At 42.3% G+C, this 72,089-nt stretch overlaps 2 protein-coding genes and 1 long non-coding RNA gene across 3 annotated transcripts in view; all 3 read left to right on the top strand.

The window, feature by feature from the left end:
* The first annotated feature begins 19,025 nt into the window (after positions 1–19,025).
* On the top strand, positions 19,026–20,018 carry LOC133113942 (uncharacterized). Its single transcript, XR_009705519.1, has 2 exons — positions 19,026–19,267; positions 19,759–20,018. It is a non-coding gene; the product is annotated as an uncharacterized LOC133113942 (long non-coding RNA).
* Positions 20,019–35,970: 15,952 nt separating this feature from the next.
* LOC133114066 (adhesion G protein-coupled receptor E2-like) lies at positions 35,971–60,352 on the top strand. The gene is made up of 11 exons (XM_061223262.1): positions 35,971–36,049; positions 36,209–36,369; positions 36,693–36,857; positions 36,943–37,143; positions 40,542–40,777; positions 40,942–41,008; positions 44,197–44,288; positions 47,079–47,238; positions 47,362–47,457; positions 58,067–58,238; positions 60,129–60,352. The coding sequence occupies exons 1-11, from the start codon at positions 35,971–35,973 to the stop codon at positions 60,350–60,352; spliced, it is 1,653 nt and encodes a 550-aa protein (XP_061079246.1).
* An 11,430-nt stretch (positions 60,353–71,782) lies between these two features.
* Positions 71,783–72,089, top strand: part of LOC133114065 (fucolectin-like) — a 7,161-nt gene continuing 6,854 nt past the window's right edge. Inside the window, exon 1 of the mRNA XM_061223260.1 lies at positions 71,783–71,859. Within this exon, the coding sequence (XP_061079244.1) occupies positions 71,814–71,859 (46 nt within the window). The 5' untranslated portion in view covers positions 71,783–71,813. The remainder of the gene's footprint in view (positions 71,860–72,089) is intronic.

Raw genomic sequence — 72,089 nt, 5'->3', positions numbered from 1 at the left:
CTGTTTTCCTGTCATGTCTTTCTTGCCGTATGGTCCAGTTCGCTTTCCGTAATATGTTCATTCATTCATTCATTTCACCTGCGTCTCGTTACCTGTTTTCCTGCACTCACATCTGTTCGTAATTTCTGTAATTTGTCTGTGTATTTGCCATTGTTCACTGCCGGAATGTAATGTATGCATACAATTCACTTCAGTAATTTCCTGCCTGTCTGCTTCGTGTCCTGACCTGTTTCTTGCACCCCAACCTCCATTTTTGGATTACCCTTCTGTCGTTTGCTTGATTATGTGTTACCGGACGCTGATTTAACATTTGATTTACGATTCTCCTTTTATCTTTTCTACCTTTACCGGTTCAGATTTCCTAACTGACTTTTGCTTGTGCCCCCTACCACGATTGCAATTATCCCTGCTGTTCCTGTTTGCCAGCATTTGACCACTGCCTGCATTACGCTCACAGCCAAAAACCCAAAAGCAAACCACAGTATTCCAAAAACATTCCAAAACTTTATTCAGTCCAAGGGTGAAAGCGAGATAATTCAATAGACACAGTGCCAAATCGAGGAGCAAAAGGGAAGTCACAAAAACAGTCCACAGGTCAAAAGCTCCGGATCAGGGAGTAGACAATTGCACAGCCTTAAGGAATGCAGTGACAGTAGAGAACAGGTGTGAACACTGCAGAATTAAGGCAACAGAGCAGTGCAGGAATAGGGAGAATGTTAATATGTTAGTTATGTGATTAAACTATGAATACCGAAAACTAGTGAAACAGGTAGGGAACACAAGGGCAGCACTCAGGAACAGAGAGAGACAAACTAGCCTGAGAAACTGAAAGGGACAGGTATAAATACACAGGGGAATGAGACAACCTAGGCTGGGCATGGGAGTGAGGGCAGTCTAACAAATAGGGCGGCCTGTAGCGTAGTGGTTAAGGTAAATGACTGGAACACGCAAGGTCGGTGGTTCTAATCCCGGTGTAGCCACAATACAATCTGCACAGCCGTTGGGCCCTTGAGCAAGGCCCTTAACCCTGCATTGCTCCAGGGGAGGATTGTCTCCTGCTTAGTCTAATCACCTGTACGTCGCTCTGGATAAGAGCGTCTGCCAAATGCCAATAATGTAATGTAATGTAAAATAGACATCAGGTGAAATACATTGAAGGGGAATAATACAATAATAAGGGATGCATGAAGATGCGGACTGGATTCACATAGGCGCACATGTAATACAAACGGCTCCGGATTTGGGAGTAGACAATTGCACAGAGTCCAGGACCGTAGTGATAATGGAGAGCAGCTGCGAGCCCTCCGCTGAATAAAGGCAATTTAGAAATAGAACAGTGAGCGGACCTACAGAGCAATGTAGAATATAGAGGTAAAGTTAATCTGGTAGTATACATGATTAAACTGTAATTACCCAAAACTAGTGACTGTTCGTTAGACAGACAAATTGGTATGTTAATATAATTAGTACTGTACACAAACTATGTTAGTTGGTATTAGTACATTAGTGCTATCTACAAACGGAGAGAAAGCAGGAAGTAAGAAAAGTGAGATTAAGAAGGAATCGTGGGAAACACCCCTGTGATTCACACAGGGAAGTGATTCGGGCTCAGAACTACATAAAGACGCAGGGCCTGTAGTGGTTAAGGTACATGACAGACCCGCAAGGTCAGTGGTTTGATCCCCGGTGTAGCCACAGTAAGATCTGCGCAGCCATTGGGCCCTTGAGCAAGGCCCTTAACCCTGCATTGCTCCAGGGGAGGATTGTCTCCTGCTTAATCTAATCAACTGTACGTCGCTCTGGATAAGAGCGTCTGCCAAATGCCATTAATGCAATGTAATGTAATAGACAGAATCCAGGATCATATCACTTAGACTTATTGCCCTACCTACTACTACTCAGACCTCTTCACAGCAGTGGCCACTGGCCAAGTTCTTACACCTAGGTCACTTCTAGGTATGGGGGGCGACATGGCTCAGGAAGTAAGAGCAGTCATCTGGCAGTCGGAGGGTTGCCGGTTCGATCCCCGCCCGGTCTGTGTTGAAGTGTCCCTGAGCAAGACACCGAACCCCCCAATGCTCCTGACGAGCTGGTCGGTGCCTTGCATGGCTGCCAATCGCCGTCGGTGTGTGAGTGTGTGTATGAATGGGTGAATGAGAAGCATCAATTGTACAGCGCTTTGGATAAAGGTGCTATATAAATGCCAACCATTTACCATTTAGGTGAGAATCTGTGACACTCATAAAACATTGAAGACAAATGTCTCACATACTTTAACAAGCCAAGTATGTCAATACCTTGTTTTGTAGCTCTGATTTTCAAGTAATACATTTTTTTTATCTGCGCATTGATACCCTCTTTACCGCATTGTGTCACATATGGAGGTTCAGAGCTCGTCATTGTTTATCTTTCAGGTTGATTATCTTCAAAATTGTTGCCCAGTTTCTCATTTTGGGGTGCACCTGGATCCTGGGATTTTTCCAGAGAACCTCTGTGTTAAAATACCTCTTCGTCATTCTCAACTCACAGCAGGGCACCTTCATCTTCATCGTTCACTGTCTGCTCAACAAAGAGGTGATCAGACCCTCGCCTGCATTGAGACTTAATGTCATGTTTGGTGAAGGGCTTGTTACATAGAGTAAGTGTTATCATATTGACTGATGCTGGACAGTGCTGATTGGTCCCTGTGTTGTGCAGGTGCGGGAGGAGTACAGGAGGTGGCTCTCTTGTCTGTGTAGAACCGAAGGGCCTTCAGGAGGCAGACACAAAGAAAATAATATTAAACGCACTGGGGTAAGAATCTCAGCAGAACAAAATTTCTGTCATTTTATAAAATGTAAACATGGACAGAACACAGGGCTCATGGAGCAACTTGGTTGAGTTTGGGGTTTGGGCAAGGTTTGACTATTCACCAGCCAAACCAGCTGCTTCACATGTTCCCTTCGCGGACAAACCTTTGTCAGGTCTGTCCTGACTAAACAATGTAGTAATTGACATGTACTATAAATGTAATACTTTTGGGCATTTACCAGACATTTCTATCTAGTGTGAATTGTTCAGAATAAATTTTAATATACAGCTGAATAGTTAGGGAAGAGATGCAGGTCAAGTACCTTGTTCAAGGGTGCAACTGCAGCGGCTCAGCTAGGAACCAAACCTTCAATCTCTGTGTTATAGAAAGCTCAGTTCCCTATTATGCTACACTGTTGACCTGAATGCCTCCCAAATACACAAAGAATGCAAAATCATATAATCTTACAACTTTCTTCTTTGTTAATAAAGTTGTTTTCTTCTTATGTTTTCAAGAATACCGCATCCCAACCCACGGAAGACCTGAACAAGGCAGATCACAGATGAGAAACTGAACAATTACAATTTTGTTTTGTGAAGGGGTTGGTACACAGTTAGAGAGTATACAAGGTCTCCATTTAGTTATTCAGTAATACAGGCTGATATAGTTGCATATGCTTGAATTGGTAGTTAGTCTCATGTAAATACAGTATATATTGCTTTACATGGTTAATAATGCGGTTGAAGTATGTGGCAAGCAGTGCACAGGAGGCCAATTATTGTCAGAGAAAACAAGACTTATGTATTAAATAAATGCTTAATTGCAAAACCACCTCTGTGGAGGCATGGGTAGCTAAAACACCTTGTTGTGTTTGTTGTGTGGTTCATTTTCTACTTATGTGTCTCGTGTTGTGTGAGTTTCATACTGTATATTAGACATGCTGGGAAATTTTGTGTCACCCTGGATGACGTGTGGGTTTTCTCGATGGCTTGGTTGAGGATTGTGTCTTCATGGGTTAAGTATCATAGATGTTAGTTAAGAGCTCATTCTTTAATGTATACCATCTACATTTATCCCCCATTGTATGTCTAAATTCATCTTGTCTCATTATGTTGTATTACAATAAACAATGAATGAGAATTATATGAAATATTTAAAGGTGATTTGTGCATCACTACTTTTTTTAGTAAAGCTAAACTTGGTGTCTTGTTAGTCTACTCTGTTTAATAGCATTTAAACAGAATCACTACCCTTCATTAATGGCATGTTGCTGTTGAGCTTATTTGGATTAAATTCTTAAATTATGTGTGTTGGCATTTTTAAAATCACCGTCAGTGTAGCAGTTTCCTAAATATGGGGCCAGCTTGTAAGGGCAATTGCGTCCAATGACATCACTGGACGTTTGGCTTGAACCAGCAGGTAACGGGCGCTCAAAATCCACCGTTGAATGCTGAGACTGGTTTATGGGTGGCCACCCATCCAGGCGATCACATGACACAATACTTTAACATTAGCCTACAGATATCACGCAACCTACCTTGGCTAGCCTGAGCGATATGACGGACAGCTCTGACTTCGCCGAGTTACAGGGTGAGCTTTTAGATTTTGACGAAGAAATACAACCTTACAGTTGCTATGTACTGCAGGATGTAGCAAGGGTTCGATCAAAGTTATTATTGGCACTTTATTCGGTATTTATTGGACTTATTTGCTAGGCTATGGCAGCAGAAAACCAATAAGTCTATCCACTTAAGAGGTTTGACACGTTGTGTGTTCAGAGATGCTCTTCTACATACCGCTGTTGTAATGTGTAGTTATTTGCTTTATTGTCACCTTCCTGTCAGCTTTGAGCAGTCTGGCTCTTCTCCACTGACCTCTCTCATTTGAGATTTATTTCACCAGGAATAGACTACCTCATTCTCTTTTGCAAGAGGACCTGAAAACATTTTATTTATTTATTTCAAACTTCAAGCACTTGTTGGCCTACTGTTGCTACAGTTGCGCATTGTTGCTGCACCCGAGACAATAAATTAACATTAAAAGAAACTGTTTTCCCTGTTTTTCAACAGCTTGACTGCTCCATCACTTCAGCAAATATTTTCTGTGACAAGCACCCAGCATTGCATCAGTAATCAGAGTATTGCCCCCTTAATAGTCACCTTAAGTATACCTTCTTATAAAAAAATGTTTTAGAGTGGGGCATGCCCCCTGACCCACCTCAATAAGCAATGGTTCAAAACAAGACAGACGGGCAAAGCAAGAGGCTGAAGTCCAAGACAAAACACTAAGTTGTAACCTAAATCAATGAGGAAATAACGCTGGAGAGTATGGTTGGGGCGGCACGGATGGTGCAGTGGGTAGCACTGCCGCCTCACAGCAAGGAGGTCCTGGGTTCGAATCCCCGTCGGCCGGGGCCTCTCTGTGCGGAGTTTGCATGTTCTCCCCGTGTCTGCGTGGGTTTCCTCCGGGTACTCCGGTTTCCTCCCACAGTCCAAAGACATGCAGGTTAGGCTGATTGGAGAGTCTAAATTGCCCGTAGGTATGAGTGTGTGAGTGAATGGTGTGTGTGCCCTGCGATGGACTGGCGACCTGTCCAGGGTGTATTCCTGCCTTTCGCCCAATGTATGCTGGGATAGGCTCCAGCCCCCTGCGACCCTGTTCAGGATAAGCGGGTTCAGATAATGGATGGATGGATGGAGTATGGTTGGGACACTTAAAAATCTGGCAACGAACTAAACTAACAAAGTTGTTTGTATACATAGGTAACAACAAGGGAAATTACATTTAGGTGTAGGAAACAATCAAGAAGTGGGAGACGAATGACAGGGAATGTATGAACTGATAGACAGACTATGGTGTGCACAGAGGGTAACAATAAACAGAAACGCTAAATACTTGGACAAAACAGAAAACAAAAAACACAGAACCTGACCGAATGGTTGTTATGATTTTGGGGTAGATTTTACCCCAAAATCTGTGGCCCCAATGCTAACTGCATCAACACTTTTGACCAGGGGTACAGTGCAGTCATCTCAGGCTGCATGGCCAGTGCTTGGGATGCCTGTCAAAGTCAGAGCATCTAAAAGACTGTCAGGTTTGAGAACTGACGTGGGCTGGAGGATAGTGTGTGATAAGTTGTGTAAGTCACTCTGGATAAGAGCATTTACTAAATGGAATGAATATGCATTACATTAACAGCTGACACAATCCCAGGGTGTTAAATGACAATTATGTTGAATTGATCTGCTTTTTTACTGAACATAGTAGAGTGGGGATGGTTTGTAACCAGAAATGTTTAAAATATTGACCAATGATTTGGAAAATAGTCATCTCATATCACATGAAAAGCATCATAACCCTGTCATCCTTCTTCCACAGATATTGATGTGTGTGTGGATGACCCCAACATCTGTGGTCCCTGTGATGTATGTAGTTCCAAGTGCTAGGTGTTATGACTCTCCTAGGTGGCAGTAGTGATACGATGCTTCTGTTCACACTTTAGATTGTGAGAAAAAAGCAAGCAAGTGATTCATGTGGTTGCTACCTGCATACCAAGTATCTATGTTTCTCTATTTTAGTGTTAAAGTACAGTAAATGGTAGTGAAGCTACTTAGCTGATGTGGCAGTCCCAATGCTGAGTGAACCAACACTCCAGGGAGCCGCACCTGCATGTATGACCAAGCATACAGTGTAAATTGGGCTCCATGCCCAATTAAATCTCAGGCTCCATGCCCAGCACAAACCCCTGTGAACGTCAGACCATCCCAAACACATCAGCTAACCCACATCAGGATTGAGAATGGAGGGGATGAGTGATGTCTTGTGTATTGCAGATTTGGATGAGTGTCTCCAAATCTCATGTGGTGCCAACTCTTGCCTCTCTGAACCCTCCAGAGGTAAGTTGGTAACTGAAGAAAAACTGACTGTGGGAAGGGCAATACATGATAGATACAGATACAGAAGGTCACTATTTCCTCCTTCTCAGGGCCAATCACTTGAGATGCTCTTGCTCAGCAACACCAACAAGGATTTGGAGGACAACCCTGATATAGTTCTACCTGAAAAGGTTTGTCCTGGAAGCTAAGATCCTGACTTGAGTACTGTGTATTCGCATTTGAGTGAATGGACATGGTTAGGTTGGGCATGTGGTTTTGCATGACTAATCTGTTCATTTAGCGACAAAGATTGGAAGCAAAACATCTAAAGGCCCATGACTAGTCAGAGTACAATGATGGACTTCAGGGGATGTGACATTTTAAGCTCTTGGCAATACCTGCTAGGATTAAAATAACCAGGTATGGTTCCACTTGTATTGCTCCAAGTGTGTGCAAGCAGGTGTTATAGTGTAGCTTCATAAACCAAGGCTGGGGATTCCAAATGGTTTTGGGAGAAATTATGGAGTAAAATCAGTACAAAAAGATTTCAACATTTTGACATACACAGTCTCAGTTTTTCAGCTGTGTGCATTATGAATGTTTAGATTCTTTATGGATCTAGGCACATACTGTATACTGCAGTAAGTGCTGGGGCAAAAGTTGAATGACACAGACTGTTTTACTCTAACTTTTCTTTGACTCCCACAGACAGTGACTAGTTTCCTGAGCATTACCATGTCTGTTGCAGACATGCCCCCTGCGGAGGGAAAGAATAGTACTGCAGATGTAACCAGCATCCTCCTGAAAATCACAGAGGGGCTGGCGTCTGCAACAACGAACAAATCTGTGAATACAACAACCATGGGTAACACAATGGACAGGAGTCAGTGGCTAGTTAGGGCGGCCTGTAGCATCGTGGTTAAGACACATGACTGGAACCCGCAAGGTCGGTGGTTCGATCTCCGGTGTAGCCCCAGTGCGCAGCCGTTGGGCCCTTAAGCAAGGCCCTGCATTGCTCCAGGGGAGGATTGTCTCCTGCTTAGACAGTACATCGCTCTGGATAAGAGTGTCTGCCAAATGCCATTCATGCAATATAATGTCATGTAATGTAGGTAAATGAATTATTATTATTATTATTTTTTTTATTTTTTTATTTCTGGATGTTCAATAGAAATTTAGAGACACAAACCTAAAGGTTATGGTCAGCAAAACGAGATATAACCCTGGGAGTTGCAAGATTAATTATACAGCACTACTACACTAGCTGAAATTCATGCAATGATTGCAACTCACGCAGCTGAGACCAGTGCTAAGCTCGAGGCTCTTGCTTTAAAGCTAGACGGCATACTATTGTCTATCGCAGACCATGAAGAGCGAGTTGGTTTGCTAGAAACTAATGCCAATAGCATTGAACTGCTCCTGCAGCAGCTCGAGTCACTTAGAGCTAAGGTGACCGATCGTCAGGGACGAAGTCGACGCCAAAACATCCGCATTGTTGGTCTACCTGAATCATCCGAGGGCCCCCGACCGATCAAATTCTTCCCCCCGTTTACTGGTGGACGTCTTGGGGTCTGAGGTATTCCCGTCTCCCCCCGAATTTGACCGTGCACACCGGGGCCTAGCTCCTAAGCCCGCCCAGTGGAGCCGGCCGAAACCCGTCATTCTCTGTTTTCACCGTTTCCAAGCAAAGGAACTGGTAATACGTGAAGCTCGCAAACACAGGGGAGTTTGTTTACAATGGTCATAAGATCCGTTTTTACGAAGATTACAGTCCTGCGGTACAGAAGCTGCGTTCAGAGTTTCATGAAGCTATGGCAGTTTTGTATCGGCTAGGCTACGTGTCCCTCTGCCTGATGAGCTAAGAAGTGGCTCCCGACTGCGACAGCGGTTGATGAGTTTGTCTGTGAACCTGTGAAACGCAATCAGATTCTGCAACATCTGAATAGCCTAAACACCAAGATTGCCTTTTTACAAGAAGCCCGCCTTAAGTCATCAGACCACCTTAAACATTGCTGGGGGTGGGTAGGCCAGATTCACCACTCTTCATTCTCAAGTAATGCCAGAGGGGTTGCAATCCATGTCCATAAATCAGTACCACTCTCCGTGACTGATATAATTTCAGACCCAAATGGGTGCTTTTGTTATTGTTACAGGGAACATATGTGGCAGCAACCTAACTTTGGCGAATGTGTACGGTCCAAACTATGATAACGAGAATTTTTAAAAGAATTTCCTTTTCTCCCTCCCCAACCTAAACTCCTTCCAGTTGGTTCTGGGGGGGGTTTTTACTGCTGGACCCCCTACTCGACCGCTCATCAAATAGACCCTCCCCCCTTTCTAAATCATCTAAAGTCATCAGATTGTTTATGGAGCAATATGCAATCTCTGACATCTGGCGTTTTTTTAACCCAAGCTCCAAACAGTTTTCTTTTTTTTCTCATGTCCATAGAACCTTCTCCCGAATAGACCTATTCCTTGTTGATAATAAACTGCTGTCCTCTGTCAGTTCATGTTCGTATAGCCTCATAGTAATCTCTGACCATGCAACGGTTATGGTCGATATTTCCCTTCCCGGTAGGTCACTGTCACGAACCTCCTGGCGCTTTAATCCGACACTACTAACCAACCCTGATTTATTAAAACAACTGGGAATTGCATTGACTGTGTCTGCGGCAATAACCTGGGAGGCATGCAAAGCCTACCTACTTGGAGAAATTATATCTTTTTCAGCCTACAGAGAAAGGTTGCCAATGAGGGGCATATCCGTCTCTCCAGGGAACTGTCGGAGCTACAGTTGCGGTGTGCAGACTCACCTGATGTAGACCTCTCTAAAGAACTTGTCACATTTCAGGTCTGTCTTGCCATGTTTTATGTTTATTCATTTTGTCTTAGTCACGTATTGTCTTATCATGTATTATGTTAGTCTAGGTTCGTCATGTTGTTTAGTTTGTTTCTTGTTCTTGTTGTTGATTTATTTTCTTGTCTTGTCTAGTTATGTTTAGTTACGATTATTTTACCTTGTTATGTTGAGTGGTTATCGTCTTAGTTTGTTTAGTGTTATGTTTTGATTTATGTTTATTGTTACGCAGACTGGTCATTGTTTAAACATACACTTTTACATGTCTTTCCGCAAACCATGCGTTCCGGCTTTCTCTCTCTCTCTTTCTGTTATTCACACCCTAATTGTTTCTATTTGTCTATTTACTAAAACTACTAACGCTAGATCAGGATTGGGTAAAACTAACAAACTAATCATGTGTTCATGTTACACATGATTAGGTTTATTACTAACGATTACTAATTACCTTGTTAAACTTGTCATCCATCACACCTGTTTTCCATTCCCTTGCTGCTCTCTAACTAATTGTCTACACCGGTCTACACCTGCATTTATAGCCCAGTCGCACTTCTGTTCTTCGCGAAATTGTCTGCCTCTTGTACGTCAAATCAACTCTTGAGCTCTACTCTACTGTCATTGATTACATGTTAAGATCCAAGCCTGTTTACCGACCATTGATTATTGATTTCTGTTTCGTTGACCATCATTTGTTTTTGACCACGTCCTCGCCTACCGTTTTTGTACCTTTGCCTCACTGATTGTTTTATGGTTCCGACTTCTGCATCGCCCTCGACTACGACCCTGCCTGCCGTCCGCCTGTACTTCTGCCCCACTGACAGCTCTCCTACTACCGGACCTCCCTGCACGTCTACCGACTACGAGTTCGCCTCTTCCCTCGGCACCGTGCTTTTTGATTGTTTATTGTTTGTTTGGCTGGATCTACGTGTATGGACTTTGCTTGTTTTGACTACGCCCCTGGGATTTGTCCCGAATAAAGCCCTGACGGGATTTTATCTAACTATTGTTTCTGAGTCGTGCATTTTGGGTCCAACCCCCACGCAACCGTCTCAGAACTACTAATAAAAAATGCTGAATTAGACATACTGACTGCTAATGAGGCTACAGAGGCACTGTTAAGAATGCGTCATAATTATTATGAATTTCGAGACAAGCCAAGCAAATTACTCGCCCATCGAATTTGACAAGCCTCCTCATCAAGACACATAACTCAAATAAACACCGGCGACAGCCGAGGGATGTTTTTTGGACCCTCAAACCATTAATAAACAGTTCAAGGACTTTTATGCCTTGTTATACACTTCTGAATGTTCACCAGATGAAACGCACCTTGACAACTTCTTTGGGTCCCTGAATAGTCCCTGAAATTTTTATCTTGGTTAGATTGCCCTTTTACAGTGGGAGAGGTGAAAAGTGCTTTAATGTCCATGCAGAAAGGGAAGAGCCCAGGCCCAGACGGCTTTCCCTCCCAATTTGGCAGATGCTCTTATCCAGAGCAACATACAGTTGATTAGACTAAGCAGGAGACAATCCTCCCCTGGAGCAATGCAGGGTTAAGGGCCTTGCTCAACGGCCCAACGGCAGATTATGCCCTTTGATACTAAGCATGTTCAATTAATCTCTACAGTCTGGTATACTCCCTCTTACACTACGCCAGGCGATCATTTCTCTTATTCTGAAAAAGGATAAAGATCCCCTCTCCTGTAGCAGTTTTCTTTCGTTTCGTTTCGTTACTTTGTGCGGATGTTAAGCTTCTGGCCAAGATGCTGGCGAAACAGTTTGAGTCTATCCTGCCAAATATTATCTCCACAGACCAAACCATTTTCGTTAAGGATAGGCACTTTTTCCACAACATTAGGCGGCTACTCAATATACTATACCCCGCCCGTCCTCCGTCACCCCGGAACTGGTTATCTCAATGGATGCCGAGAAGGCATTTGACCGGGTGGAATGGCTCTATTTGCTTTATCCGCGAAAAAGATTTGGGTTTGGCAATAATATTATTTAATGGATCCAACTTTTATATACATCCCCACTCACACAGTCCGCACAAACAATAATTACTCCGATTACTTCCCCCTTGAACGGAGGACTCGGCAGGGCTGTCCCCTATCGCCATTGCTGTTCGCCATTGCTATTGAGCCTCTAGCGATCGCCCTTTGGGCTAGCCAGATGATGGGCATCTCGGTGATGGACAGCAGACTGTCCCTTTCCGATAACATTGCGGCGGTGACCCGGTCTTGCAGGTTCTTCCTATACAACATACGGAGAATCCGCCCCTTTCTCACCCCCTACTCGACCCAGCTCCTGGTCCAAGCGATGGTTCTATCCCGCCTGGACTACTGCAATTCCCTCTTGGCTGGCCCAGCGTCCGCCATCAGACCCCTCCAACTTATCCAGAATGCAGCAGCTCGTCTGGTCTTCAACCTTCCCAAATACTCACACGTCACCCCCCTGCTTACTTCCCTCCACTGGCTGCCTGTCATGGCTCGCATCAAATTCAAAAAATTGGTGCCAGCCTTCCAAGCAGTTAAGGGGTCTTCCCCAGCTTATCTACAAAAAATCATCAGACCCTACACCCCTGCCAGACCTCTTCGTTCAGCCTCCACAGGCCGCTTGGCACCTCCCCCTCTCCGAACCTCCACGCTCACGACTACTGTCTGTTCTGGCTCTACGGTGGTGGAACGAACTCCCCGTTGAGGTCAGAACTGTAGAATCTTTCCCCACCTTGAAACGCAAGCTGAAGACACACCTCTTCAAGCAGCACCTCTCCCCATCCCTCCCTACCTCCCTGTGAACCTTAATTGTTGTCTCTGTGACTTGCTTTGTGTATCGGTATTTTTAGTTGGCTAGGTGAGCAGTGTTTGGATAGTTAACTTTGGTCACTTTTGCTCTGTTGTTTGTTTCTTTGTTGAAAAAAATAAATAAAAAATTAGCCCTCGTCCTTAACTTTGTTGTACAGGGAGCAGTTGAAATTGTACTTCCCTCTAGGGTCTTTCAGCGAACTTATCCCTGGTTATGGGTATGCACTTTGTTGTACGTCGCTCTGGATAAGAGCGTCTGCCAAATGCCAATAATGTAATGTAATGTAATGTAATGCATCTCAAGGGGAAGTCTCGAGAACAAGCTGTCCCTGTACGCTGACGACCTCCTGCTGTATATATCCAACCCAGACAGATCTATTCCTCCAGTGTTGGCCTTGTTAGGGGAATTTGGTCAGATTTCAGGCTATAAGTTGAACTCTAACAAAAGTGAACTCATGCCCATTAATGCTACAGCTGTAGCCTACCCCCTTTCGAAATTGCCCTTTAAGACATCCCAGGAACATTATTACCTCGGTTGACATTCGCCCTTCACCTCTGATTGGCTTATTTGGTGTCTTGCCCACGGGCCACTCTCTCTTCCCACTTTGTTGGTTTTGTGGCCTTCCTTACACTGCTAGCTAGGCGAGCCATCCTGATGCGTTTGAAGGGCCCCTATCCGCCATCCCATTCACTTCTTATTTTTTTTTTATATTGTTTATTTATTTCCTATTGATTGATGTGGGCTTGGGAGGGGAGGGAGGGATTTGGGTGGGGTGAGGGATTTCCTGTTGTATTGTTTTGAATGTGTTCAAGAAAATGTAATAAATAAATAAAAAGATTTTTCTTTATAGTTAGTTTCCTGATACAATTCATTGACTAAATATGTTGTTACTGTAACTGTATTGTTAATGTAGTACCTGTGAACATTAAATGGAACACTTTTTATAAAAAAAAACAGTTACACTAAAAAATAAAAATACACCACTTTCTCTGACCTAATCAGCCCCAAATGCTTCTTCTACAGAAATATCTAATTGACTCTAGTGCTTGAAAGCGATGCATGTATATTTCCCCCTATAGAGATTAGTGCAGTGGCCATTGGACCAGAGGGGAATATGACTGAGATGCCTGCGATAGTTGCCATGGGAAACATGATGGCAGTCAATCTTGCAGCTGTTGCTAAAAACAACAATGGTAAGAGCTGAAGGCCAGTAAGGATTATATGCCAGGATCCGCTTCTGCAATGGGATAGAGAAGCTCCTGAGTCCCAGTTTCTTCGAGAGTGAAAATGTCACGATATATTCTGACATCATCACCGCCACACTGCCTAAGATGAAACACAAGGAGCTTCACTGTGTTTCACAAGAAGGTATGGAACTGGGCCTGTCACTATATAGGAGCTTTTGATCTTTTAAAGCATTTAATGATATGACTCAAACTTTTATGCTGTTTTACACACTCCTCTGACATGCTGTTTTGCTCTGTCCCTCTCTTGTCTTGATCAGTAGGCTGGCCTGGTTACCTGTGTGTTCTGGCAGGAACAGGGGGAGGAGACTCGCTGGTCAGTGGATGGGTGCACAGCCGCCTTCCCCAATGAGAACCACACAGTATGCAACTGTACCCACCTCTCCACCTTTGCCCTGCTTCTGCAGACAGAGGAACATGTAGGGTGTACCTCTGTACCATCTGTCCATTAACACTATTCTCTCAAACCTCCTAAATCCAACATTTTTCTAGCATGTCAGCCCGCAGTCAACCAATCATGTTACTAACTAGAACAGGCAAAGTCTCTTAACCCTCTGAGTGCATATCACATCAAGCTATGTGCGATAGGACGTGATGAAGTCTTTCAAGAGTGTTGGACGGAGCCGGTCACGGACAGGCCAACACTCAGGGATGGGAAACTGGACTTCTGGCATTCCTGGAAGAGAACGAGCTGGCGGGGTGACGGCTACATCCATCTGTTGCCATTCAAGCCTGATAGGAGGTGCTGGAATACCGGCCTCAAAGTCTCTCCTCAATCTACGGTTGGGCCGTGCTGTTTGGTCGCCTGCAGGGGGCTTAACCAAAAGCAAGTAATCTTGTCATGGCGATGTGGCCTGTGGGTCCTCACTCAGAGACCAGAATGGGCTTTAGCTCTGTGTGCCTTTTCCTACTGCTCCTTCATTTTCTGCTGTTGTCTCCTAACTGCTGCCCCAGCGTTCACCTCCCTGGGTGACAGCTGTGCTGGCCGCAATCTGCCCAGGGGAATCTGTCCCGGCCCACCATCAGTGACGCTGGAGATACCCCAGTGGTGGAGTGTGGCATTGCCCTGTAGTGCAACAAGAACAGGGTTTGCAGCAACGCAGACTGGATAGTACAACCTTTAAGATCTGGTTGAAACGTTCCACGCCACCAATGGCCTGTGGATGGTAGAATGCTGTCTTGATGTGCCCGACCCCACAGGTCTCCAAGAAAGGGACTCAACTCCATGGGGGTGAACTGTGGCCCATTGTCAGTTGTGATGGCTTTGAGGAGCCCCCCAATGACTGAAAATCTTTTTGGGGAAGTCTCTACAAGCTTTGCACACCTTGTAGAGTTATCCTCTCTGACAGATCCTCTCTGTCAGATTGGATGGGAAGTGTCTGTGAACTTCAGGTCTCTCCACAGATGTTCTATGGCAGTGGTTCGGCCATAAAGGCCTGATTGAGTGCTGCTGAGATGCTCGTCCTTCCGGCAGGTTTTGCCATCTCTGCAGAGGACCTCTGAAGCTCTACAGTGACTGTGGGGTTCTTGGTCACCTCCGTGACCAAGGCCCTTCTTGCCCGGTTACTAAGTTTGGCCGCACGGCCAACTCTAGGAAGAGTTCCTGTGGTTCTAATCTTCTTCCATTTGACAATTATTGAGGCCACTGTGCTCATGGAAACACTCAAAGCTTTAGAAATGGTTTTATATCCTTGCCCTGATCTATGCCTTGCCACAATTTTATCATAGAGAGGTTTACAGAGAGTTCCTTGGTCTTCGTGGCTTTGTTTTTGTAAAGCAAACAGGACTACAATTTGTGCCACAGCAAAAGGTCTGAATACTTATGTAAATGAGAGATTTCAGGTTTTGATCTTTAATAAATTAGCAAAGATTTATTGGTAAAAATGGCAATCAATTTAATCTACAATACAATAAAGTGTGCCAAAAAGTGAAGGGGTCTGAATACTTTCTGTAGCCACTGTATGGCACTGTATGGTAGCGTGCTGATCTGCTATCTGTTGTGAACATATGGCTCCCCCAGGTGGCGTGTGCAGTCATCCTGTCTTCCTGTCCAGCTTTGTGTGGATGCTGCTGGAAACTCTGCAGCTCTTCCTGCTGGTCAGGAGCCTGTCCAAAGTGCAGGCCATCCAGAAGGAGGGGCTGAGGGCACTGTACCTCCTGCTGATTGGCTACGGAGCTCCCCTGGTGGTGGTGGGAGTGTCTGCAGCAGTGTATTCAGAGGGCTATGGCAGCAAAGACATGTGAGTTTCTTTCACTTGTATTTTCTCTCTGCACAACACCATGGATCTTCATGAATAAAATTAAAATGGAGTGAGAATGCACGAGAAATTTTCCATTTCAGGTGCTGGTTGAGCAAAGATCGATGGATGGAGTGGAGTTTCATTGGTCCAGTGTGTACTATTCTCACAGTATGTCATCTTATGCACTGAAAAATATGCTTTGTCTTGAGTTTACATGAACATACAGTGGGATCCAGTGGTCTGACACTACTTGTGAAAATCTTTCTATTTTGCATTATTTTCTAATTTAATACAAACTTTTTAATTACTAATTATATTATCAGTGTAATAATTTGAGTGAAAAGTGGAATCTTTGAAAAAATAAAATTCATTTCAGAATTTCTTAATATTTGGTATGTCCACCTTTTGCTTTAATGGCAATGTGCACTCAACATGGACTCCACAAATGTGTACAAAACCTGATGATTCATGTTATCCCAGCATTATTTGACAATGTTCTAAAGAGCATCTTGTGATGTTACTGAATGCTTGGCTTTTGTCAGTCTTCAAGTGCCCCCATAAATTTTCAATGGGGTTGTCAGGTGATTGTGGATTGTCCAGCACTCCTTGCTCTTCTTTGGACTTCGAGTAGTTCTTCCACAGCTTTGAAGTAACTTTCATTTGTTTAAATTTTTTCAAAATCCAAAAAAGAATAATTTTTTCCAGGATGACATGGACCCCACTGTACATGTTATGTGCTGAGAATTGTCCATTGTCCTTGTGTGTAATTTTAACAGCTCAACTGCATCTCGTTTTGTGTGATCCTCTGGAGCCTGTGGCCTACTCTAGTCAACATTTAAGAGTGACATCTCCCAGTCTAAAGACACCAGGCGAGTGTACCTGTTTCTGCTTGTAGGTACATCTGCATGTCGGTGTGAGTGCACAGGGCCTTAAACTTTTTGTTGAACCAGCCACTGTGTCTGCTGGATGAAAATTGGGCATTGTACCAGACACTTTTTTATTGTATTTTTTCTTAATCGCAGACACATATGAGACAGCTTTTAAAAACTTTTTTTTAAAGTGTTTAAGACAAAGTATCACAATGCGATTGTAAGCCCCGTGCTAACCCAACAACGGAATTTAGCGAGGGCAAAGGCATCTACCTGCTTGTGCTTCTGGTGTTGCTGAATGAAAGTTTGTAGGTTTAAATTTTACTGACCATTATGTGGAGAGATTAGATCCACCAATACGTAAACCAAGTTACAAAGACAATAGTACCACTCTGCCTTCCGCTTTTTACTGGTCCAGGCCGACCAAGAATCTCCACAACAGTGCCAATAAATCAATCTTCGTATGATCTGCCAATAAATCAAACTTCGTATGATCTGATTTGAGTATTAATAATTGATCATTTAGACTAGATCGCTGAAGGAATCCTATACCGTAACAGACTCCCAGAACAGTCCTCTGCTAGTCCCACCGCATGTCACATCGCGCGTTATGTGCATGTCTCACAAGCTGGCTAGATGTCTACGGTCATTTCAGAGGTTGCGCAAGATGCTACTTTTGGGTGTGTCCGATGGCGGCTCAGGGACCCAAGAAGACCAACATTAGCTATCCCCGTTCTCAACATGAATGATAAGGTAAGGCGGAGGAGATTGATTTACTGTCAGAGGTCTACGGGTGCAATACACAGCGATACAGTAAGCGTAAATGTGCATCCTCCATAGAACAACTCGAGGGGGGCATCCAAGCATTCCCTGTGTAACAGCACAATAACTCCACGTCTTTTGGGCCGCAGTGTCTGCAGGTATTTGCTCCAACCGGGTGCTACACCACCTGATTTCACTACTTACCTTATTATCTAAACCAAGCAGGTAAAATAATCAGTGAAATCAGGTGGTGTAGCGCACGGCAAGAGCAAATACCTGCAGGCACTGTAGGTCCGCAGGACGTGGAGTTGAGTAGCGTTGCTCTAGGGCAGGGGTGTCAAACTGAATCCCCGGGGGCCGCAGTGTCTGTGGGTTTTTGTTGTTTCCTTTCAATCAGCCGCCAATTAAGGCCAATTAAGGCCTTGAGAACAATGCGTGTGGATACATTACTCAATCAATGACTTGAATGAACCCAGAACACCCCAAAAACCAGCAGACACTACAGCCCTCCAGACTGGAGTTTGACACCTGTGCTCTAGGGTCTTTCAGTGCACTTGTCCCTGGTTATGGGTATGCACTTTGCACTTTGTTGTATGTCGCTCATAAGAGAGTCTGCCAAATGCCAATTAATGTAATGTAAATGTGTGGGTTTCCCAGTGGTTTGATGGTTGTGTCTGCAAGGGTCAAGGGTTGTAGATGTTAGTTAAAAGCAAATTATTTCATACATATCATCTTAATTTATCCCACAGTGAATAAATTTATCTTGCCCCAATATTTTGTATTACAATAAACAATGAATGAGAATTCTATGAAACATTTAAAGGTGATCTGTACATAACTACTTTTTTAATTTACATTTAGTATGATGCTGTCTTGTTCATCTACTCTTGTTTATCAGCATAAACAGAATCTGCCGGTGTGTCAGGTTGGTGTGTCACTACCCTTTGTTAGTAATGGCGTGTTGCAGTTGCCTCATTAATTAATGGAATGGAATATAATTGTTTGGAACAAGCAAAACCTGACATTTTAAGCAATTTAGAAATCCCACATGGTTGTTTTTGGTTCGAAAAATGAGAAAAAGGGAACAGCCTAAATTACATTCCGAAAATTACATAAATTGCATTTAGAGATTCCAACATTGCATTATGATTATAAAAAATTGGAAATCAAGAATTCAGGTAAGAATTTCCACACAGAAATGACATGGAACTAAAACACTAATCGCTAAAACACATTTTACATTACACAACCAGAAATCAGAGAATTTGGGGGGTTGTGAGGGAACAACTATTATGCTTGACTGTCTGTGCCTCAAAGTTTTTTCATGGCTCTTTTGTCTCCCCATGATCTTATTACTGTTATGGGTGGCTATTAATTAAAGGAAAAGCAAACTTTTTAGTTGAGGCTGCTGGGTGGAGCCACCAGCTCCTGTCGGCTGAACCCGTTTCACTGGTCTGTTTCATTTGGGCCACCTGTGGCAAATCAGCCGAAGGGTACAAAAGGCTGCCTTTTCTCAGTTTTTTATTTTTTTATTTATTTAGCAAATGCAGAGTGGTAAAGGTGGTAATATGGTATTTTTAAACTGTTAATCACCAAAAGAATCCTTTGGCAAAAGCTTTTGTGTTTGTGCTTGATTGAGTTGGAAGATGAGATACCCCAAAGTGGGAGATTTTTTGTTTCTATTAAGAAATACTTATTTATTTAGGGAGCCAAACCAAGCTGTTGGGCGGACGGTCAGTGCAAATTTCCCAAGAATTTCTAACACTCCCCAGTGTCCCACAGCAGGAGGATTTGGTATTGTTCTTGGATACCTAAATTATTTTGGTAAATTTGCATAATTCCAATCAGCCTCTCATCAGTCTTCAAATGCCTATGTGTTGAAATAACATATGAGCAAATGGAAATGTGTACATTTGTTTTTCTCTCCAGACCTCTCAGCTAAACCTTTGCCTGGAGCCCTTTGCATCCGTTTGCCCACATTTGCAAACAAAATTAAAAATCATGGCAGCGTGAATGTTAGAATGCTCATTTATATTATTTTTAAAATAATATACACTCAGTGAACACTTAGGTATTTATTCAATGTATTTTTTAGACTTGTCCTGCTGTAGCCAATCCACTGAGTTATGATGTGTTGTGTGATCAGAGATGCTATTCTGCATACCACTGTTGTAATGTGTGGTTATTTGTGTGACTGTCACCTTCCTGTCAGCTTTGATCAGTATGGACATTCTCCTCTCCCATTAACAAGGAATTTTTGTCTGCAGAACTGCTACTCACTGGATTTTCTTGTTTTTTTGCACCATTCTTTGCAGAGACTAGAGAAGTGTGCGTGAACCGCAGGAGATCAGCAGTTTCTGAGATACTCAAACCACCCTGTCTGCCACCAACAATCATTCCACAGTCAAAGTCACTTGGATCACATTTTTTTCCATTCTGATGGTTGATGTGGACATTAACAGAAGCTCCTGACCTGTATCTCCTGACCTGTGCGTTGCACTGCTGCCACACAATTGGCTGATTAGATGATCACATGAATAAGTAGGCGTAATAAAGTAAACATTTTCCTAATAAAGTGCTCGGTGAGTGTATGTGCTAGTTAATCAATTGGGGACGTTCTACGTAGTGGTTTCATATTTATCATAACTCAAATTACTGATATCAACAATGTTTATCATTGTTTGACCCATTTTTTCAACAAATTTGCTGAGGCACCATGTTGCAATCATTTTATGATTGAATATATTCATTCATGACACAATTCCTTGTTTGACTCCCATCTCTATGAAATCATAAAATCAATATTTTATCATTAAAACTGGTTTAATGGGAAAAAAAGGTACACAAGTAGTGGTTACTGTGGTGTTTGAAGCTAAATTGCTTATAACAATGCAGGTGTGCTTTACTCAAGGTTCATTGCTCTACTGTATATTGAACATTTTGTTATGAATCCACACATTATTTTACACTGACACAATCAGACTTAAGTTTTGCACATGATGAGTGTATGAAGCTTATTTTGTGAGGTGTTCAGTTTTCGAGAGTGATGAGGGTAGCGCCCATTTAGAGGCTCTCTGCCAGGCCTGTTCTCAAAGCTTCCTGTCCCCATATTTGCATACGATGTTTGGTTTTCAAAATGAGCCTTTTAAAGCATGTTCCATCACAATTCAGCCTGCACATTGTCGATCAGTTTACCTGTCCCAGCAAGGAACACAAGATGAACCATGGCCATTTGCTAATGTTACTGGGTGAGTTAGTCATGCTTCTTAACCAGGTTAGATGTCTTACCTATATTAAAATAATGCAGTTAATTATTTTTTAATATTTCAGGCTAACTCATTTTTTTATTAACCTTTATTTTCTGGTCTTAACTTTAAGATTAAAGATCCAAATCTTACATCCAACTGTAAGAGCCTCTGCTCTATTCCTAAAAATGTACTGTAAACATTTTTCTTACCATGTCACATTTCTTTGTTTCCAGGCTTTTTGCTTTCCTTGACAGCCTGTTACATTTGTATTCAAGCCGGTAAGTAATTCCTTGTTAAATCTGTGTGAAACTGATGCAAACCTCTTTGGTTCTACTGAAATTGGCAATCAAGCAACTTCCTGAAAAAGATTTTTTAAATGTTGTGCTGAATTATGTTTTATCCAGAATAAGCACATTCTGTTTTTCTGTTGTCCATAAGCACAGGTGCCATGAAACATATTTTGTATTCCAAACACAAGAATATTGTCCTTATGGATGTGTATTTGTTAATATACTCATACTGTATGTATACTATATGTTATTTCCAAAACCTTTTTTATTTGCCATATTTTTATATGCACTCTTTTTGTAGATTATATATTATATATATCATGGACAAAATTGGGTACGTCTCCATTTCTACAAACCTTGAATGAAACCTGATGTATTTTGAATGGTATTCTGCTGCAGAATCTTGTACTCCATCTGGTTTTGTTTGATCCTCAGGGGGATTTCTCAGTGTAAGAACAATATTCCTGTGCAAATGCGTCTTCAGATGTGCAGCTGCAATTATCAGTTGAGAGTTATGTTAGGGTTCGGGTTAGACACTGAATCAGTGGTGGGGAACAATGGGGCTCATTCATCAGTATTTTCGTAAATCCATGTATCATTAGAACTGAACTAACAAATTCCCCCGGAATTCCCCCAGAATTTTTCCAGGTCCTACTTATAAGGTATACTTGTATCCTATCTTCAATGGTGGGTTGTAACAAGTTAAAGAGGCAAAACCATTACATAAAACCACTCAAACAAGATCAGCTTGAGGCTAAAATGCCAGCGCTAGAGGATAGGAACAGGCGATCAGGTGATGCAAGTTTCACTTTACGCTACGTGAGAGTGGATCCGAACCGGTTGGCTTTTCTGACTGATGCCCTCAAAAAATGGTTTCCCTCTCTGGCCCACTATATCTACAGCGGCTGATCCAACAAACAGCAAAAAACTGTAATTTTTCTAACTGATTTTCTATTATTCAAACTGAATAATTATACTTACGTACATTGTAAGTGGAATCAAAGTCGGGACAATGCATGAACTTACCCAAGTCAACAGACCTAGAGGAAAGTAAAAGTTTATTGAATGCAGCACTGGACCAGTGGGAAGATCACAGGGGAAAAAAACAAGTTTGTAGTACAGCAAGCTTCAACACACTGGTTGTATGACCTGGCTTAACATGTTGACATGATTGCATCACGCAATTTCTGCAGATTTGTCAGCTGCACATTAATGCTGTGAATCCCTCATTCTTTGACATCCTGACAGTCTTCTGTTGGATTCAGATCCAGTGGGAAGGGCACTGGAGAACATTGAACTCTGTCATGTTCATGAAACCATTTTGAGATTACTTTTGCTTTGTGATGTAGTGCATTATCATGCTGGACTCTACAGACTGACGTATGTGAAAATCCCAGGAGATCAGCTGTTACAGAAATACTCAAACCAGCCCATCTGGCACCAACAACCATGCCAAAACCATGTCAAAATCACTGAGATAACATTTTTTCCCAATTCTGATGGTTGATGTGAACATTAGCTCCTGACCTTCATCTGCATCATTTTATGCACTGCACTGTTGCCACACGATTGGCTGATGAGATAATCGCATGAAAAAGTAGGTGTTCAGGTATTCCTAATGAAGTGCTAAGTGAGTTTTGTTCATCCACATTATGCACATGCTTAACTATGCATACAGAACAAACCTGAACCCATCAGTCCATTTGAGCAACTCTGTTTAAAGGGTAGAATGGAGTTTGCTTCGGTAGTAACATCAAGCCATCTGTCCCCAGGTTGTGGTTCAGGGCAAGAAACCACACCGAGCATTAAGTGTCGACTGAATTCCAGGCACTACTTAGAAACAGAGCCAAATTCTTTCATCAGATGAACTAATATTTCCATGGTGCTAGACCTAGCCACCTTCTGGGTCTGTGGAAATTAATGCTTCACCAGTGTCACTTCGATTAGATCACAGGACGACCTACAAATGGATCCTCATGAATTACTTGAGACGGGTACGTGGGGGTTGGACCCAAAATGCACGACAATAGTAAAATAAAGTCCCGTCAGGGCTTTATTCGGGACGAATCCCAGGAGTGTAGTCAAAACAAGCAAAGTCCATACACATCGATCCAGCTAATAAAACAATAAATAATCAGCACGGTGCCGAGGGAAGAGGCCCGGTAGCAGGAGAGCTGTCAGCGGGGCACAAGTACAGGCGGGCGGCAGGCAGAGTCGTAGTCGAGGGCGATGCGGAGGTCGAAACCATAAAACAAACAGCGAGGCAAAGGTACAAGGCGAGGACATGGTCAAAAACAAGCGATGGTCAATGAAACAGAAATCAATAAACAGTGGTCGATAAACAGGCTTGGATCTTAACGTGTAATCAATGGTTATAATGCTCAAGAGTTGCTTTGACGGACAAGAGGCAGACAATTTCGCAACGAACAGAAGTGCGACTAGGCTATGAATGCAGGTGTAGACAGGTGTAGACAATTAGTTAGAGAGCAGCAGGTGCAATGGATGACAAGTTTAACAAGGTAATTAGTAATCGTTAGTAATAAACCTATCCAGTTCAGACACCAGAACTTTGTCAATGAGGTTGGCGTCCGCTCCAGAATCCACCAACGCGTTAACCCGGGTTGTTCTGTCGGGAAGAATTAACAGAGTGGTGAGCGTGGGGCGATGGTTGTCTCTGTTGGAACCCTCATGTCTGTCGACTGCTCTCACCTCCACTGGTCGCCTGGTCTTGAAGGAGCACCGAGCCTGGGTGTGACCCGGCCTCCCACAGTAGAAGCACGAACCGGTGGTTCTGCAGCGTGCTCGTTCTTCGGTAGAGATCCTCGTACCAGCCCGGGACAGGTCCATGGGTTCGGATCCCTCAGACTGCTGCTCCTGTAGTCGAGGACTTGGCCCCTGCCTGGGGTACGGGTTGCCGGGGAGGATCGGTCTCTCCGACCGACGTTGTCTGGCACGGTTGTCCAGGCGGATCGTGGTGTGCACGAGTTGGTCGAACTGGGTGATGGGGTCCAGTCGCGCCAACTCGTCCTGGAGCGTCTCACTCAGGCTGGCTAGGAAGAGATTCGCCAACGCCGCATCGTTCCAACTAGTGGCCGCCGCGAGGGTGCGGAAGTCGATGGAGTGGTCTGCCGCGGTCTTCCGTCCCTGGCGCAGAGCAATCAGTCTCTGGGATGGCTCCTGGTCGCTGGATGCGTGTTGGAAAACCTTCCGAATCTCATCGGCGAAAACTGGGTAACGAGGGGGGAATGAATCCCCGGACCACACCGCCGTAGCCCAGTCCAACGCCCTCCCCTTGAGTAGTCCCATCACATAGCCAATCCGACGGTCGTCGCTGTTGTAGGTCTGGGGCTGTTGCTTGAACACGAAGTCGCATTGGAGTAGGAACGCCTTGCACCTCTCAGGTTCTCCACCGAACCTCTCCGGAGGGGGTTGTTGGGGCTCCCAGAATTGCCAGGTTCCCGTGGGGTTGAACGCCGGGGTTGCGGGTGGGTGGGTAGGCTCCTCCCGTGGTTGTGGCAGGACCGCGACGGCAAGCCTCCTCATCTCCGCACACAGTTCACGAATCTCCTGGTGAAGCTCGGAGATTCCTTGTGAATGCTGCCGGACGATGGCTCCTTGTTCCTGGAGGGCGTGGAACATGGTAGTAGAGTCAGCAGGGTCCATTGTGGCGAAATTGTTCTGAGACGGGTGCGTGGGGGTTGGACCCAAAATGCACGACTCAGAAACAATAGTAAAATAAAGTCCCGTCAGGGCTTTATTCGGGACGAATCCCAGGAGCGTAGTCAAAACAAGCAAAGTCCATACACGTAGGTCCAGCCAATAAAACAATAAATAATCAGAAAGCATGGTGCCGAGGGAAGAGGCAAACTCGTAGTCAGTAGACGTGCAGGGAGGTCCGGTAGCAGGAGAGCTGTCAGCGGGGCAGAAGTACAGGCGGTGTTACAGGCGAGTCGTAGTCGAGGGCGATGCGGAAGTAGAAACCATAAAACAAACAGCGAGGCAAAGGTACAAAAACAGTAGGCGAGGACATGGTCAAAAACAAGCGATGGTCAATGAAACAGAAATCAATAAACAGGCTTGGATCTTAACGTGTAATCAATGGTTATAATGCTCAAGAGTTGCTTTGACGGACAAGAGGCAGACAATTTCGCAACGAACAGAAGTGCGACTGGGCTATAAATGCAGGTGTAGACAGGTGTAGACAATTAGTTAGAGAGCAGCAAGGGAATAGAAAACAGGTGCGATGGATGACAAGTTTAACAAGGTAATTAGTAATCGTTAGTAATAAACCTATCCTGCCCTAGCATTAGTAAATTAGTAAATGACATGCACGAGAAACGTAAGGTAACATGAACACATGATTAGTCTGTTAGCATTACCCAATCCTGATCTAGCATTAGTAGTTTTAGTAAATATACAAAATAGAAACAATTAGGGTGTGAGTGACAGAAAGAGAGAGAGAGAGAAAGCCGGAGCGCAAGGTTTGCGGAAAGACATGTAAAAGTGTATGTTTAAACAACGTCCAGTCTGCGTAACAATAAACATAAATCAAAACATAACACTAAACGAACTAAGACGATAACCACTCAACATAACAAGGTGAAATAATCGTAACGAAAACATAACTAGACATGACAAGACAATTTATCGTAATAAGAAATAAATTAAACAACATGACGAACCTAGACTAACATAATACATGATAAGACAATACGTGACTAAGACAAAATGAATAAACATAAAACAAGGCAAGACAGACCTGAAACGTGACATTACTGAAGTAGGGCCCTCCTTTGCAGCCTGAATCATCCTGGGGATGAAAAAGAACAAGGCACCTGAATGGAATGGCATACCTCCTGTGCTTGTAAAAAGTTAAAAAATATCATGCACACAGACATTTGCAAGGAATTTTCCCAACAATGCCTATTGTGAAAACCCAGTCATTAGGTTTTCTCTCCCCCTTCCTTTGCAGAGGAAAATGTGGCCCTCAATAAACCCTCCTTTCAGTCATCCACGCACTCTATTTATGATGCGTCCAGAGGGAATGACGGGAATCACGATCCAGTCTTTGGGCATGGCTCCTGCTTCCACACAGGGTGGGAAATGAAGCCCTGGTGGAGGGTAGACCTGCATGCTCCTCACTATATCTCCTCTGTGGCTGTGACCAACAGAATAACCTCTTGGGAAAGAATCAGTGGCGGGGAGATTCGCATTGGAAACTCCTTAGAAAACAATGGCAACAGTAATCCATTGTAAGGCACTCTCTTGTTCAGCACACACCCACAAATACATATACATACATGCAGGCAAGCACACACACACACTCAATCGTGTGTGCACAACCACACACACACACACACACACATACACACACACCCACTGGTATGCACGCACTCATGCACATCCACACAAACGCAGGCCACACAAATGTAGTTGTGAGAGGAAATGTAACACTTTCCTACAATGGAAAATTCCTGCATTTAATTGCTCCTAAATTATGATCTGATATTCATCCAAGTAACAATAATAGATGAGCACAATCCGATTAAAGAATGAACGTATTGTGGAAGAGAAGTTGAAATGTGGTTCATTTCCGAATCCAGCCATTTTAACAACTACACCCTCGTTTAACATTCAGCATTCTGAATACCCAACATAAGCCTCAACTGTTAAAACCCCTCAGTAAAGCAACATGTAATCTAACTATTCAATTAAATTATCAGCAAAATTTCTTGTTAAATCACAACAAAATATTCAACGACTTTGTCTAAAGACTCCCTGAAACAAAGAATGCTACAGACATGGTACAGACATTTTGCTGCCAGTGGTCCAGGGGCACTATTTAAGATCAATGGCACAATGAATTCAACAAAGTACCAGTGGAACAACGACTGCAAACATACAGTTAAAAAAAGATCCATACAGAAATGGTTAAGTGAAAACAACATCCATGTTCTGCAATGGCCATTCCAGTCTTCAGACTTAAATCCCATCTAAAACCTGAGGTCTGAACTGAAGAGTTGGGTCCATAAGGCCAAAACCAAGAATATCAACAATTTTGTTTGGCATGGAGGAATGTTCAAAAATCCCTCCAAATGTGTTCTCTAACTTCATCACAAAACAAGGGGTGTTTGTACCAGGGATGTCAATAATGTGAAATAAAAATGGGGAAATAAATTAAGACTTTAACAATTGTAAGACTTAAATCGTAAATCTACGCTACTTTACACATGTTGGAAAATAAAACTCATGTCAATAACTTTTTCTTTTACAGTACCTTTTGCTCATATTTGAATTTTCTATAATTCTGCTTCTGACTGTAAATGTAGGGAAGGGCTCCTCAAACCTATACCTGATTGTCACCTTGTTGATTAGAAGATTGATCAGACACCAATTACAGTACCCACATTCAAAGAGTCCATTATCCAACAGGTTTACATACTTCTTCCAACCTTGCCTGCGATTGTTTTAACCATGTGTTCCCTGAAGAAAAAGGACAATTGTTTGTGTGTTGTTCATCCAATCAGATTGTGTTTATTATTATGATTATGATCAGAAGCATACAGGAATCCAGGTAATTCCAAATGGTTCACAAATGTATGTATGAACCCACATACGTAAGTACATAATACTTCCATCTTCCTCTTCCTCTTGATATGTACAATAAATCAATACTCATCTATACTCTATATAGTCATTATCATAATTATTATATCTTTCATTTTGCAGGTGTGCTCAGATTTCCAGCATCCCTGGAGGGAACACTGTAACCTACCAATGCCATGGGATGGAAGGAAGATATGTGACCATTTCATTAAATAAAAAAGAAGTTATCAATCTTTGTGAAGTAGAGGTCTATGCCCCAGTTCAGGAAGGTACTGACAAAAAAACAAAAAGAACAGCCAAAAATGTTTGGCCTTATGATAGCTTGGTGTTAGTGGCATCATAGATTCCATAATTTAGCTATTTTCTGCCAGATTCTTGACTATTTTTGGCTTGCTCTGAATTTCCCCCCATTTTTAATGCTCTTTGTGATTGGTTGGCAGATTTGAATGGTAACTGTCAACCTCCACATGGCCGACAATGTAATGTGTATATGCCTATGCCTAAGCATTTAATCATACTGCCAAACGCTTGGGGAAACAATGGGTTAGGTTTTGGGTTAGATACTCAATCTTTAGTGGGGAACAAAATGTTTACCATTTGCTTGTGTTTCATGTGTTTTTCTGCCTTTAATTCACTGTCTGGATACAAGTTACAAAATTAACAGGTTGAACAACAAAAAAAAGTTTGCCCAGACAGAAATGTCCATGTTTCACTTTCTCCAAACATCTTATCACACTGATGAGCATCTCATAATTAGTCCTCCATTATATAATGGGAATAATTCTGGGTCAGATTGCCGAAGGTTGCTAAATTTGTACTGGCAACAGTGACACTTGGTGGTTAACTGCAGAAAGGTAGGTTGACTGTACAGATGGGCACTTATTACTGTTCTTCTTATTACATTACATTACACTAATGGCATTTGGTAGACGCTCCTATCCAGAGCAACGTACAGTTGATTAGACTAAGCAGGAGATGATCCTTGCTCAAGGGCCTTGCTCAAGGGCCGAACGGCTGTGTGGATCATATTGTGGCTGCATCGGCGATGGAACTGCCAACCTTGCGGATCCCAGTCATGCACCTTAACCACTATGCTACAGGCCGCCATACATAATAATTATTATTATTATTATTATTATTATTATTATTATTGTAATTATTATTATTATTATTGTAATTATTATTATTATTATTGTAATTATTATTATTATTATTATTATTATTATTATTATTACTATGATTATTATTGTTATTGTTATTATTACAGTTATTACGCTTTTATCCAAAGTGACCTCCACTTGCTTGACAATTTTTCCAGGTCCTTTCTATTAGCTATACTTGTGTCCTATCCTTGGTGTTGGGATGTAGCCGATTATGTGCAATCTCTATTACACACTACAGACATGAAGTAACTGTAATCCGCCCAGGATACTTTTTCATATATTCTAAATGTGATTAAAGTTACTTTTCTAAGGATTAAATGTTTACATTTTGGATTAAAAGTAATCGGCCCAACACTGACTGTCTTAAACTGACTGCCCCTTTTTCACCCCTTTCCTTTGCAGAAGAAAATGTGGCCCTTGGCAAACGCTCCACTCAGTCATCCACGGACCATGGTGGTGTTGCCTCCAGAGGGAATGACGGGAATCCCGATCCGGTCTATGGGAATGGCTCCTGCTTCCACACAGCGTGGGAAATGAAGCCCTGGTGGAGGGTAGACCTGTATGCTCGTCACAATATCTCCTCTGTGGTTGTGACTAACAGACAAGCTGGTTGGCAAAGCATCAATGGCGCAGAGATTCGCATTGGAAACTACTTGAAAGACAATGGCAACAGTAATCCATTGTGAGGCACTCTCTTGTTTAGCACACACCCAGGAACATGTAGTTGCAGGCAAAAACACATACACTCACAAACTCGTAAAAACACATGCACCGGTACTCAGGCACACTCACTTAATCACACACACACACACACACACACACAGGCACGCATATGCACATCCACACATACACAGGCACGTACACCTGCACACAGGTGCTTAAAGGTACGCTCAATTTTGTAACAATTTAAAATTACATGAATTCCTGCATTAACCCTTTCCATTTTGCCTTCTCACTTCTTACTTCTCTAAGGCGCTTCAAGCTTACTCGCATATCGATTGTTTTTTTTATTGACAGGGCTCTTTTACCCTCTGAAATCTACAGAATACTCCGCGATTGTTATTTCTGATCACACCCCACACATTTTAGACTTAACACTCTAACCTAATACTAAGGGACAATGGAGGTTCAATACAGGGCTACTAGCTAATGAGGAATTCTGCGAGGTTATCTCCAAAAAAATCAGCATCTCTCTTGAGATTAACAGGACTGAGTCAACCTCCCCCTCACTGTTATGGGAAACTTTAAAAGCTGTCATACGGGGAGAGATTTTTTCATATAGCACACATATGACTTGAAAAAATAAGCAAAAACAGCAAGAACTGGTTGATGCCATTCTTAACATAGATAGGGAGTACTCTGAATCTGTCAACCCAGACCTATATATCGAACGTGTTAAACTACAATCTGAATTGGATTTGCTTTCTACAGATAAGGAAGACCTTCTTAGGGGCGACATGGCTCAGGCAGTAAGTCGTCTGGCAGTCGGAGGGTTGCCGGTTTGATCCCCCGCCCGGGCAGTGTCGGAGTGTCCCTGAGCAAAACACCTAACCCCCAAATGCTCCTGACGAGCTGGTCGGGGCCTTGCATGGCAGCCAATCGCCGTCGGTGTGTGAGTGTGTGTATGAATGGGTGAATGGAGAAGCAGCAATTGTACAGCGCTTTGGATAAAGGCGCAATATAAATGCCTTCCATTTACCATTTTTATGTCAAACTAAAGGACCATATTACAAATATGGCGACAAAGCCATCCGTCTTTTGGCTCTTCAACTAAAGCGTCAATCAGCCTCTCGTTGCATAGCCCAACTATGACTCCAACCATTCTCTAATTACTGATCCAATTAATGTATACGTTTTCAGATGGCTTAGATATCCCCACCATAGATGTTGATAACAAAACAAATTTGGAACATCCTATACAGCTAAAGGAGATAACCACTTGTCTTAAATCAATGCAAAATAACAAAGCACCAGGTCCGGATGGTTGTCCAGTAGATTGTTATGAGAAGTTTTTCCACCTACTTGCCCCTATATTATTCAACATGTTTACTGACTCATTGAAACAAGAATCCCTCCCCCCAACATTAATTCTATTAAAATGAATGTTCTGCGCAGAATCTTATTCCTGTTTCAATGTCACCCTGTATTTTTACCAAACTTTAGACAAATTAATTTCAAAGTTTATCTGGGCTGGCAAAGAAATAGAATATGTAGACAGGTACTGCAGAAGAGCAGGAGGGATGGAGGGCTCGCACTGCCTAACTTTTTACTTTATCATTGGGCGGCTAATCTTCAAAAAATGCATGCCTGGTGTAACTCTCCCAACCTTGATTGGTGTATGATGGAGGATCATTCTTCCCGTTCATCATCTTTGGTGGCCTTAGTCTGTGCCCCCCTATGCTCTTGTTGACCCAAATGGGGGAAAAAAATTATAAATCAATCTTGGAACATGCATTTGTACTTTGTATTGGACCTGCGCATTCATACTCGATTTTTTGTATGATAACAATCTCCAATAAAAACATTATTGAAAAAAAAAGTATCAATATTAAAAAAACTTAGAAAGTGGCAGAAGGCTTAAATTTAAGAAGAGGCTTTTACTATTCAGAAATTTGAGATGGAACAAATTTATGTCAGCATACACATACAGCGTTCACAAAAGATACATTAAAATACATAATCATTTTTAAAATGTTTTTATAGTTTAACACTGAACATCTAAAAATTCTAATTCAAGGATGAACCTAGAACACACATGCATAAATACGTAATACTGTGCACAAACAAAAACACATGCACAAGAAGCATAATCTTCCTCTTGATAGATGCAATACTCATCTAATTGCTACACTCGTAATTATTATATCTTTCATTTTGCAGGTGTGCTCAGATTCCCGGTATCCCTGCAGGGAAAACTGTTACCTATCACTGCCACGGGATGGAAGGACGATACGTGACCATTTCAATCAACAAAAATATAAATATCCATCTGTGTGAAGTAGAGATCTACGCCCCTGTTGCTCATGAAGGTACTGACTCTTACAAAACATTTTTCATTCGATATTTTCGGCCTCATTCGGCCTTGGTGTAAGTTGCAGGTATCATGGATTCCATAATTTTTTTTGCCAAACTTTCCCTGTTTTGTTTTTTATTTGCTTGTTCTGTAATTTTCCCCATTCTTTGTGTTTTTTTGTGTGATTGTTTGGCAGTTTTTAATGGTAACTGTCAACCTAAACATGGGCTACAATGTAATATGTATATGCCTAAGCATTAACTGCTGGGTGAAACAATGTATGGGTGCTGTAGTGTGCAAGTCTGCATGCTGTTTTGTGTTCCTACCAATTCCATTCATTTTAGCTTTCTGACAATGGGGTGCCAAATGCAACATAAAATGCTTTTATTTAAAATAATATGCAAATATAGAATACATGATTGGCTGAGAGGGAATGCAAACATAAACCTCTTAATGTGGATTTAAATATATTGAAAGAGAATGAGATGGCAGACATAATCTACCGATACATTGTATTAAACATGTACCCAATGTTTGTTGGAACTATTTAGGTAGGCAAGTTAGATATTTTGCTGGGATGGTAAACAAATATTTTTAAAGTATATTATTAGATGGCACCATGCATGACAGTTTATCAGATTCCATTTATATTGTGCATTCAACATTTGCGACTTGCTAAAATCCAGCTAAAACCAGCTTGTAATACCAGCTACCAGCTGTTTCAAAACATAGCTTGAGCTGGTCCATGTTGAGTATGAAGCTATGAAGCTTAACTAGCTTGAGCTGTTTTATTTCAGCAGGGTTTACGGTTATGTGAACTACTAAATATAACAAAATATGAAATGCATTACAACTGATTTCATGAAGATTTCCTTCCAGTGTGCTTGAAGTCTGACTGACCAAAGCTGCTTTGAAAGATGTTTTGACGTAAAAAAAAGTGTGAGGTTTGTCGATTTTTGTATTAACGTTTAAAGCCCAAATAATCAGCTACAATTCTACGGTGCTGTTGAAGCCAAACAAATTCAAGTTACATTGTTTGATATATTGTTTGACCGCCACCAGCCGATTTATCAGAGTCCACAAAAATGGTCAAATACATTCTTGGGAAGGACTCATCAGTTCTGGCTGGTATCCCAGGCGGTTTAGAGAGTGGACTGAGTAGTGGACCACCTGAGCCTATGGAGTAACAGAGTGAGAGTCATTTAAGAAATAACTATGACATATGAAATAAATGAGTATGCCAAGCATAAGGCTTACAGTTGTTTGCGATCTCATGAATAGATTTACGTGCAAATCTATATTCAAGAATGAACTTAGTCTAGTAGTCTAGAGCATTTTCTCAATGATGAAAAATTCATGGAGGGACATTTTCTTCCTCCAATGGCTTAAAAAACTCAGCTATTCCTTCATTTACCGAGACTTAAGTTCATCTGTAGCTGACCTTAAATTTTATTAAGGGAAAATTGTTGTTTTGTTTTATGCAACACTTCATGGATTTTAACGGATTACTTCAGGGAAAATGCAGTATTTAAGGGTGTTTTTTAGGGTTTCTGACATTTCACTTCAGGAAAGCCTTAAGAGATACTTAAGGGTTTGTTGTGCAGCTCTCTTAAATTTAAGAGAAACCTGAAGGGGAAATTACACTTAAAGTGTTTTATGCAACCAGGCACAGAACCTCCACGGTAGTCTTCTTCAGAATTCTACCTGTACCACGTGCAAGCAGAGGGAAGCAGAACTTTATCTGGAGGTTTAACAGTTACCTGTTGTGTTGAGGTTCATGGGAGCTGAAGGACAGTCTGTCACACATTCACCTGCACCTTTTATTTTGTACACAAGTGTTAGGCACCACATCTGGGGTGAGCAAGGGACCGGTTATGGACCACAGCAGCCCGGTGGAAACTAACGTTGTCCCAGATGATAACATTCATGGGCTGCTCTGGCCCATCCATCTGTGCAGGTGGAATCATGATGTTGTGGAGGGTGTCCAAAAGGTGATTAGATGGGCATACTTGTAGGGTCCAAGGTGGGCATGGTGTTTCTACTACTTCTCATCCTCCTCCTCCACCTCTTATTCTTACTCTTACTCTACCTCTTCCTCTCGCTGCAGCACTGGCATCTATATTTCACCAATACAGGAGAGCAAACCTGTGGCCCTTTTATTCATGTGTAATTTGTGAATGCTAATTGAAATAGGTTGTAACTAGTATTTAAAATAGTGAGTGAAGTAATGTGGCCAATTGGTAATTTGTGTGTTCGAATTGAGGTTGAGGTTGAAAATATCAATATCAATATCAATTCTTCGTAATCCTTTCCTCAACAATTATACTATATGTATTTAATTTCACACTAGCCCGTTTGCATGTATGGAATATCACAATGATGCTTGCTACCATGACAGTTTTTAAAAGTTTGACAAGTTTTTGGAAATAATAATCAAAATATTTTATTACAATACAATTTATTTCTGTACATATCCTTAATTTAAATATGTAAACCAAAATTTTATTTCTGTACATAATTATTTTCATATTTATGTGTCTGTACATTGTAGTAGGGCAATGGGTATTGGTGAGTCAAGATGGACCTTAAATTACTGTACCAATGTAATTTTTATTCCTACAAAACACCCTATGTAACAAAATATGGTGTAATAAAAACCTTGGAAAAACAGAGTTTAACAGAAAGACTCTGCTATATGCTATCCATTACATGCTATGTAAAAAAGTAAGAAATCAGTCTCGACAAGTTTCTGCTAAACGCACTTAATCTAATTAACCTACATTGACAAAGAATACAGCTGGCATGACACCTGGATGTTAAAAAACAACACCTGTCACCCATTTTTCACTTCAATTAATGAGTGTACAGATGACCCCAACCTCTGTGGTCCCAACACTGTATGTACACTCCTGGGAATCACACCTGTACCTGTCACCATGGGTATCTTGTAACCATCTCAGGCTCCGTGCCCAGCACCTCAAACCCTTGTGAAGGTCAGACCATCCCAAACACAATCAGGATTGAGAACAGACGTGTGTTAGCTGACAGTGTGTGATATTGAGTAGATGTGCTGTGTCTTTCAGATGTGGATGAGTGTGCCGAAAACACATGTGGTACCTACTCTGAGTGCTACAACACTCCAGGAAGTTATTACTGTATCTGCCTGGATGGGTACATTGCCTCTTCAGGACTTACCTGGGAGGATGGAGTTACTGTGTGCACGAGTAAGTAGTGGATGGAATGATTTTTGAGCTGAGTTCATGAGCCTTCTGTGGTGCCAATTTTTGCTCCCTCCCAAGAATCAAAGATCTCTCTCTTTAGGTTCCGAGGAAATTCTTGCCTCTCTAAACCCTCCAGAGGTAAGTTGATAACTGAAGAAAACCTGACTGTGGGAAGGACAGCAAAAGGATAGTGCCAGATACAGAATGCCACTATTTTGCCTTTTTTCTTCACAGGGCCAGTCACGTGAAATGTTCTTCCTCTGTGAACTCAACAAGGATTTGGTGAACAACCCCGATATTGTACTGCCTGAGAAGGTTTGTACGTGGGCTGCTTGAGCAAGATATTTACAGTGAATGTCCATCTGTATAAGTGCCAAAGTGTGCTGGGAGTAGACTGCAGGTGATGATTTCTATCCTACTGCTGACCCCCTTAGGCGGTGACTAATACCCTGAGCACGATCATCTCCATCACAGAAAACATATCTCCTGACAAGGCAAAGGAAGACCAAGTCAAGACTGCCAACATGGTCCTGAGAATCTCAGAGGGGCTGGTGTCTGCCCTGGTTGAGCCCAAGTCTCAGGAAAATAATACAGAGTCTCGGAAAACTGTGAAGACACCAACCATGGGTAGGATACAGTGGGTGGCTACATTGCATGTTTAGTGATCTAATTCCTGGTTTGGTGAGCTCCTTGGTCATTGTGCTGAAGAAGCTTTACTTGCAGACATACCACCGGTGTCCATTTCATGAGACAGACATTCTTACCACCAGAAATTGTCTTCCATGAGCAATGCTATGGCCCACTGCTTTCTGCCAACAACAGTTAACACTGCATGGCAGGATGAATCACACAGTAAAGTACGAGTGGCACAGCACAAAATTGGTTTAAGTTTAAAAATGTAAGTTTAAAAAAATTTATCTTGTGCTTCATGATGATATTTTTATTGTCCTCTCATAGAAATTAATGTAGTGAGCCTTAAAGGGAATATGACTGGGATGTCTGCACTAGTTGCCAAGGGAAACATGATGACAATCAATCTTGCAGCTGTTGCTAAAAACAACAATGGTAAGAGCTGGAGGCCAGTAAGGATGATGTGAAGTGATGATGATGTCAAATTTATTTTGCTGGTGATATTGATGATGATTAAATTACCTGTGATGATGATGATGATGACGATGATGGAGCATAACCAGTGTCTCTCTGGCCCAGGATCCGCTTTTGCAGTTCTGATGTCAGTCAGTGGGGTGGAGAAGCTCCTGAGTCCCAGTTTCTTTGAGAGTGAAAATGTCACAGAGATATATTCTGACATCATCACTGCCACACTGCCTAAGACGACACACAGGGAGCTCCCTGAGCCTGTCAACTTCACTGTGTTCCACAAGAAGGTACAGAACCGGGCAGTTCACAGTAGGAGAGAATTAACCTCAAGCCTTTCATGGTATTATGTTCAGTAGCATCCAAGCCACCTTTGAGAAAATGAGAAATATCCTTGTGTTCCTTTCATGAATCACGAAAGTACAAATGCAAATCAACTCTGCAAAGCAAGAACCAAAATGCCCCTGAATATGTGTATGTGTTACATTACTAAAACACTAATGCTAATTAGCTACACATACCAAAATCACTCAGTCTCTTCCTCCTTCCTTCTCCCACACACTGTGCTCTGATATATAGTTGTGCCCTGTCGCTCTCTTGTACTGGTCAGTAGAAGTTCCAGGCTGGCCTGGTTACCTGTGTGTACTGGAAGGAACAGGGGGAGGAGACTCACTGGTCAGTGGATGGGTGCACAGACTCCTTCTCCAATGAGAGCCTGACAGTATGCAGCTGTACTCACCTCTCCACCTTCGCCCTCCTCCTGCAGACGGAGGAACAGGTAGGGTGTCCCTCAGTGCTGCTGAGAAGGATATGAGGACAGGACTAGATACTTGGACAGAGATGAGCTCTGTGTATCTCTACAGGAAGAGGACAGTTCTCTGCTGGAGGCGGTGAACCTGTTCTGTATGAGTGTGGGTCTGGCCTTCCTCGCCCTCGCCATCCTCACATTCCTGCTGTGCACATGGAACCCTAAAATCAACAACACCGCCCGCCTCCACCTCAGTATCTGCCTCTTCTTGGGTCACCTGCTCTTCCTTGTGGGCGTGTCTCGCACTGAGAATGCGGTAAGGGTCAAATGTTTTTTCCCTCAATATTTAAAAAAAAATCTGAAGAATCTGAAGAACACTGCTCAGTAATGGGCACTCTATGAATTCATTTTGTAAGAATGTTTACAGTGTATTATGGTCTCCATCTCATATAGCATACTACCCTGCTATAAGGTGGAAATAATTGACATCTGGTATCGCTGGGCTGCTTACTGACTTCCTCTGATACGGTGGCAATATGTGGCTGTAAAGTAATTTAACATACATTGTTAGCCCCCACCTTCTCAGCACCCGTGCCTGTGGGGGAAAACTTGTGTGTTGTTCCCAGAGAGCTGTGTTCCTGCGCCCCCTGTGGAGCCCCCCCTTCTCTCACATTCCTTTCAGGGTTGGGCAGTCCCGATCTAGCTGTTAAATTAGATGTACTATGTTAGGGTTGGAGCACAGAACTAGTGTGTATGGCATCAAGATGTTTCAGTGCGATTGGGGCAATGGTCTCATTTCTGCAACAGGATACCTAGGACATCCTAACCGTCCAGGAAACACGGGAATACTGTGTGGAAATCTGTCTCTGTGTGAAAGCTTTTCCTCAACCCCCTGGTCTGGGGGAGGCCTAGCTCTAAATTCCAAATGGTCACAAACGCCAGATGGTTCATTGCGGACCCATTTTTATGGTTAAGAACAAAAGTCTGATTTTTGGTTAACAGGAGAATAAACAAAGCAATCTGGGGTTTTGTCTCCTTCCCTTTAATTCACCCAAATCACGTTTATCCAAAATAAGGTATATTACCATGAGAGGTCCAAAAACATACTTAATACATATTGCGGTTGTCATAAAAACTCCCAACTACATCCCTGTCCAGGTATCCCAGTTAGCCCTACAATTTGGACTTCCTTTGGGGGATTCAGACCATTTGCTCCCAAGAATGTCCACATCTGGTAACACTGCGATAAAGGGATATTGGCATGGTTGTGGATGTGTGTTCTTGGGACCGTTAGGTCAGAGAGGTCATTAAGCCCCTGGCCAAACCATGGGAAAGGAATGTCTCCGTCACCCAACACCTGGTCACCTCCGATAGGAAAGGCTCAGGACATTCCCACAGTGCCCCCATTTGGACAGTTCTGTCATTACACCTTTCACTTCTCTCCTGAATTAAGGAGGGACTTTTCAAGACCAACTGATCATCCATCCATCCATCCATCCATCCATCCATTATCTTACCCTGCTTATCCTGAACAGGGTCGCAGTGGGGCTGGAGCCTATCCCAGCATACATTGGGCGAAAGGCAGGAATACACCCTGGACGGGTCGCCAGTCCATCACAGGGCACACAGACCATTCACTCACACACTCATACCCACGGGCAATTTAGACTCTCCAATCAGCCTAACCTGCATGTCTTTGGACTGTGGGAGGAAACCGGAGTACCCGGAGGAAACCCACGCAGACACGGGGAGAACATGCAAACTCCGCACAGAGAGGCCCCGGCTGACGGGGATTCGAACCCAGGACCTCCTTACTGCACCATCCGTGCCGCCTCCCAACTGATCAGTGGCTTGGTAAATTAATGGATTTCCCCAGTTGGGAAAGGCAGCCAAGTTCTGCCCATAAAACGGGATTGCTTGTGCATGGTTCTAGTAATTTGATGTGGAGAGAACCAATGGACGTTTCTCCATCAGTTCTTGTCAAATTAGCTTTAAGGAGCCCTCTGAATGCACGCTGACCTGGGCTCACAACTATCTATGTAAATATAATATATAATATATTATTATGCATGTATTGTTTTGGCTAGACCCCCACCCTCAGTGTTCTCCAACAAACTGAGATTCAGCAATAGTACTCATCCCGGGAGCATATATTAAGTAATGGTGGCATATAAGGGAGAGTTGAGTGTAAGCACTCCGAGCATCACGCATGCTTAAAACCAAATTCTACATTCTAGTTTCAAATGGAGTCAGATATAACGGAGGTAAATTTATTGGCCCGATTGTGGAGATTCTTGGTCAGCCCGGACCAGTAGAGAGCCGAAGGCTGAGTGGTACCACTGTCTTCATAACATGGTTTATTTATTGGCTGATCTAGTCTCTCCGCATAGCAGTCATTAATATTTAACCCTATTAACATTCTTTCAGCAACACCAGAAGGACAAAAACCTAAACTTTTTTCATAATGTTTACTCATGTTCTAAAGATTTCAAACCATTTAGTGTGACAAATATGGAGGAAATGAGGAAGTGGGGAAAATATATTGGCACTGTATATGTCCATATATTATATAACATAAAACCACGATTTCAGAGTAGTTTTTCCAACACTAGATGTAGTGTAGGGACCTGCTGACGTATGTTAAAGGTACAAAAGGTAATTTCGGACTCCTAACGGTCAAGAGATGAATTGCAACAACATACAACCTCAAACCACAACACTGCTTATGCTTCCCATAGTATATGAATATAACGCATAATAGAAATCATTATTATACAGTTCAGTGTTCTCGTGCTTTGGAAAGCTGACAGTGACAAACACAACAGAGCCTGCTGTCATTTTGTAGCGTTCTCGTAAAAAAATGTTCGCCGAACAGGTGACTTTGAGATCTTGACTTTGGTGTGCTACACAACACAATTTCTAGTTTTCACTTTAGCTAACCAACTATATTGTGAGCAAGCTAGCCGGCTATATAACTAGGATATGATAGTCTACCACAAACGATGCAACTGCAACTGAGAGAAATTAAGGTATACGGATGATTGAACACGTAAAGAGACCAAAGGAACGTGAAGCTGCCCAAATTTCACTCCAGACAAGCGATCACTGAAACTCTGTATACTATTGCTTATCTAGTTAGAAAACATTTCCAGTTTGCTATAACAAGCAAATTAGTGATTACTCGTTAGCTTACCGAATTCACAAATATCCACCTGAAGCACAACGCTTGTGCAATCGCGACTATGTTCGTATTGCCTATATTATATGGTAAGTGGATATTTGTCAATTTCTCAAGATAACTATAGCTAATTTGCTTGTTGTTACCGATAACAAATTGGTATTGTTTTATAACTAGATATGTAGTCTTCGCTTGGATAGTAAGCAATAGTACAGAGTTTCGATGACTTCTTGTCTGGAGTGCAATTTGGGCAGCGACATGAACAATCAGAATAAGCCCCCAGAATGGCATTGGCTGTGGCAGTTGGAACCATTTTTCAACCAATGAGCTAATTTAATTGCTGTACAGCTGTACACTGTTTTGATGCATTTGACAGCCCTACATATATACACTTTCACACCTGAATTTAAGGACTATAAACACAGGCATATAAACACATCAGTGAGCCTATTTCAATGATAGGAAGGGATTTACAATGGTCTTGTAACAATGTTTTAACACAAAAATCTCTGATTATTCTCCTCTGGCTCCCTCAGGTGGCGTGTGCAGTTATAGCAGGCATGCTGCACTTCCTCTTCCTGTCCAGCTTTGTGTGGATGCTGCTGGAAACTCTGCAGCTCTTAATGTTGGTCAGGAGCCTGTCCAAAGTGCAGGTCATCCAGAAGGAGGGGCTGAGGGCACTGTACCTCCTGCTGATTGGCTATGGAGCTCCCCTGGTGGTGGTGGGAGTGTCGGCGGCGGTGTATTCAGACGGCTATGGCAGCAAAGACGCGTGAGTTTCTATTTTCTGATTGTGCAGAAAAACTAATTTTGGTCCTTTTTTTTTTTTGAGTGAAGAGCATATCTAGTGTCTTATGCTAGTGATACCTGCAAATTGGCTTTAGAGCTATCCATGGGAAATGTTGTGGGGATCTGTATTTTGTCCTTTGCTTTCAGTTGCTGGTTACAAAATGAAAAAAACTTCCGTTGGAGTTTTATTGGTCCAGTGGCTGCTATTCTCGCCGTAAGTTCTTAGTGTGCTAGGTGTACTCTTCAATACTCACTATATTCACATTTTATTATCTTACAGTATTTAATTTAGACTGGCAATGCACAAAAAAAACTTTAAAATAGAGATGCTCCGAGATGCTTCCTTCCCGATACCAATTCCGATACTTGAACTTGCGTACCAGCGATACCGAGTAATGATACGATGCCTGTGCGTAAAAAAATGTAAAAGTCCCGCTTTTCAAACTTTATTTTGGGCCATCTTAAGAGTTAAATGCCAACATTGTAAGTCAGATAATAGCCTAATTGCCAAATTAAAGACTTACATTTACGTTGAATTGTTGGAGAGTCTAAATTGCCCATAGGTATGAGTGTGTGAGTGAATGGTGTGTGTGCCCTGCGATGGACTGGCAACCTGTCCAGGGTGTATTCCTGCCTTTCGTCTAAAGTATGCTGGGATAGGATCCAGCCCCCCTGCGACCCTGCTCAGGATAAGCGGGTTCAGATAATGGATGGATGGATGGATTTACGTTGAATTGTGCAATGTAACCTCACTTGATTGGCATCGGCTACGATAGCATTCAATTCCCTGCGGTATTTGCATTCTTAGCACTGAAATGGCCGCAGATTGCTTGATAGTAGGCAACCTCTGTAGCTTCTCGATTGCTAGTTCAGAATGGAAGGGTATTACTTGCGTGCAGCATTTGTCAAATGATCTATTGCTTTGTTTATTTTCATGTAGAGCATAGTGGAAAGCTGCGTTCAGTTTGCCGGTAGTTTGAATTTGTGTGTCAACAAATAAATAGGGATCTTCTGTGAACCTTAAGAAACAACACGTTACAATAAACCATAAGTCAACAGCTACATAAATTCTTTGATAACGATAATACTGTAGGATTCAATTCCCTGTGGTGCATTTTAAACCCCCTGAATTGGCCAGATTGCTTGCAAGAACTATTGTAGCTTGTCGATTGTTTAGGATGTAAACCGCTATAATACACTTGGCGGTGAACACGTAAACGTTTACGACTCAGTTTCCCTTTGCCTTGGTGAACTCGTCATGCTATTTCACCTGATGCGCCTTCAAATGCTTTATGAGATTGCTGGTGTTGAAATTGCCAATACTGTGCCACCTCAAAACTAAAGCTGTGCACATCACCATTTTACTGGGATTTTCCAGTGTAATGCCAACTTGCTGAAATTTTGCTGGCTCTGACAAACATTACTATCTCCGCTCCGCACGTGCTGTTGTTTGCCTGAGTAGCGTAAATGAGCTATCATCACATGATACATTAGGTGGTATCGGATTGGTGCATAGACACGCGTACTCGCCGATCCCCGATCCACCATTTTGGGCTGCATCGGAGCCATTTCCGATCCTGGTATTGGTAGCGGAATAATATAATTATTGAGAAACTCAAAAATGTCATTACGTGAAAGATGCTGAACTTTATTAATGTTTAAAACCAAGCAAAATCAAACATTAATTTAATAAAAAATAGATTTCACCAAAATTAAGGATATTGACACCCCTGATTTAGTACTTGGTGCATCCACTGATGGCAAGGATAACAGCATGGAGTCTTTTCATGCTTGACAAGGTTACGGCACGCATTTCCAGAGATTTTGGACCATTCCTCTTTGCCGATCCTTGCATCATCCTTCACATTCGTTGCACTTATCAACTCCCCTCTTCAGTTCAGCTCAGGTCCAGCGCTTGATATGGCCATTGCAGAACATAGAAATGGTTCTGTGACAACACAACCTGTGTGGATTTTGAGGTATGATTTTGGGTCATTGTCTTGCTGGAAAGTCCACATACAGCCAAGTCTCAGCCTTCTGGGAGAGGCAACCAGATTTGCCTGATCTTTGGTGGAATCCGTTATACCATTGATCTTAACCATTGCCCCTTGATCTCTAGCATAAAAACAGCCTCAAAACATCACTGAACCACCACCATATTTCACTGTGGGTATGGGCCATGTCTCATTTTACGTGTCTCTGTTTCGACACCAAACATACCGATGCTGTATCAGCCCAAAATATTCATTTTTGTCAAATCTGACCACTACACCTTTATTCAATTATACTTTAAATGACTAAATGAGACCACATAAGACCAAAATGTAAACTTTTGATCTGGTAATTTTTGTGCATTGCCAGTTGGGGGTCCCAATAATTTTGGAGCCCACTCTATATACCAGTGAAGACAGTGACAATATTAGCTTGTAAATATTGCTTCATTGGCTAGCTACAGTGCTGTGAAAGTATTTGCCCCTTCCTGATTTCCTCTATTACTGCTTATTTGTTGCACTGAATGGTTTCAGACCTTTTGATAAAATGTATTATTAGACAGCGGTAACCTGAGTAAACACAATTCTTTGTCAAATTATTATTTTTGTCTGAAACTTAAAAACTGATTTCACCACCTTTAGCAACAAACACTTCTGATTTCATATCAGCCTTTCACATCACTGTTGAGGAGTTTTAACCCACTCTTCTGCTTTTCAATTCATGGTTCCTTCAATAATGGACGTTGTCCAGATACCAAGGCAGCAAGGCATCCCCCCACCATCACACTACCCCCACCATGTTTGAATCATGGTGTGATGTGAAATGCTATACATTTCCAGACTGATATATTTTTAAAAAGTTCTGTAATTTCCTTTGATCATATGAATATGTCTGAATGAAAGCAATTCCTCCACAATTGCATTTATTTATGCTAAAGGTGATGCAACCAGCTATTAAGATTAATGGGGCAATTACTTTTTCACAGGGGCGATATGGGTGTTTGATTACTTTTTTCATTCAATAAATTACTCATTTAAAAATGTATTTTGTGTTTAAACAGGTTCCCCTTGTCTGACATTACATTTTGTATAAAAATTTTAAAACCATTCAGGTTGAAAAAAAATGTTTATGCTGCAAATCCATGTTGTAGCCAAGCTCACCAAATACAACAAACACTAGTGCCCCATAAACACAGGTTCAACCTGACAAGCCTGGAAATTAATCATGAGGTATATGTGTACCAGCAGCAGGGAAATTGACTGAATGCTTGAGTTTAGATCTATAGATTGTTATTTTACATAGAACTTTTACATGACATTTAATTGTAAAAACAAACATCTAATTATACTGTTGATTGAGGAGCCGCAGTCTGGATATCTTATATATGTTTCCTGTACGTTATTGAACCAGCTCAACTTGGTCTCATTTTGTGTGGTCATCTGGAGCCTGCTGCCTACTTTAGCCAACATGAAGAGTGACGTCTCCCAGTCAAGAGACACCAGGTGGGTGTGTACCTGCCTCTGCATGAGTGAACCTTCATGCTAGTGTAGGTTTTTGTACAAATGTAAGTGAGTTTCTGGTTGATTCATATTTGGGTTTTGTTTCAGGCAGATGTATACTTAGCTTCTGAATATGTGACTCGACGCAGAGACGGATGTATCATCGCACAGTTCTCAACTTTAAAGAATGCTGAAAAAACTCACTTTCTTTTTTGTCATAAATGAGAAGCGCACATAATCTTGAAATACTCGTCTGTCATTCAGCTATGAATTCATTATGCATCACAATGTGCAAATATGAAAAAGATTTTTAAATATAAAGTCTCGTTGAGTCATTCGGTTTCCCCAGTGATAGTGTTTTCTGTTTTCCTGTCATGTCTTTCTTGCCGTATGGTCCAGTTCGCTTTCCGTAATATGTTCATTCATTCATTCATTTCACCTGCGTCTCGTTACCTGTTTTCCTGCACTCACATCTGTTCGTAATTTCTGTAATTTGTCTGTGTATTTGCCATTGTTCACTGCCGGAATGTAATGTATGCATACAATTCACTTCAGTAATTTCCTGCCTGTCTGCTTCGTGTCCTGACCTGTTTCTTGCACCCCAACCTCCATTTTTGGATTACCCTTCTGTCGTTTGCTTGATTATGTGTTACCGGACGCTGATTTAACATTTGATTTACGATTCTCCGTTTATCTTTTCTACCTTTACCGGTTCAGATTTCCTAACTGACTTTTGCTTGTGCCGCCTACCACGATTGCAATTATCCCTGCTGTTCCTGTTTGCCAGCATTTGACCACTGCCTGTGTTACGCTCACAGCCAAAAACCCAAAAGCAAACCACAGTATTCCAAAAACATTCCAAAACTTTATTCAGTCCAAGGGTGAAAGCGAGAGAATTCAATAGACACAGTGCCAAATCGAGGAGCAAAAGGGAAGTCACAAAAACAGTCCACAGGTCAAAAGCTCCGGATCAGGGAGTAGACAATTGCACAGCCTTAAGGAATGCAGTGACAGTAGAGAACAGGTGTGAACACTGCAGAATTAAGGCAACAGAGCAGTGCAGGAATAGGGAGAATGTTAATATGTTAGTTATGTGATTAAACTATGAATACCGAAAACTAGTGAAACAGGTAGGGAACACAAGGGCAGCACTCAGGAACAGAGAGAGACAAACTAGCCTGAGAAACTGAAAAGGACAGGTATAAATACACAGGGGAATGAGACAACCTAGGCTGGGCATGGGAGTGAGGGCAGTCTAACAAATAGGGCGGCCTGTAGCGTAGTGGTTAAGGTAAATGACTGGAACACGCAAGGTCGGTGGTTCTAATCCCGGTGTAGCCACAATACAATCTGCACAGCCGTTGGGCCCTTGAGCAAGGCCCTTAACCCTGCATTGCTCCAGGGGAGGCTTGTCTCCTGCTTAGTCTAATCACCTGTACGTCGCTCTGGATAAGAGCGTCTGCCAAATGCCAATAATGTAATGTAATGTAAAATAGACATCAGGTGAAATACATTGAAGGGGAATAATACAATAATAAGGGATGCATGAAGATGCGGACTGGATTCACATAGGTGCACATGTAATACAAACGGCTCCGGATTTGGGAGTAGACAATTGCACAGAGTCCAGGACCGTAGTGATAATGGAGAGCAGCTGCGAGCCCTCCGCTGAATAAAGGCAATTTAGAAATAGAACAGTGAGCGGACCTACAGAGCAATGTAGAATATAGAGGTAAAGTTAATCTGGTAGTATACATGATTAAACTGTAATTACCCAAAACTAGTGACTGTTCGTTAGACAGACAAATTGGTGTGTTAATATAATTAGTACTGTACACAAACTATGTTAGTTGGTATTAGTACATTAGTGCTATCTACAAACGGAGAGAAAGCAGGAAGTAAGAAAAGTGAGATTAAGAAGGAATCGTGGGAAACACCCCTGTGATTCACACAGGGAAGTGACTCGGGCTCAGAACTACATAAAGACGCAGGGCCTGTAGTGGTTAAGGTACATGACAGACCCGCAAGGTCAGTGGTTTGATCCCCGGTGTAGCCACAGTAAGATCTGCGCAGCCATTGGGCCCTTGAGCAAGGCCCTTAACCCTGCATTGCTCCAGGGGAGGATTGTCTCCTGCTTAATCTAATCAACTGTACGTCGCTCTGGATAAGAGCGTCTGCCAAATGCCATTAATGCAATGTAATGTAATAGACAGAATCCAGGATCATATCACTTAGACTTATTGCCCTACCTACTACTACTCAGACCTCTTCACAGCAGTGGCCACTGGCCAAGTTCTTACACCTAGGTCACTTCTAGGTATGGGGGGCGACATGGCTCAGGAAGTAAGAGCAGTCATCTGGCAGTCGGAGGGTTGCCGGTTCGATCCCCGCCCGGTCTGTGTTGAAGTGTCCCTGAGCAAGACACCGAACCTGAGCAAGACACCGAACCCCCCAATGCTCCTGACGAGCTGGTCGGTGCCTTGCATGGCTCCCAATCGCCGTCGGTGTGTGAGTGTGTGTATGAATGGGTGAATGAGAAGCATCAATTGTACAGCGCTTTGGATAAAGGTGCTATATAAATTCCAACCATTTACCATTTAGGTGAGAATCTGTGACACTCATAAAACATTGAAGACAAATGTCTCACATACTTTAACAAGCCAAGTATGTCAATACCTTGTTTTGTAGCTCTGATTTTCAAGTAATACATTTTTTTTATCTGCGCATTGATACCCTCTTTACCGCATTGTGTCACATAAGGAGGTTTAGAGCTTGTCATTGTTTATCTTTCAGGTTGATTATCTTCAAAATTGTTGCCCAGTTTCTAATTTTGGGGTGCACCTGGATCCTGGGATTTTTCCAGAGAACCTCTGTGTTAAAATACCTCTTCGTCATTCTCAACTCACAGCAGGGCACCTTCATCTTCATCGTTCACTGTCTGCTCAACAAAGAGGTGATCAGACCCTCGCCTGCATTGAGACTTAATGTCATGTTTGGTGAAGGGCTTGTTACATAGAGTAAGTGTTATCATATTGACTGATGCTGGACAGTGCTGATTGGTCCCTGTGTTGTGCAGGTGCGGGAGGAGTACAGGAGGTGGCTCTCTTGTCTGTGTAGAACCGAAGGGCCTTCAGGAGGCAGACACAAAGAAAATAATATTAAACGCACTGGGGTAAGAATCTCAGCAGAACAAAATTTCAGTCATTTTATAAAATGTAAACATGGACAGAACACAGGGCTCATGGAGCAACTTGGTTGAGTTTGGGGTTTGGGCAAGGTTTGACTATTCACCAGCCAAACCAGCTGCTTCACATGTTCCCTTCGCGGACAAACCTTTGTCAGGTCTGTCCTGACTAAACAATGTAGTAATGTACTATAAATGTAATACTTTTGGGCATTTACCAGACATTTCTATCTTGTGTGAATTGTTCAGAATATATTTTAATATACAGCTGAATAGTTAGGAAAGAGATGCAGGTCAAGTACCTTGTTCAAGGGTGCAACTGCAGCGGCTCAGCTAGGAACCAAACCTTCAATCTCTGTGTTATAGAAAGCTCAGTTCCCTATTATGCTACACTGTTGACCTGAATGCCTCCCAAATACACAAAGAATGCAAAATCATATAATCTTACAACTTTCTTCTTTGTTAATAAAGTTGTTTTCTTCTTATGTTTTCAAGAATACCGCATCCCAACCCACGGAAGACCTGAACAAGGCAGATCACAGATGAGAAACTGAACAATTACAATTTTGTTTTGTGAAGGGGTTGGTACACAGTTAGAGAGTATACAAGGTCTCCATTTAGTTATTCAGTAATACAGGCTGATATAGTTGCATATGCTTGAATTGGTAGGTAGTCTCATGTAAATACAGTATATATTGCTTTACATGGTTAATAATGCGGTTGAAGTATGTGGCAAGCAGTGCACAGGAGGCCAATTATTGTCAGAGAAAACAAGACGTATGTATTAAATAAATGCTTAATTGCTCTGTGGAGGCATGGGTAGCTAAAACACCTTGTTGTGTTTGTTGTGTGGTTCATTTTCTACTTATGTGTCTCGTGTTGTGTGAGTTTCATACTGTATATTAGACATGCTGGGAAATTTTGTGTCACCCTGGATGACGTGTGGGTTTTCTCGATGGCTTGGTTGAGGATTGTGTCTTCATGGGTTAAGTATCATAGATGTTAGTTAAGAGCTCATTCTTTAATGTATACCATCTACATTTATCCCCCATTGTATGTCTAAATTCATCTTGTCTCATTATGTTGTATTACAATAAACAATGAATGAGAATTATATGAAATATTTAAAGGTGATTTGTGCATCACTACTTTTTTTAGTAAAGCTAAACTTGGTGTCTTGTTAGTCTACTCTGTTTAATAGCATTTAAACAGAATCACTACCCTTCATTAATGGCATGTTGCTGTTGAGCTTATTTGGATTAAATTCTTAAATTATGTGTGTTGGCATTTTTAAAATCACCGTCAGTGTAGCAGTTTCCTAAATATGGGGCCAGCTTGTAAGGGCAATTGCGTCCAATGACATCACTGGACGTTTGGCTTGAACCAGCAGGTAACGGGCGCTCAAAATCCACCGTTGAATGCTGAGACTGGTTTATGGGTGGCCACCCATCCAGGCGATCACATGACACAATACTTTAACATGAGCCTACAGATATCACGCAACCTACCTTGGCTAGCCTGAGCGATATGACGGACAGCTCTGACTTCGCCGAGTTACAGGGTGAGCTTTTAGATTTTGACGAAGAAATACAACCTTACAGTTGCTATGTACTGCAGGATGTAGCAAGGGTTCGATCAAAGTTATTATTGGCACTTTATTCGGTATTTATTGGACTTATTTGCTAGGCTATGGCAGCAGAAAACCAATAAGTCTATCCACTTAAGAGGTTTGACACGTTGTGTGTTCAGAGATGCTCTTCTACATACCGCTGTTGTAATGTGTAGTTATTTGCTTTATTGTCACCTTCCTGTCAGCTTTGAGCAGTCTGGCTCTTCTCCACTGACCTCTGATTTATTTCACCAGGAATAGACTACCTCATTCTCTTTTGCAAGAGGACCTGAAAACATTTTATTTATTTATTTCAAACTTCAAGCACTTGTTGGCCTACTGTTGCTACAGTTGCGCATTGTTGCTGCACCCGAGACAATAAATTAACATTAAAAGAAACTGTTTTCCCTGTTTTTCAACAGCTTGACTGCTCCATCACTTCAGCAAATATTTTCTGTGACAAGCACCCAGCATTGCATCAGTAATCAGAGTATTGCCCCCTTAATAGTCACCTTAAGTATACCTTCTTATAAAAAAATGTTTTAGAGTGGGGCATGCCCCCTGACCCACCTCAATAAGCAATGGTTCAAAACAAGACAGACGGGCAAAGCAAGAGGCTGAAGTCCAAGACAAAACACTAAGTTGTAACCTAAATCAATGAGGAAATAACGCTGGAGAGTATGGTTGGGACACTTAAAAATCTGGCAACGAACTAAACTAACAAAGTTGTTTGTATACATAGGTAACGACAAGGGAAATTACATTTAGGTGTAGGAAACAATCAAGTAGTGGGTGACGAATGACAGGGAATGTATGAACTGATAGACAGACTATGGTGTGCACAGAGGGTAACAATAAACAGAAACGCTAAATACTTGGACAAAACAGAAAACAAAAAACACAGAACCTGACCGAATGGTTGTTATGATTTTGGGGTAGATTTTACCCCAAAATCTGTGGCCCCAATGCTAACTGCATCAACACTTTTGACCAGGGGTACAGTGCAGTCATCTCAGGCTGCATGGCCAGTGCTTGGGATGCCTGTCAAAGTCAGAGCATCTAAAAGACTGTCAGGTTTGAGAACTGATGTGGGCTGGAGGATAGTGTGTGATAAGTTGTGTAAGTCACTCTGGATAAGAGCATTTACTAAATGGAATGAATATGCATTACATTAACAGCTGACACAATCCCAGGGTGTTAAATGACAATTATGTTGAATCGATCTGCTTTTTTACTGAACATAGTAGAGTGGGGATGGTTTGTAACCAGAAATGTTTAAAATATTGACCAATGATTTGGAAAATAGTCATCTCATATCACATGAAAAGCATCATAACCCTGTCATCCTTCTTCCACAGATATTGATGTGTGTGTGGATGACCCCAACATCTGTGGTCCCTGTGATGTATGTAGTTCCAAGTGCTAGGTGTTATGACTCTCCTAGGTGGCAGTAGTGATACGATGCTTCTGTTCACACTTTAGATTGTGAGAAAAAAGCAAGCAAGTGATTCATGTGGTTGCTACCTGCATACCAAGTATCTATGTTTCTCTATTTTAGTGTTAAAGTACAGTAAATGGTAGTGAAGCTACTTAGCTGATGTGGCAGTCCCAATGCTGAGTGCACCAACACTCCAGGGAGCCGCACCTGCATGTATGACCAAGCATACAGTGTAAATTGGGCTCCATGCCCAATTAAATCTCAGGCTCCATGCCCAGCACAAACCCCTGTGAAGGTCAGACCATCCCAAACACATCGGCTAACCCACATCAGGATTGAGAATGGAGGGGATGAGTGATGTCTTGTGTATTGCAGATTTGGATGAGTGTCTCCAAATCTCATGTGGTGCCAACTCTTGCCTCTCTGAACCCTCCAGAGGTAAGTTGGTAACTGAAGAAAAACTGACTGTGGGAAGGGCAATACATGATAGATACAGATAGAGAAGGTCACTATTTCCTCCTACTCAGGGCCAATCACTTGAGATGCTCTTGCTCAGCAACACCAACAAGGATTTGGAGGACAACCCTGATATAGTTCTACCTGAAAAGGTTTGTCCTGGAAGCTAAGATCCTGACTTGAGTACTGTGTATTCGCATTTGAGTGAATGGACATGGTTAGGTTGGGCATGTGGTTTTGCATGACTAATCTGTTCATTTAGCGACAAAGATTGGAAGCAAAACATCTAAAGGCCCATGACTAGTCAGAGTACAATGATGGACTTCAGGGGATGTGACATTTTAAGCTCTTGGCAATACCTGCTAGGATTAAAATAACCAGGTATGGTTCCACTTGTATTGCTCCAAGTGTGTGCAAGCAGGTGTTATAGTGTAGCTTCATAAACCAAGGCTGGGGATTCCAAATGGTTTTGGGAGAAATTATGGAGTAAAATCAGTACAAAAAGATTTCAACATTTTGACATACACAGTCTCAGTTTTTCAGCTGTGTGCATTATGAATGTTTAGATTCTTTATGGATCTAGGCACATACTGTATACTGCAGTAAGTGCTGGGGCAAAAGTTGAATGACACAGACTGTTTTACTCTAACTTTTCTTTGACTCCCACAGACAGTGACTAGTTTCCTGAGCATTACCATGTCTGTTGCAGACATGCCCCCTGCGGAGGGAAAGAATAGTACTGCAGATGTAACCAGCATCCTCCTGAAAATCACAGAGGGGCTGGCGTCTGCAACAACGAACAAATCTGTGAAGACAACAACCATGGGTAACACAATGGACAGGAGTCAGTGGCTAGTTAGGGCGGCCTGTAGCATCGTGGTTAAGACACATGACTGGAACCCGCAAGGTCGGTGGTTCGATCTCCGGTGTAGCCCCAGTGCACAGCCGTTGGGCCCTTGAGCAAGGCCCTGCATTGCTCCAGGGGAGGATTGTCTCCTGCTTAGACAGTACATCGCTCTGGATAAGAGTGTCTGCCAAATGCCATTCATGCAATATAATGTCATGTAATGTAGGTAAATGAATTATTATTATTTTTTATTTTTTTATTTTTTTATTTCTGGATGTTCAATAGAAATTTAGAGACACAAACCTAAAGGTTATGGTCAGCAAAACGAGATATAACCCTGGGAGTTGCAAGATGAATTATACAGCACTACTACACTAGCTGAAATTCATGCAATGATTGCAACTCACGCAGCTGAGACCAGTGCTAAGCTCGAGGCTCTTGCTTTAAAGCTAGACGGCATACTATTGTCTATCGCAGACCATGAAGAGCGAGTTGGTTTGCTAGAAACTAATGCCAATAGCATTGAACTGCTCCTGCAGCAGCTCGAGTCACTTAGAGCTAAGGTGACCAATCGTCAGGGATGAAGTCGACGCCAAAACATCCGCATTGTTGGTCTACCTGAATCATCCGAGGGCCCCCGACCGATCAAATTCTTCCCCCCGTTTACTGGTGGACGTCTTGGGGTCTGAGGTATTCCCGTCTCCCCCCGAATTTGACCATGCACACCGGGGCCTAGCTCCTAAGCCCGCCCAGTGGAGCCGGCCGAAACCCGTCATTCTCTGTTTTCACCGTTTCCAAGCAAAGGAACTGGTAATACGTGAAGCTCGCAAACACAGGGGAGTTTGTTTACAATGGTCATAAGATCCGTTTTTACGAAGATTACAGTCCTGCGGTACAGAAGCTGCGTTCAGAGTTTCATGAAGCTATGGCAGTTTTGTATCGGCTAGGCTACGTGTCCCTCTGCCTGATGAGCTAAGAAGTGGCTCCCGACTGCGACAGCGGTTGATGAGTTTGTCCGGGGTTTGCAGAGCACGGCCGCAGATCCATAAGCTGAGCCTCCTGATTATATTGACTTTTCTCGTTATGTTAGGTGGGATCCTAAGGGCCCTGGATAGCAGTTTTTTTTTTACATAGACTGCAGTTGTCTTCTCTTTTTCTCTCATTCGAAGTTTTTAACAAAAAGGTTCAATTTACAATTCCTGCTAATTGTAAGCAAGTAGGAGCGGGTGGAAAGAAATAAGAAATAGCAAGATGCTAGTGTGCCGTTTGTTGTGTGTGTTTCATGTTAGCAACAACTTGACAAATAGTTACTTTTTTATTATGTTCTGTTTTCACTTATGGGGTTTTATGTTTTTGATTACTGTGTCTTGTTTTGTCAGATTTACCACACTTAGCTTGGTCAGATACCACATGGTCCATTTTTTTGGATGGCATATGGAGGATGCTGGTCATGGGGGCCTTGAGGTTCACAAGTTGGAATGTTAATGGGTTGAAGTCACCTGTGAAACGCAATCAGATTCTGCAACATCTGAATAGCCTAAACACCAAGATTGCCTTTTTACAAGAAACCCGCCTTAAGTCATCAGACCACCTTAAACATTGCTGGGGGTGGGTAGGCCAGATTCACCACTCTTCATTCTCAAGTAATGCCAGAGGGGTTGCAATCCATGTCCATAAATCAGTACCACTCTCCGTGACTGATATAATTTCAGACCCAAATGGGTGCTTTTGTTATTGTTACAGGGAACATATGTGGCAGCAACCTAACTTTGGCGAATGTGTACGGTCCAAACTATGATAACGAGAATTTTTTAAAGAATTTCCTTTTCTCCCTCCCCAACGTAAACTCCTTCCAGTTGGTTCTGGGGGGGGGTTTTACTGCTGGACCCCCTACTCGACCGCTCATCAAATAGACCCTCCCCCCTTTCTAAATCATCTAAAGTCATCAGATTGTTTATGGAGCAATATGCAATCTCTGACATCTGGCGTTTTTTTAACCCAAGCTCCAAACAGTTTTCTTTTTTTTCTCATGTCCATAGAACCTTCTCCCGAATAGACCTATTCCTTGTTGATAATAAACTGCTGTCCTCTGTCAGTTCATGTTCGTATAGCCTCATAGTAATCTCTGACCATGCAATGGTTATGGTCGATATTTCCCTTCCCGGTAGGTCACTGTCACGAACCTCCTGGCGCTTTAATCCGACACTACTAACCAACCCTGATTTATTAAAACAACTGGGAATTGCATTGACTGTGTCTGCGGCAATAACCTGGGAGGCATGCAAAGCCTACCTACTTGGAGAAATTATATCTTTTTCAGCCTACAGAGAAAGGTTGCCAATGAGGGGCATATCCGTCTCTCCAGGGAACTGTCGGAGCTACAGTTGCGGTGTGCAGACTCACCTGATGTAGACCTCTCTAAAGAACTTGTCACATTTCAGGTCTGTCTTGCCATGTTTTATGTTTATTCATTTTGTCTTAGTCACGTATTGTCTTATCATGTATTATGTTAGTCTAGGTTCGTCATGTTGTTTAGTTTGTTTCTTGTTCTTGTTGTTGATTTATTTTCTTGTCATGTCTAGTTATGTTTAGTTACGATTATTTTACCTTGTTATGTTGAGTGGTTATCGTCTTAGTTTGTTTAGTGTTATGTTTTGATTTATGTTTATTGTTACGCAGACTGGTCATTGTTTAAACATACACTTTTACATGTCTTTCCGCAAACCATGCCTTCCGGCTTTCTCTCTCTCTCTTTCTGTTATTCACACCCTAATTGTTTCTATTTGTCTATTTACTAAAACTACTAACGCTAGATCAGGATTGGGTAAAACTAACAAACTAATCATGTGTTCATGTTACACATGATTAGGTTTATTACTAACGATTACTAATTACCTTGTTAAATTTGTCATCCATCACACCTGTTTTCCATTCCCTTGCTGCTCTCTAACTAAGAACTGTCTACACCGGTCTACACCTGCATTTATAGCCCAGTCGCACTTCTGTTCTTCGCGAAATTGTCTGCCTCTTGTACGTCAAATCAACTCTTGAGCTCTACTCTACTGTCATTGATTACATGTTAAGATCCAAGCCTGTTTACCGACCATTGATTATTGATTTCTGTTTCGTTGACCATCATTTGTTTTTGACCACGTCCTCGCCTACCGTTTTTGTACCTTTGCCTCGCTGATTGTTTTATGGTTCCGACTTCTGCATCGCCCTCGACTACGACCCTGCCTGCCGTCCGCCTGTACTTCTGCCCCGCTGACAGCTCTCCTACTACCGGACCTCCCTGCACGTCTACCGACTACGAGTTCGCCTCTTCCCTCGGCACCGTGCTTTTTGATTGTTTATTGTTTGTTTGGCTGGATCTACGTGTATGGACTTTGCTTGTTTTGACTACACCCCTGGGATTTGTCCCGAATAAAGCCCTGACGGGATTTTATCTAACTATTGTTTCTGAGTCGTGCATTTTGGGTCCAACCCCCACGCAACCGTCTCAGAACTACTAATAAAAAATGCTGAATTAGACATACTGACTGCTAATGAGGCTACAGAGGCACTGTTAAGAATGCGTCATAATTATTATGAATTTCGAGACAAGCCAAGCAAATTACTCGCCCATCGAATTTGACAAGCCTCCTCATCAAGACACATAACTCAAATAAACACCGGCGACAGCCGAGGGATGTTTTTTGGACCCTCAAACCATTAATAAACAGTTCAAGGACTTTTATGCCTTGTTATACACTTCTGAATGTTCACCAGATGAAACGCACCTTGACAACTTCTTTGGGTCCCTGAATAGTCCCTGAAATTTTAATCTTGGTTAGATTGCCCTTTTACAGTGGGAGAGGTGAAAAGTGCTTTAATGTCCATGCAGAAAGGGAAGAGCCCAGGCCCAGACGGCTTTCCCTCCCAATTTGGCAGATGCTCTTATCCAGAGCAACATACAGTTGATTAGACTAAGCAGGAGACAATCCTCCCCTGGAGCAATGCAGGGTTAAGGGCCTTGCTCAAGGGCCCAACGGCAGATTATGCCCTTTGATACTAAGCATGTTCAATTAATCTCTACAGTCTGGTATACTCCCTCTTACACTACGCCAGGCGATCATTTCTCTTATTCTGAAAAAGGATAAAGATCCCCTCTCCTGTAGCAGTTTTCGTTCGTTTCGTTTCGTTACTTTGTGCGGATGTTAAGCTTCTGGCCAAGATGCTGGCGAAACAGTTTGAGTCTATCCTGCCAAATATTATCTCCACAGACCAAACCATTTTCGTTAAGGATAGGCACTTTTTCCACAACATTAGGCGGCTACTCACTATACTATACCCCGCCCGTCCTCCGTCACCCCGGAACTGGTTATCTCAATGGATGCCGAGAAGGCATTTGACCGGGTGGAATGGCTCTATTTGCTTTATCCGCGAAAAAGATTTGGGTTTGGCAATAATATTATTTAATGGATCCAACTTTTATATACATCCCCACTCAAACAGTCCGCACAAACAATAATTACTCCGATTACTTCCCCCATGAACGGAGGACTCGGCAGGGCTGTCCCCTATCGCCGTTGCTGTTCGCCATTGCTATTGAGCCTCTAGCGATCGCCCTTTGGGCTAGCCAGATGATGGGCATCTCGGTGATGGACAGCAGACTGTCCCTTTCCGATAACATTGCGGCGGTGACCCGGTCTTGCAGGTTCTTCCTATACAACATACGGAGAATCCGCCCCTTTCTCACCCCCTACTCGACCCAGCTCCTGGTCCAAGCGATGGTTCTATCCCGCCTGGACTACTGCAATTCCCTCTTGGCTGGCCCAGCGTCCGCCATCAGACCCCTCCAACAAGAATGCAGCAGCTCGTCTGGTCTTCAACCTTCCCAAATACTCACACGTCACCCCCCTGCTTACTTCCCTCCACTGGCTGCCTGTCATGGCTCGCATGAAATTCAAAAAATTGGTGCCAGCCTTCCAAGCAGTTAAGGGGTCTTCCCCAGCTTATCTACAAAAAATCATCAGACCCTACACCCCTGCCAGACCTCTTCGTTCAGCCTCCACAGGCCGCTTGGCACCTCCCCCTCTCCGAACCTCCACGCTCACGACTACTGTCTGTTCTGGCTCTACGGTGGTGGAACGAACTCCCCGTTGAGGTCAGAACTGTAGAATCTTTCCCCACCTTGAAACGCAAGCTGAAGACACACCTCTTCAAGCAGCACCTCTCCCCATCCCTCCCTACCTCCCTGTGAACCTTAATTGTTGTCTCTGTGACTTGCTTTGTGTATCGGTATTTTTAGTTGGCTAGGTGAGCAGTGTTTGGATAGTTAACTTTGGTCACTTTTGCTCTGTTTGTTTCTTTGTTGAAAAAAAAAAAAAGAAATTAGCCCTCGTCCTTTTCTTTGTTGTACAGGGAGCAGTTGAAATTGTACTTCCCTCTAGGGTCTTTCAGCGAACTTATCCCTGGTTATGGGTATGCACTTTGTTGTACGTCGCTCTGGATAAGAGCGTCTGCCAAATGCCAATAATGTAATGTAATGTAATGTAATGCATCTCAAGGGGAAGTCTCGAGAACAAGCTGTCCCTGTACGCTGACGACCTCCTGCTGTATATATCCAACCCAGACAGATCTATTCCTCCAGTGTTGGCCTTGTTAGGGGAATTTGGTCAGATTTCAAGTTGAACTCTAACAAAAGTGAACTCATGCCCATTAATGCTACAGCTGTAGCCTACCCCCTTTCGAAATTGCCCTTTAAGACATCCCAGGAACATTATTACCTCGGTTGACATTCGCCCTTCACCTCTGATTGGCTTATTTGGTGTCTTCCCACTTCCCACTTTGTTGGTTTTGTGGCCTTCCTTACACTGCTAGCTAGGCGAGCCATCCTGATGCGTTTGAAGGGCCCCTATCCGCCATCCCATTCACTTCTTTTTTTTTTTTTATATTGTTTATTTATTTCCTATTGATTGATGTGGGCTTGGGAGGGGAGGGAGGGATTTGGGTGGGGTGAGGGATTTCCTGTTGTATTGTTTTGAATGTGTTCAAGAAAATGTAATAAATAAATAAAAAGATTTTTCTTTATAGTTAGTTTCCTGATACAATTAATTGACTAAATATGTTGTTACTGTATCTGTATTGTTAATGTAGTACCTGTGAACATTAAATGGAACACTTTTTATAAAAAAAACAGTTACACTAAAAAATAAAAATACACCACTTTCTCTGACCTAATCAGCCCCAAATGCTTCTTCTACAGAAATATCTAATTGTTGAAGGATTATATGCCAGGATCTGCTTCTGTAATGGGATAGAGAAGCTCCTGAGTCCCAGTTTCTTCGAGAGTGAAAATGTCACGATATATTCTGACATCATCACCGCCACACTGCCTAAGATGAAACACAAGGAGCTTCACTGTGTTTCACAAGAAGGTATGGAACTGGGCCTGTCACTATATAGGAGCTTTTGATCTTTTAAAGCATTTAATGATATGACTCAAACTTTTATGCTGTTTTACACACTCCTCTGACATGCTGTTTTGCTCTGCCCCTCTCTTGTCTTGATCAGTAGGCTGGCCTGGTTACCTGTGTGTTCTGGCAGGAACAGGGGGAGGAGACTCGCTGGTCAGTGGATGGGTGCACAGCCGCCTTCCCCAATGAGAACCACACAGTATGCAACTGTACCCACCTCTCCACCTTTGCCCTGCTTCTGCAGACAGAGGAACATGTAGGGTGTACCTCTGTACCATCTGTCCATTAACACTATTCTCTCAAACCTCCTAAATCCAACATTTTTCTAGCATGTCAGCCCGCAGTCAACCAATCATGTTACTAACTAGAACAGGCAAAGTCTCTTAACCCTCTGAGTGCATATCACATCAAGCTATGTGCGATAGGATGTGATGAAGTCTTTCAAGAGTGTTGGACGGAGCCGGTCACGGACAGGCCAACACTCAGGGATGGGAAACTGGACTTCTGGCATTCCTGGAAGAGAACGAGCTAGCGGGGTGACGGCTGCATCCATCTGTTGCCATTCCAGCCTGATAGGAGGTGCTGGAATACCGGCCTCAAAGTCTCTCCTCAATCTACGGTTGGGCCGTGCTGTTTGGTGGCCTGCAGGGGGCTTAACCAAAAGCAAGTAATCTTGTCATGGCGATGTGGCCTGTGGGTCCTCACTCAGAGACCAGAATGGGCTCTGTGTGCCTTTTCCTACTGCTCCTTCATTTTCTGCTGTTGTCTCCTAACTGCTGCCCCAGCGTTCACCTCCCTGGGTGACAGCTGTGCTGGCCGCAATCTGCCCAGGGGAATCTGTCCCGGCCCACCATCAGTGACGCTGGAGATACCCCAGTGGTGGAGTGTGGCATTGCCCTGTAGTGCAACAAGAACAGGGTTTGCAGCAACGCAGACTGGATAGTACAACCTTTAAGATCTGGTTGAAACGTTCCACGCCACCAATGGCCTGTGGATGGTAGAATGCTGTCTTGATGTGCCCGACCTCACAGGTCTCCAAGAAAGGGACTCAACTCCATGGGGGTGAACTGTGGCCCATTGTCAGTTGTGATGGCTTTGAGGAGCCCCCCAATGACTGAAAATCTTTTTGGGGAAGTCTCTACAAGCTTTGCACACCTTGTAGAGTTATCCTCTCTGACAGATCCTCTCTGTCAGATTGGATGGGAAGTGTCTGTGAACTTCAGGTCTCTCCACAGATGTTCTATGGCAGTGGTTCGGCCATAAAGGCCTGATTGAGTGCTGCTGAGATGCTCGTCCTTCCGGCAGGTTTTGCCATCTCTGCAGAGGACCTCTGAAGCTCTACAGTGACTGTGGGGTTCTTGGTCACCTCCGTGACCAAGGCCCTTCTTGCCCGGTTACTAAGTTTGGCCGCACGGCCAACTCTAGGAAGAGTCCCTGTGGTTCTAATCTTCTTCCATTTGACAATTATTGAGGCCACTGTGCTCATGGAAACACTCAAAGCTTTAGAAATGGTTTTATATCCTTGCCCTGATGTATGCCTTGCCACAATTTTATCATAGAGAGGTTTACAGAGAGTTCCTTGGTCTTCGTGGCTTGGTTTTTGTAAAGCAAACAGGACTACAATTTGTGCCACAGCAAAAGGTCTGAATACTTATGTAAATGAGAGATTTCAGGTTTTGATCTTTAATAAATTAGCAAAGATTTATTGGTAAAAATGGCAATCAATTTAATCTACAGTACAATAAAGTGTGCAAAAAAGTGAAGGGGTCTGAATACTTTCTGTAGCCACTGTATGGCACTGTATGGTAGCGTGCTGATCTGCTATCTGTTGTGAACATATGGCTCCCCCAGGTGGCGTGTGCAGTCATCCTGTCTTCCTGTCCAGCTTTGTGTGGATGCTGCTGGAAACTCTGCAGCTCTTCCTGCTGGTCAGGAGCCTGTCCAAAGTGCAGGCCATCCAGAAGGAGGGGCTGAGGGCACTGTACCTCCTGCTGATTGGCTACGGAGCTCCCCTGGTGGTGGTGGGAGTGTCTGCAGCAGTGTATTCAGAGGGCTATGGCAGCAAAGACATGTGAGTTTCTTTCACTTGTATTTTCTCTCTGCACAACACCATGGATCTTCATGAATAAAATTAAAATGGAGTGAGAATGCACGAGAAATTTTCCATTTCAGGTGCTGGTTGAGCAAAGATGGATGGATGGAGTGGAGTTTCATTGGTCCAGTGTGTACTATTCTCACAGTAGGTCATCTTATGCACTGAAAAATATGCTTTGTCTTGAGTTTACATGAACATACAGTGGGGTCCAGTGGTCTGACACTACTTGTGAAAATATTTCTATTTTGCATTATTTTCTAATTTAATACAAACTTTTTAATTACTAATTATATTATCAGCGTAATAATTTGAGTGAAAAGTGGAATCTTTGAAAAAATAAAATTCATTTCAGAATTTCTTAATATTTGGTATGTCCACCTTTTTCTTTAATGGCAATGTGCACTCAACATGGACTCCACAAATGTGTACAAAACCTGATGATTCATGTTGTCCCAGCATTATTTGACAATGTTCTAAAGAGCATCTTGTGATGTTACTGAATGCTTGGCTTTTGTCAGTCTTCAAGTGCCCCCATAAATTTTCAATGGGGTTGTCAGGTGATTGTGGATTGTCCAGCACTCCTTGCTCTTCTTTGGACTTCGAGTAGTTCTTCCACAGCTTTGAAGTAACTTTCATTTGTTTAAAGTTTTTCAAAATCCAAAAAAGAAAATTTTTTTCCAGGATTACATGGACCCCACTGTACATGTTATGTGCTGAGAATTGTCCATTGTCCTTGTGTGTAATTTTAACAGCTCAACTGCATCTCGTTTTGTGTGATCCTCTGGAGCCTGCGGCCTACTCTACTCAACATTTAAGAGTGACATCTCCCAATCTAAAGACACCAGGTGAGTGTACCTGTTTCTGCTTGTAGGTACATCTGCATGTCGGTGTGAGTGCACAGGGCCTTAAACTTTTTGTTGAACCAGCCACTGTGTCTGCTGGATGAAAATTGGGCATTGTACCAGACACTTTTTTTATTGTATTTTTTCTTAATCGCAGACACATATGAGACAGCTTTTAAAAACTTTTTTTTAAAGTGTTTAAGACAAAGTATCACAATGCGATTGTAAGCCCCGTGCTAACCCAACAACGGAATTTAGCGAGGGCAAAGGCATCTACCTGCTTGTGCTTCTGGTGTTGCTGAATGAAAGTTTGTAGGTTTAAATTTTACTGACCATTATGTGGAGAGATTAGATCTACCAATACGTAAACCAAGTTACAAAGACAATAGTACCACTCTGCCTTCCGCTTTTTACTGGTCCAGGCCGACCAAGAATCTCCACAACAGTGCCAATAAATCAATCTTTGTATGATCTGACTCCATTTTAATAATATAATGTAATTTATATCTAAAATTTGAGTATTAATAATTGATCATTTAGACTTGATCGCTAAAGGAATCCTATACCGTAACAGACTCCCAGAACAGTCCTCTGCTAGTCCCACCGCATGTCACATCGCGCGTTATGTGCATGTCTCACAAGCTGGCTAGATGTCTACGGTCATTTACGGTCAGTAGCGTAAGATGCTACTTTTGGGTGTGTCCGAATGACGGCTCAGGGACCCAAGAAGACCAACATTAGCTATCCCCGTTCTCAACATGAATGATAAGGTAAGGCGGAGGAGTTTGATTTACTGTCAGAGGTCTATGGGTGCAATACACTGTGATACAGTAAGTGTAAATGTGCATCCTCCATAGAACAACTCGAGGGGGGCATCCAAGCATTTCCTGTGTAACAGCGCAATAACTCCACGTCTTTTGGGCCGCACTGTCTGCAGGTATTTGTTCCAACCGGGTGCTACACCACTTGATTTCACTAATTACCTTATTATCTGAACCAAGCAGGTAAACTAATCAGTGAAATCAGATGGTGTAGCGCACGGCAGAAGCAAATACCTGCAGGCACTGTAGGTCCGCAGGACGTGGAGTTGAGTAGCGTTGCTCTAGGGCAGGGGTGTCAAACTGAATCCCCGGGGGCCGCAGTGTCTGTGGGTTTTTGTTGTTTCCCTTCAATCAGCCGCCAATTAAGGCCAATTAAGGCCTTGAGAACAAGGCGTGTGGATACTTTACCCAATCAATGAATTGAATGAACCCAGAACACCCCAAAAACCAGCAGACACTACAGCCCTCCAGACTGGAGTTTGACACCTGTGCTCTAGGGTCTTTCAGTGCACTTGTCCCTGGTTATGGGTATGCACTTTGCACTTTGTTGTATGTCGCTCATAAGAGAGTCTGCCAAATGCCAATTAATGTAATGTAAATGTATGGGTTTCCCAGTGGTTTGATGGTTGTGTCTGCAAGGGTCAAGGGTTGTAGATGTTAGTTAAAAGCAAATTATTTCATACATATCATCTTAATTTATCCCACAGTGAATATATTTATCTTGCCCCAATATTTTGTATTACAATAAACAATGAATGAGAATTCTATGAAACATTTAAAGGTGATCTGTACATAACTACTTTTTTAATTTACATTTAGTATGATGCTGTCTTGTTCATCTACTCTTGTTTATCAGCATAAACAGAATCTGCCGGTGTGTCAGGTTGGTGTGTCACTACCCTTTGTTAGTAATGGCGTGTTGCAGTTGCCTCATTAATTAATGGAATGGAATATAATTGTTTGGAACAAGCAAAACCTGACATTTTAAGCAATTTAGAAATCCCACATGGTTGTTTTTGGTTCGAAAAATGAGAAAAAGGGAACAGCCTAAATGACATTCCGAAAATGACATAAATTGCATTTAGAGATTCCAACATTGCATTATGATTATAAAAAATTGGAAATCAAGAATTCAGGTAAGAATTTCCACACAGAAATGACATGGAACTAAAACACTAATCGCTAAAACACATTTTACATTACACAACCAGAAATCAGAGAATTTGGGGGGTTGTGAGGGAACAACTATTATGCTTGACTGTCTGTGCCTCAAAGTTTTTTCTTGGCTCTTTTGTCTCCCCATGATCTTATTACTGTTATGGGTGGCTATTAATTAAAGGAAAAGCAAACTTTTTAGTTGAGGCTGCTGGGTGGAGCCACCAGCTCCTGTGGGCTGAGCCCTTTTCACTGGTCTGTTTCATTTGGGCCACCTGTGGCAAATCAGCCGAAGGGTACAAAAGGCTGCCTTTTCTCAGTTTTTTATTTTTTTTATTTATTTAGCAAATGCAGAGTGGTAAAGGTGGTAATATGGTATTTTTTAAACTGTTAATCACCAAAAGAATCCTTTGGCAAAAGCTTTTGTGTTTGTGCTTGATTGAGTTGGAAGATGAGATACCCCAAAGTGGGAGATTTTTTGTTTCTATTAAGAAATACTTATTTATTTAGGGAGCCAAACCAAGCTGTTGGGCGGACGGTCAGTGCAAATTTCCCAAGAATTTCTAACACTCCCCAGTGTCCCACAGCAGGAGGATTTGGTATTGTTCTTGGATACCTAAATTATTTTGGTAAATTTGCATAATTCCAATCAGCCTCTCATCAGTCTTCAAATGCCTATGTGTTGAAATAACATATGAGCAAATGGAAATGTGTACATTTGTTTTTCTCTCCAGACCTCTCAGCTAAACCTTTGCCTGGAGCCCTTTGCATCCGTTTGCCCACATTTGCAAACAAAATTAAAAATCATGGCAGCGTGAATGTTAGAATGCTCATTTATATTATTTTTAAAATAATATACACTCAGTGAACACTATTTATTCAATGTATTTTTTAGACTTGTCCTGCTGTAGCCAATCCACTGAGTTATGATGTGTTGTGTGATCAGAGATGCTATTCTGCATACCACTGTTGTAATGTGTGGTTATTTGTGTGACTGTCACCTTCCTGTCAGCTTTCATCAGTATGGACATTCTCCTCTCCCATTAACAAGGAATTTTTGTCTGCAGAACTGCTACTCACTGGATTTTCTTGTTTTTTTGCACCATTCTTTGCAGAGACTAGAGAAGTGTGCGTGAACCGCAGGAGATCAGCAGTTTCTGAGATACTCAAACCACCCTGTCTGCCACCAACAATCATTCCACAGTCAAAGTCACTTGGATCACATTTTTTTCCATTCTGATGGTTGATGTGGACATTAACAGAAGCTCCTGACCTGTATCTCCTGACCTGTGCGTTGCACTGCTGCCACACAATTGGCCGATTAGATGATCACATGAATAAGTAGGCGTAATAAAGTAAACATTTTCCTAATAAAGTGCTCGGTGAGTGTATGTGCTAGTTAATCAATTGGGGACGTTCTACGTAGTGGTTTCATATTTATCATAACTCAAATTACTGATATCAACAATGTTTATCATTGTTTGACCCATTTTTTCAACAAATTTGCTGAGGCACCATGTTGCAATCATTTTATGATTGAATATATTCATTCATGACACAATTCCTTGTTTGACTCCCATCTCTATGAAATCATAAAATCAATATTTTATCATTAAAACTGGTTTAATGGAAAAAAAGGTACACAAGAAGTGGTTACTGTGGTGTTTGAAGCTAAATTGCTTATAACAATGCAGGTGTGCTTTACTCAAGGTTTATTGCTCTACTGTATATTGAACATTTTGTTATGAATCCACACATTATTTTACACTGACACAATCAGACTTAAGTTTTGCACATGATGAGTGTATGAAGCTTGTTTTGTGAGGTGTTCAGTTTTCGAGAGTGATGAGGGTAGTGCCCATTTAGAGGCTCTCTGCCAGGCCTGTTCTCAAAGCTTCCTGTCCCCATATTTGCATACGATGTTTGGTTTTCAAAATGAGCCTTTTAAAGCATGTTCCATCACAATTCAGCCTGCACATTGTCGATCAGTTTACCTGTCCCAGCAAGGAACACAAGATGAACCATGGCCATTTGCTAATGTTACTGGGTGAGTTAGTCATGCTTCTTAACCAGGTTAGATGTCTTACCTATATTAAAATAATGCAGTTAATTTTTTTTAAATATTTCAGGCTAACTCATTTTTTTATTAACCTTTATTTTCTGGTCTTAACTTTAAGATTAAAGATCCAAATCTTACATCCAACTGTAAGAGCCTCTGCTCGATTCCTAAAAATGTACTGTAAACATTTTTCTTACCATGTCACATTTCTTTGTTTCCAGGCTTTTTGCTTTCCTTGACAGCCTGTTACATTTGTATTCAAGCCGGTAAGTAATTCCTTGTTAAATCTGTGTGAAACTGATGCAAACCTCTTTGGTTCTACTGAAATTGGCAATCAAGCAACTTCCTGAAAAAGATTTTTTAAATGTTGTGCTGAATTATGTTTTATCCAGAATAAGCACATTCTGTTTTTCTGTTGTCCATAAGCACAGGTGCCATGAAACATATTTTGTATTCCAAACACAAGAATATTGTCCTTATGGATGTGTATTTGTTAATATACTCATACTGTATGTATACTATATGTTATTTCCAAAACCTTTTTTATTTGCCATATTTTTATATGCACTCTTTTTGTAGATTATATATTATATATATCATGGACAAAATTGGGTACGTCTCCATTTCTACAAACCTTGAATGAAACCTGATGTATTTTGAATGGTATTCTGCTGCAGAATCTTGTACTCCATCTGGTTTTGTTTGATCCTCAGGGGGATTTCTCAGTGTAAGAACAATATTCCTGTGCAAATGCGTCTTCAGATGTGCAGCTGCAATTATCGGTTTAGAGTTATGTTAGGGTTCGGGTTAGACACTGAATCAGTGGTGGGGAACAATGGGGCTCATTCATCAGTATTTTCATAAATCCATGTGTCATTAGAACTGAACTAACAAATTCCCTCGGATTGATCAAACATGCATAGAGTATCCATGTGTGCACTTATCCCTGGTTATGGGTATGCACTTTGTTGTACGTCGCTCTGGATAAGAGCGTCTGCCAAATGCCTGTAATGTAATGTAGACAAAGCACATTCATCGAACTTGTGATTAGCAAAAAATTACACCCCTAAAGGAGTCAATTGCATACCTTATAAGGAGCTTAGCATTCAATTTCAGGCAATTTGAAGAAATGGCTGAGAAAAAATGATCTGAAGCCAAGATTAAAGTGCTGTTAATTGAAGTGCAAGCCAAAAAAACATTTTAAGTCGTGAAAGCATGGGACGTCAGGGCTGGACTACACAGTAAAAAAAAATCTATTTCAGTTTTAAAAAGTGAGTATCTTGCTGCATTAGGATTTCAGGTTAAGACAAGTTTAAGAATGGTAAATGGCAAGCATTTATATAGCGCCTTTATCCAATGCGCTGTACAAGTGATGCTTCTCCATTCACCCATTCATACACACACTCACACCGACGGCGATTGGCTGCCATGCAAGGCCTCGACCAGCTCGTCAGGAGCATTTGGGGGTTAGGTGTCTTGCTCAGGGACACTTCAACACCGCCCGGGTGGGGAATCGAACCGGCAACCCTTCGACTGCCGGACGACTGCTCTTACTGCCTGAGCCATGTCGCCCCTCTGAAGACAAATTATTTACACATTTGTGTAGGCCTAAAAATTGTGTAGATCCTCTCAAGCTCCGTCAGATTGAATGGGAAGGGTCTATGAACTGCCATCTTCAGGTCTCTCCACAGATATTCCATGGGGTTAAGTCTAAGCTTTGGCTGGGCCACTCAAGGACAGTCAGAGACCACTCCAGCATTTCCTTGGCTGTATGCTTCGGGTCGGTGTCTGGTTGAAAGGTGGACTGTCACCCCAGTCTGAGGTCACATGCACTCTGGAACAGGTTTTCTTCAAGCACTCTGTATTTGGCTGCATTCATCCTTTTCTCAATTCTGACCAGTCTCTTTGTGCTTGCCGCTGAGAAGCATCCCCTTAGCATGATGCTGCCACCACCATGCTTCACTGTAGGGATGGTATGAGCCAGGTGATTATCAGTGCCTGGTGTTTGCCAGATATAGTGCTTAGAATTCTTCTCAAAGAGTCAATTTGTTCTAATCAGATGAGAATATTTTTCGTCCATGTTTTCAAACTCCAAGTGGGCTATCCTATGCCTTTTAATTGAGTGGCTTCCATCAAGCTATTCTACCATAAAGGCCTGATTAGTGGAGTGCTACTGAGTTGGTCCTCCTTTCAGAAGGTTCTCCAATCTCAGCGGAGGACTTCCAAAGCTTTGTTGGAATGACCATTGGGTTCTTGGTCACCCCCCTGACCAAGGCCATTCTTGCCTGGTTATTCAGTTTGGCCAACTCTACGAAGAGTCCTGGTGGTTTCAAACTTCTTCCACTTCAAAGTTATTGAGGACACTGTGCTCCTGGGAACACTTATCCCTATACCTTTGCCCTGATCTATGTCTTGCCACAATTTCATTGTGGAGGTCTACAGAGAGTTCCTTGGACATTGTCCTGACATGCAGTGTGAATTGTGGGACCTTATATACACAGGTGTGTGCCTTTTGAAACTTTGTCCAACTTCAGCCAGCACTTTTATTTAAAGTGACTTTTTCCAGGTCCTACTTATAAGGTATACTTGTATCCTATCTTCAATGACTGGTTGTAACAAGTTAAAGAGGCAAAACCATGACATAGAACCACTCAAACAAAATCAGCTTGAGGCTAAAATTCCAGAGCTAGAGGATAGGAACAGGTGATCAGGTGATGCAAGTTTCACTCTAAGCTACGTGAGAGTGGATCCGATCCGGTTGGCTTTTCTGACTGATGCCCTCAAAAAATGGTTTCCCTCTCTTGCCCACCATATCTACAGCGGCTGATCCAAAACTGCAAAAAACAGTAATTTCAAACTGATTATCTATTATTCAAACTAAATAATTATACTTGCGTACATTGTAAGTGGAAGTCGGGACAATGCATGACCTTACCCAAGTCAACAAACCCTTACTAGAGGAAAGTAAAAGTTTATTGAATGCAGCACTGGACCAGTGGGAAGATCACAGGGGGAAAAAACAAGCTTGTAGTACAGCAAGCTTCAACACACTGGTCGTATGACCTGGCTTAACATGTTGACATGATTGCATCACGCAATTTCTGCAGATCTGTAAGCTGCACATTAATGCAGTGAATCTCTCATTCTTCCACATCCTGACAGTCTTCTATTGGATTCAGATCCAGTGGGAAGGGCACTGAAGAACATTGAACTCTGTCATGTTCATGAAACCAGTTTGTGATTACTTTTGCTTTGTGATGTAGTGCATTATCATGCTGGACTCTACAGACTGACGTGTGTGAAAATCCCAGGAGATCAGCTGTTACAGAAATACTCAAACCAGCCTGTCTGGCACCAACAGCCATGCCAAAACCATGTCAAAATCACTGACATTTTTTCCCAATTCTGATGGTTGATGTGAACATTAGCCCCAGACCTGCATCTGCATCATTTCATGCACTGCACTGTTGCCACACGATTGGCTGATGAGATAATCGCATGAAAATGTAGGTGTTCAGGTGTTCCTAATAAAGTGCTAAGTGAGTTAATCCACATTATGGAGCAACTCTGTTTAGAGGGTAGAACAGAGTTTGCTTTGGTCGTCGCATCAAGCCGTCTGCCCCCAGGTAGTGGTTGAGGGCAAGAAACCACACCGAGCATTAAGTGTCAACTGAATTCCAGGCACTACTTAGAAACAGAGCCCAATTTTTTAGTCAGACAAACTAATATTTCCATGGTGCGAGACCTAGCCACCTTCTGGCTCTGTGGAAATTAATGCTTCACCAGTGTCACTTCGATTAGATCACAGGATGACCTACAAATGGATCCTCAACGGATTACTGAAGAAGTAGGGCCCTCCTTTGCAGGGGATGAAAAAGAACAAGTCCCCTGAATGGGATGGCATAACTCCTGAGCTTGTAAAAAGTTGATCTCAAAAGAAATATCATGCACAGACATTTGCATGGAATTTGCCCAACACTGCCTATTGTGAAAACCCAGTCATTAGGTTTTCTCTCCCCCTTCCTTTGCAGAGGAAAATGTGGCCCTCAATAAACCCTCCATTCAGTCATCCACGTTCGAGGATTTAATTGCGTCCAGAGGGAATGACGGGAATCGCGATCCAAAAATGGAGAATGGCTCCTGCTTCCACACAAATTTGGATATGAAGCCCTGGTGGAGGGTAGACCTGTATGCTCCTCACTATATCTCCTCTGTGGCTGTGACCAACAGACTATCCTCTTGGGAAAGAATCAGTGGCGGGGAGATTCGCATTGGAAACTCCTTAGAAGACAATGGCAACAGTAATCCATTGTAAGGCACTCTCTTGTTCAGCACACACCCACAAATACATATACATAAATGCAGGCAACCACACACACACACACACACACATACACACACACCCACTGGTATGCACGCACTCATGCACATCCACACAAACACAGGCCACACAAATGTAGTTGTGAGAGAAAATGTAACATTTTCCTGCAATGGATTCCTTCATTTAATTGCTCCTACATTATGATCTGATATTCATCCAAGTAACAATAATAGATGAGCACAATCCGATTAAACAATGAACATATTGTGGAAGAGAAGTTGAAATGCGGTTAATTTCCGAATCCAGCCGTTTTAACAACTACACCCTCATAACATTAACATTCAGCATTCTGAAGACCCAGCATAAGTGCCTCAACTGTTAAAACCCCTCAGTAAAGCAACATGTAATCTAACTATTCAATTAAATTATCAGCAAAATTTCTAGTTAAGTCACAACAAAATATTCTACGACTTTGTCTAAAGACTTCCTCAAACAAAGAATGCTACAGACGTGGTACAGACATTTTGCTGCCAGTGGTCCAGGGGCACTATTTAAGATCAATGGCACGATGAATTCAACAAAGTACCAGTGGGACAATGACCGCAATCATACAGTAAAAAAAAAAATTCATACAGAAATTAAGTGAAAACAACATCCATGTTCTGCAATGGCCATTCCAGTCTTCAGACTTAAATCCCATCTAAAACATGAGGTCTGAACTGAAGAGTGGGGTCCATGAGGCCAAAACCAAGGATATCAACAATTTTGTTCAGCATGGAGGAATGTTCAAAAATCCTTCCAAATGTGTTCTCTCACTTTATCACAAAACAAGGAAAAGACTGATGGTTGTCATTGTTGAGGAAATATTTTTTGTTTCTTTTCCTCCTTGTCCCTTTTACGTGTAGTTGTATTGGCAGCAATGATGTTGAAGAAATATTTAGAGTCAAAAGTTGCTCATTACAAATCTTTAGTTGAAAATAAAACAGATTAATCTGGGGAGTCTGTGTGCTCCGTGCAAGAAGCTTCCAGAGACCAGAGAATTCCAAAGTAACAGTAGGAAGTATCCTAGTCTTTATACATTATAGCTAACCAATCATTTGTCATATAACATCACATTGTCTCTCTTAACCTGCCTTAATATTTTCTGTCACTCTATGAAAGCTGAGCTGTCTTAACCTTTCGCCTCTATCATGAAGCAGGCAAATTGACTGGTGATCACTAACTCTCTGCAAAGACCCACATTGCTTGACCTGCATCACTTAGTCAAAACAGGTCGTATCCAATGGCCTGGTTTGCAAAAGACCTAATTAAGTTTTCTCTGCACTTTCATTAAACAAACTGTACTTTGCAGTGCAATGTGTTTGAACAGACACAGTTCTCATGCTGACTTATTCACTTATTATCAATTCTAACCATTTCACAGTTTTAATAAAAGCATTTAAATCAAGCGTCATCATTATTCTTAACATTCCTGGTTTTCAAATAAGAGCATTTTGATCAAACTTCAACATCATCTTTGCCAGGGGTGTTTGTAACAAGGGTGCCAATAATGTGAAATGTGAAACCTGTTTGATGGGGAAATAATTCAAGACTTTGGCTACTTTACACATGTTGGAAAATAAAACTCATGTTAACAACTTTTTAGTTCACAGTACTTTTTGCTCATATTTGAATTTTCTATAATTCTGCATCTGACTGTAAATGTAGGGAAGGGCTCCTCAAACCTATACCTGATTGTCACCTCATTGATTAGAAGATTGATTAGACACCAACTACAGTAGCCACTTTCAAAGAATCCATTATCCAACACGTTTACATACTTTTTCCAACCTTGCCTGCGATTGTTTTAACCATGTGTTCCCTGAAGACATGAAAAAGTACAATTGTTTGTGTGTTGTTCATCCAGTCAGATTGTGTTCATCTATTATTATGATTATGATCAGAAGCAGTTAATACAGGAATCCAGGTCATTCCAAATGGTTCACAAACGTATGTATGAACCCGCATACGTAAGTACATAATACTGTGCACCAACAAAAACACATGACCATGAAGCACAATCTTCCTCTTGATGTATACAATACATCAAAACTCATCTATACTCAATATAGTTATTATAATTATTATATCTTTCATTTTGCAGGTGTGCTCAGATTTCCAGCATCCCTGGAGGGAAAACTGTAATCTATCAATGCCATGGGATGGAAGGAAGATATGTGACCATTTCAATAAATAAAACAGAAATGATCAATCTGTGTGAAGTAGAGGTCTACGCCCCTGTTCAGGAAGGTACTGACTCCTACAAAAACCCAAAGAGAACAACCAAAAATGTTTGGCTTTATTATAGCTTTGTGTTAGTGGTGTCATAGATTCCATAATTTAGCTATTTTCTGCCAGATTCTTGACTCCGTGCTTGTTTTTAGCTTGCTCTGAATTTCCCCCCATTTTTAGTGCTCTTTGTGATTGGTTGGCAGATTTGAATGGTAACTGTCAACCTCCAAATGGCCGACAATGTAATG

The sequence above is a fragment of the Conger conger genome, chromosome 16, assembly GCF_963514075.1.
Source record: "Conger conger chromosome 16, fConCon1.1, whole genome shotgun sequence".
NCBI lineage: Eukaryota > Metazoa > Chordata > Actinopteri > Anguilliformes > Congridae > Conger > Conger conger.
The sequence above is the reverse complement of the archived record's forward strand: the minus strand, read 5'-3'. Positions and strand labels throughout refer to the sequence as shown.

Coding starts and splice junctions, on each gene's coding strand:
- LOC133114066 (XM_061223262.1), top strand. CDS start 35,971: ATGACTGGGATGTCTGCACTAGTTGCCAAGGGAAACATGATGACAATC. Junction 36,050..36,208: donor TGTTGCTAAAAACAACAATG/GTAAGAGCTGGA, acceptor CCGCTTTTGCAG/TTCTGATGTCAGTCAGTGGG. Junction 47,458..58,066: donor ATAATATTAAACGCACTGGG/GTAAGAATCTCA, acceptor CTTCTTCTACAG/AAATATCTAATTGTTGAAGG.